Genomic DNA, 72,089 nt, shown 5'->3' on the forward strand with positions numbered 1-72,089 from the left:
GAGAGTAATTCCACTTTGAAAATCGAAACAAAAGTATTGACTTAAATATGTGGACCCCACCGTAATGTATATGATATATCCGCACCGTCCATCTATTTTATTAGAACATTTTGGAGCATGAACCGAAAAATGAGGCAAATCCAATACTCAAATGACCCACACAAAAGGAAACAATGACCTTAATTTGTCCACCATTGAAAATTATTTTCTTCACTGGGCCCACATTGAAGTTTGTTCATCATCTAACCCGTTCATAGGGTCACATAGACATGGATAAGGGGAAAACACAAATATCAGCTTGATCCAAAACTTTTAAGGGCCCCAGGAAGTTTTTAATGGTAGACATTCGATTCCCGTTGTTTCCTATGGTGTGGTCCACTTGAGCTTTGAATTTGCCTCATTTTTTTTTGCTCATGCCATAAATTCAGCTAGCATAACAAATGAGCGGCGTGGATAAGTAACATACATCACAATGAGCCCCACATTGATGTTGTAAATTTCTCAATTTAAGTGTTAAAAAAAGTAAGTTGTCACATCTACATTGGGAAATATGTGGTAATTACCTAGGTAAATATTTATTACCCATTTACATGGTAATTACACTTTGAGCCGAAAAATCAAACAGGCCCTTAAGTAAACTTAAATTTTAAATGGGTTTGACTTAGACTAGCTTATGATTAGGGGTGGTAATTGGTTGGGTCACCTCTTAGGCCAACTAGCCCGACGTGCTCATAGAGTGGGTTTGGGCAAGCTAAAATGGTAATGGGTTGGGCTCTGTTAGAAAATACGGTTCAATTAAGTAAATAGATTAGGCTTAGACTGAACCTTGCTTGACTCTACTTGCCCTAAATGGGCTGGACTAGATGACCCTACCTGCCCTAAATGGGCTGGGCTAGATGACCCTATCTGAATAGGGCCAAACTTAAAACAAATTAATAGAGGATGAGTATAGATACACATACATGATGCATGTTTGTTTGTATGCCTTTGCCAATTGGGCTAGTTTCACATAAATTTAGACTCATATTCCATTATGAAAACTCAAGTGTGGTCGTGCCTTGTTGGGTTGGGTGGATAGACTTGATCTAATTACAATTAAATGGGTCCAGTCAAGCAGGGCTTGAGCTGGATGAATTTTAAACAAGTCTTGCTAGGCCGAGCCATAAAGTATCAAGTCATGGGTTCACTAAACTAGTCGGGCTCAAGCAAACACTAACCTAACTTATTGCTCTTTACAAACTTGTCCTAAACCATAATTAAGCCTGGATTCATATTAGACCCAGACAATTAGTTACTAATTCCTCCTCATCCTTTTCCTTATACAAGAGAATTGATCACCTGCCTATAGTTGCATGCTAACGTAGCATGCTGCCCCATCTTTCCACCAAGATGAAAAGGACATCGATACCATTTAAATCCTGGCTCCCAATATGACTATAATTTGTATCAAACTAGTCTATCCATTACATTGGGCATGCACGTTTAGAACTCGTCATATTTAAACACAGAAACGACTAACACATTTGGAGCATTATTTTGAAAAAGAGAGAAAAAAACAATGTACCTTTTATATTGACCTAACCTCACTAAGATCGATAGTAAAAGACTCGGTGACTCAAACGAGCTTGTTCAATCTTGAGTGGAGCCGTACTCGCTTGAGTTGGGGTGACTCATGGAGTCAATTTTGATTAGATCTAACCAAGTCCGAGTATACTAGGATGAGTCACATGGGACATGTCCAAATCTTGAAATCATGCTTAGAAATAATCCATGAGATGAGAGGTTGTTTGGATTTGGGTAAAGTTGTCTCCTGACTGGTAGTCACATACAACCGTAGACTTTGGACAAGTAGTTATAGACACGGGACTGTTATGTTGTGAATCTCTAGTGGAGAGGAGAGGTGGAGTTACTCACCAATGATAGTTTATGCTTTCGGGATCACACTTATCTGTGTATAACATGTTCTAATACAGCAGTGCAACTTCAAGCATCGTTCATGTGCATATGTACAACCATTAATTTTCAAGCTTTTTTACCAAAAAAAAAGAAAAAGAAAAAATGAAAAATCTTAAAGCACTCAAAAATGTGGGACATGTTTCAGTGTGTATGAGTCAGGTGTGCACAAGCACATGTTAAATGTGCCACCAACCAATCTCGGAAGTTCCCCATATGTGCCACAAATTTAACTCATGTTTCAAAATGTTTGCAAATAATGAACCGAACAATTAGTTAGCACTAGCATGTCCATGACCCCTTAGCCTTAACAGCATGCTATGGACGGCTGGCCGCAATGCAACTTTGCCTGGATCTAAACAGACTAAATGAGATAGGCATGGATCCTATTATTCCTACCTGGACCATATAATTAATTGGTCTTTTTTTTTTTGACCCAATGCACCTTAGACCTGGCCTAGGTTTTAATGGGGTTGGATCTAGGTCGAACTAATTGCATCATTATTAATGACTCGGGTTTGGCCCGACTCGTGTCTAGAACTGCGCTTCCAATGCAACTTTGCCCGAATTTAAGCAGGCACTATTAGTCCTGCCCTGCCCATAAAATTAATTGGTCAGATTCTTTAGACCTAACCTGCCTCAGACCAAGACTAGGTTTTAATGGGTTGGGTCTGGGTCAAAATAATGACATTGGCATTAATGAGTCGAGTTGGGGCCTAACTCATGTTCCAAACTGCGCCTATAATGCAACCTTGCTTGGATCCAAACAGGCACTAAATGGGGCAGGCATGGATCATGTTATTCTCACCTGGCTCATAAAATTAATTGGCCTGATTTTTTAGACCTAAGCTGCCTAGGGTTTTAATAGGTCGGGTCTAAGTCAAAATAAGGGCATGAGTCGAGTCTGGGCCTGACTCTTGTTCCAAACTGCGCCTGCAATGCAACTTTGCCTATATCCAAACAGGCACTAAATGGGGTAGGCATGGATCCTGTCATTTGTGGCCTGGTGTCTTATAAAATGAATTGGTCTGATTCATTGGACCTAACTCCACTTGGACCCTGCTAAGTTAATCGTTTGGGTGTGGGTTAAAATAATGGCGTCGTTATTAATGAGTCGAGTCTGGGCTAGACTCATGTACGGAACCGCGCCTTCCCTACTCTCTCGTCTCCAATCCATCCGATCATAATATTTTGGGGCGTCTCCAATCCATCCGATCATAATATTTTGGGGTTGTCTTTTCGTTTCCGCTCTCGAAGACCAGCCAAGCGAAAGCCTCTCTCTCTCTCTCTCTCTATTTGTCCATCTCGTCAATTCCCCTGAGCAAATTCCTAGGGTTTTCTCTTTCCTCTTTCGCTCTCTCCTCGTTGTGAGATTTCTAGGGTTTCTCTTTCCTTTTGACGGCGATTTTTCTATTGGAAAAAAAGAAAAAAGAAAAAAAAAGAAGAAAAAAGCACGGAGATTAAAACAAAAAGAGAATTCTTTGGGATTTTTTTCTGGGGTTTTGTTTTCCCCATCATCATCAGCTAGATCTGTTTTTAGGGTTTCGCTTTGAAGCTGTGAGATTTATTTAATTTAATTTTTTGGTCTTTCTTGATTGAAATCGAAGATTGTGCTTTGAGTCCTGAGTGTTTAGCGTCTTTTCTGGGATTAGGGTTTTCCTTCTGGGATTAGGGTTTTGATTTCTGCATCTAGGGTTTCTTGATTTTGGAATCAGGGTTTCGATTGGGGGTTTCTGTTGTTTTGGTTGGATTAGGGTCGCGGAGTAGATGGCGGCCGGGAGGCATGGAGGCTTCCGCGACCACGAACCCATGGACCGGGAATCGGATCTCAGGGCCTCAAGACGGAGGGATTTCTATAAGGAGGAGTACAGCCGCTTTCGAGATGGTGCCCAGGAGCGTGGCCGTAACCGTGGAATAGGTGATCTTGAGCAGGAAAAGGATTACCACAGGGATGATAGGGTTAGGGTTAGGCAGCGGGATATTAAGGAGAGGGAGACCGTGAATGGTGGGTACCGTTCTTCGTCCAGCATGAGTGATTCGGGTAGCAGCGGCAATAGTCGTAGGCCAGTTGGGTTTTCTGTTAGAATGGCGGACCGAGAGCCAGGTGAGTTATCGAGTGGAAGCGAATCGGATGACGTGGAAGTCTCAGAACCGCAGGTTAGAGATAATGGAAATTGGAAGTCTGAAAATGGGGCACTGTCACCACTGGGAAGAAAGAGGAAGTTTTCTCCAATTGTGTGGGATAGAGAAGAGAAGCAAGTGAGCATTTCATCTAGAAGTAAAACTACTGACTCGGCAGGTGTTCCCCTTCCACCACCTCCGCCACTGCCTCAAGGTTTCCGCCGTTCGCCTTATCCAAATCTGAGTGACCTTGTGCATCCGTCTCCTGTGAAATCTGACAGCTTTAGCAGCAAGCAGTCATTGCATCTGGTCGAGCCTCTGATGGAACCTGTGTTAGCAGGCTCTGCTGCATTAGAATCTCCATATGGGTCTTCCCCGGCTCCATCTCATGAGGTTCATTGGAGCAATAATCATGAACCTGGGCAGCTAGAAGATGAAGACTATGCTCCAACGCGGAATATCTCGGCGTCTCGATGGGCGGATGAGAACAATTCTCCTAAGGATGAAGGTGAAGTTTCAGATGAGGAAGCCATGCTCAAAAGGAGGAAAAAGATGCCTGTGGGTGATTTGGTGGACATGAGACTGAACACCAAGGTGCCAAGTCCGGAGCTCGGAGAACTTATAAGAGAAGGTTCTGAGGGAGCTCGAGTCAAGCCTGACTCTGAGAAAGAAGGTCGCCGCATTGTACCAGCCAGTGAAGATGAATACCAGGAAATAGACTTGGATAAGAACGATTTCATGGAGGTTGATGAGGAAGATGTGAATGATGATGATACTGGTGACCAGGCAGAAATGGATTCTGAAGAGGAAAATGATTCCATTAAGACACCGGAGCCAACGCCACCCCTCCAAAGAAGCATAAACATGTTACAGGGTTGTAGGAGTGTTGATGAGTTTGAGAGATTGAACAAGATAGACGAAGGCACATACGGCGTGGTTTATAGAGCCAAGGATAAAAAGACCGGGGAAATTGTAGCCTTGAAGAAGGTAAAGATGGAGAAAGAAAGAGAAGGTTTCCCACTGACATCTCTAAGAGAAATTAACATTCTATTGTCATTTTATCACCCATCAATTGTAGATGTTAAGGAAGTTGTTGTAGGTAGCAGCCTTGATAGTATTTTCATGGTTATGGAGTACATGGAACATGATCTGAAAGGGCTGATGGAAACGATGAAACAGCCTTTTAGCCAGAGTGAAGTTAAGTGCCTAATGCTACAGCTTTTGGAAGGTGTTAAATATCTTCATGACAACTGGGTGCTTCACAGGTACTACTGTCTCTGAACTCAAATAATTTTCAATTTTTTTTTTTCTTCCTACTGTATTTTGATGACATTTTATGAACTGGTTGTTTCTTCTCTTTAGGGATTTGAAGACCTCAAATCTTCTGCTGAATAATCGCGGTGAGCTGAAGATTTGTGACTTTGGATTATCTCGCCAATATGGGAGCCCTTTGAAGCCTTATACTCACTTGGTTGTCACTCTATGGTACAGGTAAGCTGCACAATTTGGTGATTCACTTTGGCATGTTGGATCAATACAATCCTGGAAAATTTCTTTCCCAGGGATTCTAACGACATTTTGTGCCAGACACAGAATAATCTTTTCCTTTTTCACTCTGTGTTCTTTTGAAATTAAATTCTACTCATCTTTCAAAGGAAAAAAATTACTCGGTGTTTTTCTTACATGCTCCTTTACAAATTCCTTTTATCTACTTACTCAGTTGTACTATGTGCAGCTCACCTTTAGCCAAAGCTCTCTCTAAACATGAGAACTTTGCAGCATCTTCCTTACTCACTTCCTGTGTTATCACATGCTCTTTTTTACAAAATGCTTTAATGGGTGACCAAATTATTAAAGCAGAAAGATGGCTCTGTCAGCGGGAATGGATTCTTGATACTTAAGACACTCATTCCTAGCTATGTAAAGGGAATGGCTTCTAGATAGTTAATAACTCATCCCATCTCCCTGTTTGGGAAGAGCATCGACCAACAAATTAGCATCCCTAGATAAACTGATGGAAATGAAATGTTTAACCTCAAGGACAGATCCTTAACTTCCACAAAAACAAGACAAGCCAAGCTTCTGTGACTTGGTCATGAGTTGCCCATAATGGGATATTCAAAGAGCTGCCTTCTGTTATCAACAGGCCAGAATGTGATGTGGTAATTGAAGGTCCTACAGAAAGTTGTTTTGCTACACCGTGTTATGGGCATCCTTTCTGAAAAACTAGAACCTGCAATATTTTTCATCACCGTCCTTCATTTTCCATTCTCTCAAGTGTTGGCTAGTTTTTCTTGCTTTCCTGGTTCATGCCCATGGGCTGTGTCTGTTGCTGTCTTGTCATGAAATGCTGCTTGTCCTCATGGATGATGTTATATGGTTTTTGTCGACTCTCTGACAGTTGCATGTGGAATGCGTCTTGAATGGTTTCTCGTCAATTTTTTGATCTCATCCTTCCTCCTTAGGATGTGTCTGTAATGACATTGGTTTGCTTAATCCACACAACTATCCTTATTGGAGGTGTGAACAGTTCCTTAAAGATTAATATTTTATTTTACTTTTTGGTTGATTCACACTACTATTGTTTTGTGCTTGTGGTTGACCCATTCAAGCTGCACTTTTCTTATACATGTGATTGGTTCGGACAAAATCAATTGTTGGCCTGCTCTTAGATGCTGTACCCGTGCTTTCTTCTATTTCATTACATATTTTCTTTTCCAAGATTTTCGCAGGATATGGAACAAAAACATGTTTTTTGTTCTTTCTTCTATCTCTAAGTTCTTCCATTGAGGACCTAGTTCATCTTGCTGATCATGGTAGTCTTGCCTATGTCAGTCAATTACTTTCAATAACATATTGCAATTTCTAGGCAACCTCATTATAGTTTTCATTGCTTCATACCTCACAGGGCACCTGAACTTCTATTGGGAGCAAAGCAATATTCAACAGCTATTGACATGTGGTCGCTAGGTTGTATAATGGCAGAACTTTTAGCGAAGGAACCGTTATTCAATGGGAAAACTGAATTTGATCAGCTTGACAAGGTTTCTACTCTGCACAACTTCTTCTCATGCCTATTATTAGCTGCACTGTTTTAATCAGTTATTGTGGTTTTACTTCATTTCAGATATTCCGAACTCTGGGCACACCAAGCGCAAAGATATGGCCGGAGTTTGTTGAATTGCCTGGGGTCAAGGTCAACTTTGTAAAGCAGCCGTAAGTACTTGTTGCCCCTGTTTCTGATATTCATTCAAATTCATTAAGAGGCATACTAGATATTTAGTTGTGTTCTTATTCTCGCCACTGTTTTCCCAGGCTTCCAGCTATGGGTGATGCTGGTCAGGCTTTCTGGTTTGCCTTGTTGGCAATTTTCAGTTGCGCGGATGTAGCTTATGTTTGGAGTAACCACTGACCTGTTTTTTTCAGGTATAACAAGCTGCGTGATAAGTTCCCACCCACATCTTTCTCTGGACGCCCAACCCTTTCTGAGGCTGGATTTGACTTATTGAACAAACTGCTTACATATGACCCTAAAAAGGTATTTTCCTAAAACAAAAAACGCAATAGTTTGGAGGAAAAATGTGTTGACTCGTCGTTCTGCACTCTGGTTTCTTTTTTGTGTTGTGATGAGTTATTTGTTGTTTGTTATTTTGTAATGCAGCGGATAACAGCAGAAGCTGCTCTTAACCATGAGTGGTTCCGTGAGGTCCCTCTGCCCAAATCAAAGGATTTTATGCCAACATTTCCTGCTCAACATGCTCAAGACAGGTATTTGGACTTGCATTGGAGCACAGCAATAAAAAGGGTCTCGTTTCCCCACGATTAGATCTCCTTCCTTGCTTTGTTTTGACCTTTAAAACTTTGATTCCTTGTGAATGTTAGGCGCCTACGAAGAATTATGAAGAGTCCAGATCCATTAGAAGAACAGCGGAGGAAAGAGTTGCAACAAGGGGAATTAGGCACTGGTGGCCTGTTTGGCTAAGTGAGATGATTTGGTTTACAGTTTCACTTCAGCTCTGCGGGTCCGGTTTTCACATGAACCATTTCTGACTGAAGCCTATGAGGTGAGAGATATGCCTTGCATGCGAAGTTGGAAACTCTGTTAGTGTGAGACGACAATTGATGCTATTCTTTAGCAGGCACCCCAGACGATTTTGGGTGGAGAAAGAAACTCTCATCATTTCTGCAATCAAGCCAATTTTGTTGCAGGATATCCTATCCTCCAGCTTCAGTGATCATTAAATGTGCATCCTTTACGCAGCTTGCCCCATAAGGTGTGGCGTAATGGCATCTTGTTTTGGTAAAATTGGTTTCATTTGAAACTTGTGTATGTAACATATTTTCTCCTTGGCACATTGTAAACAATGCTCCCTAAATCTGGCTTTAAATACCAGAATAGTATGGATACGCTTCTTTACAGTGCTCGATCTTTTAATCTTCACATTGTGTTTGCAAGAGGCGATTGGTGTGAAGCGGAGGGACATTCTTTTCTATTTGTAGTACCTGAAGAACTGGCGGAAAACTTTCTACAACAAAGGTAATGATTTAGTGCTTATCAAGTTTGAGTGAAGGTCGGGATTTTGCTTTCGGTCTCTGTTGGATGCCAACTTTTCTGATTGCAAGAATGATCAGGGCATATTTAGCTTTACAGTGATGCTAAATTTGTTCCGTGGGGTTGTACTGTGATAATATCACCACGGCAAACCAATCCTGTGCTACGTGGATGTTGGAACTAATGAGACCATAAGAAAAAACTTTAAGAAGTGTTCAGTGGATTTTTTCAGTTTCTTATTTGCCAATGTTAGTATCCCTTTGGTCCAAGTATCTTAGGAATTCGATACTTCTGCCCCTGTTAGATAACTCCAATGGAGCAATAGGAACTAGTGGATTAGATCTCTCTCTCTCTCTCTCTCTCTCTCTCTCTCTAATTTTTGAGTCCCCTGCTCATCTTTTTGCTAAACCTTTATCTGGAAACCAGTCAGCTAAAAATATGACTTACCTTTGAAGGTTGATGGTTCTGTTACTTGCATGTGAGAATATTGCACAGCTCTTGCCCAACAAATTTATCAACATCTTGATGTAAGGTATATAGTGCTTTATAGGACCTTAAGAAATAACAAAATGGCATTGGGAGGAAGACAAAGGATGCATTGAGATGAAATCCTTATACAAGTATTTGTCCTTTCAGATCGAAAGGGTGTTGGGGATAGCATTAGCCTCTTTACATACGAGGGCATGTAAAACATTTAGTGTAGAGGTGAAATCGTAAATCTTGCTAGGGACAAAAGCAGATCCCTTAGCCTGGTCCTTTTTGTTTGAGCCCTTGAAGATGAAATTACTTGGGCCACCTTTTTTTTTTTTTTTTGAGAGGAAACTTGCAATTTCATTAAAAGGAAGAAAACAAAACAAAACGGGGAGAGAAGAGCCGCTGAGAAAGCGGCAAAGCAAACTCTCGCCGCGAAACAAACTACCAACAACAAGGAGAGAGAAAAAACAGCCCATTCGGTGATGTGGAAGTGGACTTTGGCCACTATAGATCCCATTGAATTGGAGTTTCCTTTGAAACATCTCTCGTTGCGCTCTTTCCAAATTGCCCACCAAACCGCAAGCAGGGCCAATCCCCAAAAATCAGATTTTTGCTTACCAATGGAGACCCCATGCCACGCCTTTAAGAGCATACCCATAGAGTTTGGGAGGCACCAAGAAATGTCGAACCAGGAGAAGACTGAGGCCCAGATCTGAGAGAGGATGGGGCAGTGAATAAAGAGGTGGTTAACCGATTCAGCGTCGCCCATGCAACAGAGGCAAATGTTAGTTAGCATCATTCCTCTTTTCCTCAAGTTGTCAACTGTTAACACCTTAGCCTTTCCCACCAACTATCCGAACGCGGCTATTTTCGGGGGAAGCTTGTATGGGCCACCTTTTATAATTAGATTTCCTGACAAAGAGCTGACAAAGATCCATAATCCTTCTCTAGGTGCTTTAGCATCCACATCTTTTGACTCACGGCAACCAGCCAACCCAACCCCTTATCTAGGTGCTTTAGCATCCACATCATTTGAATCACTGCAACCAGCCAACCCAACCCATAAATGGTCAGTTTTTAGTGCTTTGTTGTCACTAGGGGAACCGCTTTGTATTTCACTTTTTGCTATGATTTCTTTATGACCCTGAAGATTCTAGCTTGCATTGTGTCAAAACATAATTCTAGTAGAGGTGGTGGGGGCATGTTCTTACAGGTATCATGACTTTTGCAAAAAAGATAGAAATTTTACTTCATGGTGTTGGCATTCATACACATAGTAGTTAAAATAAAATGTAATGTGAGGATTCTGTAGCTACTATTATTACTCTTATAATTTTAACTGAGGATATGGTCCTTGATAGAGTGGAATCGCGGAACAGGATTAGTGTAGCTGACCCCAATTAGTTGGGATAAGGCTTGGATGATTATTGTTGTTGTTGTTATTATTATTTTGCTAAATAACACGCTACACAATTATGGCGGCACCAACGTTTAAGAAAAAGAAAAAGGTGGCTGTGACCATTGTCATTCTTCCTGTCGTGTATGGTTCTTATGAATTCTCAGTCTTGTGGATTTGAAAACTTCTAATTGTCCAGAAATGCTTTATATTTTTCTTTTATGCTTGATATTTTATTGGTTGATGGCCAGTTTGGGAAGGAGGAGACATGGCGAGAATTGATAGCCCCTGGCTATGGCAAGTTTGTACCACCACATCGTCCATAAGCATTTTCTCTAGGAGAAGATTCAGTGCAACCATTGTTGTCATGTGCGACCGCATGTGCACATATCCATATGCTGATCGCATATGCGATCATGACACATATGCGAAAATGTGCGATCACATATGCAATGTATGCGATCACATATTGGCCAACGGTTGGCCAAACCTCCTCCATTTGCAATACTCTCACTTCAAAAATCTCTTAGTCTCTTCTTCTCTTACATTTCTTAATTTCAAGTGGTTTTAATCTCTCACTCTCTCTTACATTTCTTACTTCCAAGTGGTCTTAATCTCTCTCTCCTACGTTCTATTCTTTTCTGGGAGCTGGAAGATCAAGATTCAAGCATTTAATGTTTAATTGATTTTATTTCTTTCAAATGTATTTTAAATATGTAAAATGTATTTTAAGTATGTAAAATTAGTTATCTATTAACTTATGAAAGTTTCCCTTAATTTCTTATATATATATATTACATTTTTTTTAAAAAAAATTCCCCATATTTTTTTATTTTTTAAAAATTTTCAAAAATAAAAAATAAAATAAAAAATAAATTGCGGTCGCATATGCGATTGTGCGATCGCATATGCACATAGGCATACATGATCGCACATGATCGCATATGCGATTCAACAACATTTAGTGCAGCATCTTGTGGGAAATTCTTTTGGTCAGTATCTAATTCTATTTCCACCGAGATATTGGAGAGTATTAACTTGACAGCAGCCCTTTAGATGATGTGGTGGTATGGCTTGTAGCATTCCATCAGTATTTAATTCTTGCCACGTTTCTTTCTGCAACTTTCCAAACAGGGGTTCAGTACTGGATTAGTTTGATGTAAGGTATTTAGATACCTACTTAAGATTAATATGTTCTCTTGGTTTTTGAATAGGTTATATGAAATCTCTATGCAAAAAGAGTGTGCCTACTAAAATATTCTTATCCACACATTCATCTTAAGTGAGTCAGACATGCATCCAAGTGCCCCCTTAGATTCTCCCTAAACTCCTGTTGCTTGCAAATTTAGAACTTGCAACTAATTTATATAGTTGGAGAATATGGGAAATGATTTTCTTGCTAGCCCTTTGTTGTGTTATCTTACCTGTGTGGTGTCACAAACATGTTCAAGCTTTGAGTGGCACTGGAACTTTCATGACAGTTGTCTGCAAATGTTACTGCAGTATCAGAGCAAGCAGGTTGAAGTGGGAGATGAAATTTACATATCTATCATTCAGGGGTTACAAAATTGCAGTTGTGTCTTTTCACTAAGATATAGAGGTACAATGCCACTCTATTCTCGCTAAGATCTATGATTTGTCTCCTGTCGGCATACATTTTTTGTGTTAACATGTGGATTGAGTTACTGGAATTGATTTCACCTGATTTCATTAGTATGGTGCTTAGTATAAACGCATTGTTAGATTCTTCTTTGATCCTTTTTTTTTTTTCTCAAGCAACTATTTACTAATTAAATTCTGCACTTGAGCATGATATAATTTATCATGGTAGGTTATCTCCATGTTGTATGGACTTATATTTTTATGAGCAGCAATAAACAATGTGAACCACAACTGCAAAATGGGTAAGGCATGTCTGATATGTAAAACTTCTCTAAGGCATTCTTTCTGTAACAAGAACATTAGCAGCTTATGGTACTTGGTTTGGGGGTCTAGGTGTTGGACCAATCTTACCTGAATCACCAACACCCCTTCGTTTTCTGTTTCGAATCACGTGGTCCAAATTATGGGTCATTTGCAATCTGGATTGCTATTTTTAGCAACCCAAATTATGGTTCTATACCCTTGTTATTCATCAAGGTGTAGTGCAAATTTGTATTTACAATGTAGAGATTTATCTTTTGATTTATTCAATATCATGCATATAATACAACACCGTGCATGCATGAGAGATTGGCATAGATGTTGATCCTATATAACCTTCTCCTCCTTCCTGTGAGCTGCCTTGTTCACCATCTCAGGACTGTGACATGCCCTTTGCTCAGAGATTACCGTCCCCTCATAACTCTTACCGTTCATCTCTACCACTGCCTGACTCACTTTGCTAGGGCCGGCCGTTCTCATGAACACAAATCCCTAGATTATTGCTATCCCTCTAATCCTAAGGATGACCGTCTCCTTCACCTTCCCTATTCTCCCAGAAACCTTAGAGAGCTGAAAGGCTGACCACTCGTCTAGGAAATTTTCTACATACAACATCGGAATCTCTGGTAGAGTAGTCACTCGGCCCACCTTCCTGATCGAAGAGGATCTTCATCTTCTATCGACTCTGAACCCAATCTCCCAGCCCCTCTTTATTTAAATCACCTCCTCCATGATTCTTCCTGCTATCTCCTCTGAAATCTTCCCTGCGCCTCCCTAGCCTGGACACCACTTTCTCTTTTGGCTAGTAGAAGGCACAATCTGTACGACTCATAAGAGATTGGCATGAGTATCCATGAATCCAGTTCAACTAAATGGTAACTACATAAATGGTGCCAAGGATTGAAGGTTGTAGTAGGTTTGTATTTCTATGCGTTTCATCTATAGATTTTATTTTTTTTTGGACTACTGAAATTTTTTTTTGTAGTTTACTGACAGTCCAGAAGTTGCTAATGGGTTAGATACATGTGAACTTCCAATATGTGCTTCCACTTGAGCTGTGTCATGGACTTGCCAACTCCTCAGCTCCCTTGCCTGTGGCACTTGCGCAACACCCCAATGCTACTCGAGTCAGCTTAACTCCCACTTGCGCTATCAAGTGCTAGACACCAAGTACTAGTTCAGATGCAGCGAAATGTGCTACCATTTGAAGAATTCTGACAGTTCAAAAGTTGCTAATGGGTTAGATACACGTGAACTTCCAATATGTGCTTCCACTTGGGCTGTGTCATGGACTTGCCAACTCCTCAGCGCCCTTGCCCGTGTGGCACTTGCGCAACACCCCAATGCTACTCGAGTCAGCTTTACTCCCACTTGCGCCTTCAAGTGCTAGACACCAAGTACTAGTTCAGATGCAGCGAAATGCGCTGCCATTTGAAGAAGTCAATAGAGTTGCCTCATTGGTTGATAACCATTTCATTTGCCCAATGCAGTCGAGTGTTAAAGCTTGTGGGCTCATTTTGCTTGATCAAGATGGAAAAGAGTGGTTGGAATTGATCTTTGTCCATGCAATCATAGGAGTTTTCCACCCGTGGCCAAATCTCCTATGTTGTAACTGAGACTTGATTTCAATTTTGGGTCTGCAACTTATTAATCCTTTCCATCCGTCGTTTGGTAGGTCGTCCACTATCCTGAAGGGGAAAAAGTGAAAATTTGAGGCCCTATGGGTTATGATAGATTTCCTGCTATTATTTGACTTTGAACTGTCGAATACCTCTTGGAAGGGGAAAACACACTTCATCTCATAAGAACCCCTCCTAATCTTCTCATCGGCACTAGATGGTTGAGGTAGCATTTTAGTGGGTGAGGTGTGGGAGAAAATTTTGATTTTGAGTTGGCTTCATCAGCCGGTCAGGCATAATTGAATACCTTCGAGCAAACCTCACTAAATACTCCATCCTTGGGTCAACAATCATTCTGGATGATTTTACAGATTCAGAATGAGAAACTGTTATCCTATTCAATGTGATTGGGATGCCCTTGGATCTGACATGTGTCTTGGGTGGAGGAACATGAAGCTCAAGAATATAGAAGAATATAGACAGTGAATAGAGCTTGTAGTGGCACTACGAAGAGAAGATTACATTGAGGAGTGAGTCCCAAATGAGGAGGAAGGCACAAGAAATCTCTAGAAGCATACATCATTGGCTAGGATGATGCCATTAGGATTTATCTAATGGTCAAGAATCCTCTAAAAAACTTCGAGTCAAATCTACACAAGCCTAACCATTAAACGCTCCTTGAGACCACTAAAACATTCCAAGGTTCTTAACACAACTTGAGATTATTATAAATGGCTCTACCCCATGTACGAGCCTCTCATGTACTAAGCGAGCAAAAAATGGCGATGTTTGTAGAAGAGTGCCCAAGCTTGTGACATATGGCTCAACCAAGTGTCTCCTTGACTATCTGTTTCTATCACCAAGTGAACCTCTCTCTATGTTTTTTGAGGGTCACTCGGATTGGTATGCCTCGTTACACCCCCTTCTATCTGTATCTTCTCTTTCTTTAATAAATTTTAATTATCATTTAGAAAATAAAAACAAAAAACTTATCAGTTGTTTCTGGGTTGGCACTGTGTATAGGTATTTGATACGTACCTTGGTCCTATGGGAACCATCTATTAGAGATTCTTGCAGTATATGTATGTTTTGTGGGCCAAAAAGAGTTCCCAAATGGCGGTGAGTAGATTGGTTATGGCCATATGAAGGGAGGGTGGGAGAGAGTCTCAGACGCAATCTGGTATATATAATTTTCTAAATGTCTTTTCCTCATGTCAACTATTTTGGGTTTATACCATAAGGACCTGCCGGATAAAGACTACATTTTGCCCCTTTCTGTTTGTAGTTTTCTCAATGAATGAGTTGCACAAGGGGCTTCACACAAATTCTGTTCTGATGGAACCGTTGCTCTCCTTATTTCACCAAGCTACTGTTCGGTTATCGATATATTAATGGAGCAATCACCTAAAAAGCTTTTCTTTTTCATTTTTTTCTTTCAAATTATTATCTATATTACTATCTGGTCAGTTATGATGATGATATTGTCTATATCTATATACTTTTTTGCAAGTTTTAATGTCTTTTCTTTTTGGGAAATGCTTCATTATGCAATGGACTAAGTTAAAAGTGCATTGAGTAGGAATTGGATGGATGATATTTTCTAACCAAATGATCTGGATTGCTCATTTTGTCCACTGCACTTTGCATGGGTAATGCATGGGTATTTTCACATCGAGCTCGAGTGGGGTGGTCCGTGGGATGTAGGGGCACACTCGGTGTGGGCGGCCCATGTGATGTGGGGCCCACAAGGGGGGTTCGGCCGAGGTCCTAACCCATGGGATTTGGGGCCTGTGCTATGAGATAAAGGGATCAATTCACAATGCTCTATCAATTCAAGCTTTTAGTGCAAATGGTTAATTGTCCTTCATCAAAGTGTTATCAGAGCGGGATGTCTCGTGTTCGAGACTCCTCACTGGGGGTGATTAATGCAGGGGCATTTTCACACCGGGCTCAAGTGGGGTGGCTTGTGGGATGTAGGGGCACACTTAGGGCGGGTGGCTCATGTGAGGCGGGTGGCTATGTGAGGTACTACCCATGTGATGTGGGGCCCACAAGGGGGTTTCGGCCGAGGTCCTAATAATGCAGGGACATTTTCACACCGGGCTCAAATGGGGTGGCTTGTGGGATGCAGGGGCACACTCGGGGTGGGCAGCCTGTGTGAGGCGGGTGACGTGTGTGAGGCGGTACCCATGTGATGTGGGGCCCATGAGGGGGGTTTAGCCGAGGTCTTAACCCATGGGATGTGGGGCCTAGGCAATGAGATAAATGTTTGATTCGCCATGCTCCATCAGTTTGAGCTTTTATAGTAAGTGGTTAATTGTCCTGCATCGCCTAACCCATGGGATGCGGGGCTTGGGCCATGAGATAAAGGGATTAATTCGCTATGCTCTATCAGTTTGAGCTTTTAGAGCAAATGGTTAATTGTCTTGCATCAATGGGCTTTTATGCGGCACCAATCTCAAGATACTATGTCAATAAAATGTATCATGTACAAGAAAGAAAAGGTTCATCATCGGTCTGACTCATCCTTGTAGTAGGACCTACCTTGGATTGCCTATGATTCTCAAGAATCACTTTGCTTTATTTAGTTCTTTCTCTCTCTCTTAATTATTATCTAGAAATGTGTATGCATATCTTATGATTTTTTGGATTAGTATGTGTACAATAATGTTTCAACTCTGCCTGGTAGAAATTGCAGCTGCCACTTCTTGATCTGGCTAAAGCAGGGTTGTTGTCAGGTTAGTAGCCAGCCGTTGAACTTTGAAAAGCAATCATGGGAATTCTTGTTTAAACTGGAGTCATAAGTTGACCCGAAATAGCTGGGAGAAGGCTATGATGATGATGGGGGGTGGTGATGATTTGTGCAATAATGCATCTTTCATCGCTCTCACGTGCAATCCTTAATTCTTGGTAATGCATGGGCATTTTCACATCGGCTTGAGTGGGGTGGGCAGGCACACTCAGGGTGGGCGGCTCATGTGAGGTGGAACCTATGTTATGTGGGTCCCACGAGGGGCATTGGGCCAAGGACCTAAACCATGGAATGTGGGGCCCAGGCTATGAGATAAAGGGATTGATTTGCCACGCTTTGTCAATTCAAGCTTTTAGAGTAAGTGGTTAGTTGTCCTGCATAACTTGGACCATGTCATCCTCGTGTGACTCTGTTAGGACTCATCATGGGGTACCATTTGGGTGTTATATTCTCCTGACTCTGTTAGTACGCATCATGTGATTCATTTTTGGTATTATATTCTCTTGGTGGGGTTGTTTGATACCCTAAAGGAAAGTATAAGGGTGTTTGACCGTTGGCATGCTGTATTTATTACAGTCACATCAATGTTCTATTTGTTTTGTAGCCAAAGACCACAATGAGAAGATCTTTATAAAAAAAAGGTGAATTTCTCTCTCAAGAGGATGGATTAAAGATGCACACGCTGGTAAACAGTGATGACGGGGTTAAAGAGGAGGCCGATCTTGAATGATCTTAGACAAAGGAGGGTTATTTTAAAGATAGATTTGGTTAATGCTTTAGTAGAAGAAAGTTCTTTGTGGGAAAAAAAATGAGTGTTGTTTAGCTCCAAGGAGACGAACACGGACTCCCCCCCTCTGGATAGCAAACATGTTGAGTGAGAATCTGATATTGGGCCTTTGGATGTGTGATAGATTTGTGGATGTCGTGGGGGACCTTTTTGAAGTTCATATTGTAGACTACTTTCAAAGATCATATCTTGGATGGTCTCTGTCAGCTCTATTTTGGGAGGAAAATCTCACGTGCTTAATGGTAATTTCCAAAAGAAGAGGTAAAAGGCACTGGTGGTTTCTCAGTGACTTTTTATTAGGAATTTGGGGAGATTGTGAATGATGATTTGTTGAAGGTATTTGATGAATTCCTTGCTAGAGGTCAGCTAAATATAGGAGCCAATTCCATACTTATCATGCTTTCAATGAAGTGGGAATCACGAAGTGGGGTGCTTTGTGAGTATACTCGGATGTAGAGAGGGTTCATTTCCTACCACATATCTCAGTCTTCCTCTATGTATTGGAAGACTTGCAAAACACTTGTGGGATAGTGGTGGAGAGGTTTGAAAGAAAGTTGTCTCGATGGAGTAAGTATTTATCTTTGAGTGGGAGGATAACTTCGATCAAGGCAACAATGTCTAATCTTCCATTCTATTACATGTCGTTATTTAAATGTCTGAAATTGGTGTTTACTTATATTGGAAAAAAAAATTAGGCAGGATTTATTGTGGAAGGGAGCGGAAGACAAGCACAACTTTCATTTTATGAAATAGGAGGATGTTTGTAAGCCCTAGGACCAAGGGGGTTCCAGGTTAAGAAGTTTGGAGGTTGTGAATTTGGCTTTGTTAGGAAAATGGGTTTGGAGATTTGGAGTGGAAGAGGGCGTTATTTGGAGAGAAGTAATAGGTAGGAAATATGGGGTGGATGAAAGGGGTAGGTGGACAAGGTTGTCCTCATTGTATAGGTCATCATATCTTTGGAGAAGTATGGCATCGGTGAAGAGCAAAGTTTGGGCTGGGATTGGCTTTCCTTTAGGGGGATTGGGAGCTTATTAGGTTTTGGGAGGACAAATGGGTGTGGGAGTATAAGTTGAGCGAAATGTTCCTGCGGTTAGCAGGGATTGCTTCAGAGGTGAACTTGCGTGTGGATGAATGTTTCTCTATTCAAGGGGAGCAAATCATTTGGGCCTGTTGTGAGGACTTTGGAGGATGAAGAAATAGTCGAGTTAATTGGGTTGCTTGAGTTGCTTTCCAAAGTGTATCTGTTGGTATCAGAAGCCAATTCGATGAAATGGTTGTATGATAAATCCGGAGAATTTTCAGTGGTCTTTTTATAAGGCTTTTACGTGGAGATGGTAACAATGAAGAGTTCAACGTAGCATCCTTCATTTGGTGTTATGGTGTTCCTCCAAAGGTTGCGGTGTTCGCGTGGCTAGTGGGAAGAAAGAAGGCACTAACACTTGATCACCTTCAAAAAAGAAAGATGATCCTCCCAAATGTTTGTTTGATATGCTATCAAGATGTGGAGTCCGCCGATCACCTCTTTTTTCATTGCTCTTTTGCAAATAGGCTTTGGGATGCTTTCTTCAAATTGTTCGGAGTGGCTTGGGTTGCGCTGAGTTCTATTGATCAATTCTTTCTGACGTGGCATGGTGGGGGGTAAAGGAAAGGTTCGGATATATGTTTGGTGTATTAGTTTTACTTGTGGGTATATGGTTTCTTTGGTTAGAGAGGAATGGTTGTTGTTTTAGAAATCGGAAAAGGAATGTTATGGAGGTGTTTCAAATGGCAAAATCCCATATCATGGAATGGGTGATTGCATCAAAGGTCATTGCTCAGTTTCCAGACAATTGGGTTGAATTGTAATTTTCCTTTTATTTGTGGGTCTTCGTATTTTTTAGGCTGTGACTTGATCAATAAATTTATCACCGTTCAAAAAAAAAGTTGATTTTTGGAGTAGCTGGCATTGCAAGATTCTTGACAAGGACCTAGCAATTATCTTAAAGAGGTGATGGGTGTCTCATTTCCGTGGGCATTTATCAAGAATCAACAAAATTTGGATGGTATCTTTATGGTCAACGGATGTGTCAGTTTGAGGGACAGAAGCAGCGTCCGGTATATCATGCAAGATTGATATGGAGTAGGGATATTATCACGCGCTTCCATTTTTATGGATTGGGAATGGGAAGAATGAACTTTCACAACACGTGGAATAAGTGGACTGGGAGATGTATTTCTTTGGTGCACTTCTCAATCCTAGTGGATTTTCTGTATTACGGTTTTTCAAAAGCTATCGGGGTTCAAGGCAATGTCGCCCTCACCCCATTTATCTATATCTAGTCACCAACAGACTAAGTAGACTTAACTAGAGAGTAGCTGATGGAGGCTACTTGATTATTTTCAGATAGGTGAGTCCCAAATTATTGTGTTTAGTGGTGTGGACTATGTTGAATGGACTTGGGTTTGTATGGTAGAGCTTTGGTCTAGTGGGCCTAGTGGGTTATCTTGTAAGCCAAGGTCCATAAAACCATTAGGTTTTTCTCCCACTAGGGCTTTCTTTATAATAAGAGGCCACTGTTTTAAATAGGTTAGCTAGATAGCATGTAGCTTACACCACATAGCATAGCTTAGCCTTAGTACTGCTACATAGCTCATGAAAATAGCCTAAGTTGTGTGTAGCCAATGCCACATGCTGATTTGCATATGCTGCACGCTATGTAAACTAAGTAGCTCATGTTACCAATTATCTTTCACTAAAATATTAAAATCAATTAATGCTTTCAAAGATTTGTTACATTTTTTATTTTTCAATAAAAAATAGTTCATCCTTTCACTGATTTTGTAAAATAATATAACTAAGGGTATCAAATTAGTTTTGTTACTCTTCTTTACCTTTATACTTGATTCCTTTTTCCTATTATTTTAGGTTGTGTTTGGCGGCGCCAAATATCATGAAATTTCATTATTGATCAGACTAATTTGTGCAACCAAACACCACATTAATTAAAAATCCACAAGAGTGTAGTTTACACTACATGCTATTTTAGCATTGGCTTCACACTTCAAAGGGGTGAATGCTATGCTGCAAGCTATTCGCTATTTAAAACACTATTAAAGACAGCATGGTATCAGAGCCATGTTGGTTAAGTTGTAGCTCTTTTTTTTACCTCTGTTCTTACTCTCTTCTTCTTCCTTCCTTTCCTCTTCTTCCCTTCCTACCAAGGGCTGCTGACTGAATCTCCAGCAGCAGCTGGCTGCCTCGTGCAGTGAAACCCAACAGCGGCATTGCCAGCCGCGAACACCGCAACAGCTGGCCGTGACCTTAGCTGCACCGGCCACCACAACAACAGTAGCCAACCATGCCACCAGTGGCAGCCAATGCACCCACCAGTAGCAGCGGCCAGCTCACCATTAGTGTCAGGTGAAGTCTCTCTCTCTCTCTCTCTCTCTCTCTCTCTCTCTCTCTCTCTGTCACAGTTGTCTCCAGCCGCTTCCGCTGCCTGTCGCGTTTAATTGCGGTCTTCTGTTCTCTCTCTCTCTCTCTCTCTCTCTATCACAGTTGTCTCCAGCCGCTTCCGCTGCCTGCCGCGTTTAATTGCTGTCTTCTGTTCTCCAGTTTCACGTATCCAATAGAATGTGAGTGACTCTTCATCCTCACTATTGTGAAATCGGAGGTCTTTCTTTTTGAGGTGTCGTCTGCTTCATTGATGCCTTGTGGTTGGATCTGGAGTTCTTTTCTTTTCTTTTATTTGTCTGTGAGCTACTGACATATTCGAGATGAGTGATCGTAAAGGATCATTGCCCAATAAGGTTGGCCCTTTAGACCTACATTTAGATTTTGTCATTAACACCATTATTCTTGATGGAACAAATTACTTGACTTCGTCACAGTTGGCCACATTGTTCCTTGGTGGGAAAAAAGAAGTTGCGATATAGGATCGGCGCTTAAAAGGAACCCAATAAAGATGGTCTGACCTATGATTATTGGATGATTGACAATTATACTGAGATGACTTGGTTCACACAATGCAACAAAAACTTAGTAGTGGACTAATGCTCAAAAGCAAGACAACAAAGGAACTATGAGACAACATGGCACGTACGTATTCCCAACTCTATGATTTGGCTCCAATTTCCAGTTGCATAGAGAAATTGCCAACATGCAGCTTGGAGACTCTTTTGCGGCAGAGTATTATGCTTCTCTTTGTCAGTGTTTAGCGGAGTTGGATTACTGTATGCTTGCAGTTACCATCTCGGGTGACTCATTAGATGGCTGGAGAATAGGCAGGTGAGTTGTCCAGATTGAGAGGGGCAGGGTGCTCAGATCCTTGGCAGGGAGACTTTACCCTCCCTAGAGACTGTTCATTAGTATGCTCATCATCGTGTTAGATCAATAGCAACAGTTTCACATCTTCAATTCATAGATCATTTGATCATCTTATGTGATGTGGTTCCTTTTCTGAATTGGGAGGATGCTCAAAATAAAATGAGAAGATAAGGGGAAGTGTTTATTGAAGGATCAGAAAAATAAAATAAAATAGGCCCTGCTATCTAAGTGGTGGTGGCGTTTTGGCAAGGAGCAGGCTAGTTTGTGGAGGAACATAAAAGGAAGGGGCTCTTTAGTTGGGAAGGATATTTCCACCGTCAGCAGGACTGGAAGTGTGGGAAAGCATTCGCATGGATAGTGCGATTTAATGTTGGTGAAGGCAACTAGATCAGATTTTTTTGGAAGGCCTTCGGACAGGCAACTCTCTCTCAGTGCAGAGGCCCTCAGCTTTTCTCGCTTTTTGGTTAGAGACATCCCTTCTGAAGGATTGTTTTGAAAATTTGGCAGAATAGTGTGGAGTTGCTTGCCATTTTATAATTGGTAACATGTAGCAACAGTTTCACATCTTCAATTCATAGATCATTTGATCATCTTATGTGATGTGGGTCCTTTTCTGAATTGGGAGGATGCTCAAAATAAAATGAGAAGATAAGGGGAAGTGTTTATTGAAGGATCAGAAAAAAAAATAAAATGGGCCCTGCTATCTAAGTGGTGGTGGCGTTTTGGCAAGGAGCAGGCTAGTTTGTGGAGGAACATAAAAGGAAGGGGCTCTTTAGTTGGGAAGGATATTTCCACCGTCAGCAGGACTGGAAGTGTGGGAAAGCATTCGCATGGATAGTGCGATTTAATGTTGGTGAAGGCAACTAGATCAGATTTTTTTGGAAGGCCTTCAGACAGGCAACGCTCTCTCAGTGCAGAGGCCCTCAGCTTTTCTCGCTTTTTGGTTAGAGACATCCCTTCTGAAGGATTGTTTTGAAAATTTGGCAGAATAGTGTGGAGTTGCTTGCCATTTTATAATGAACTTTTCTTTCTTAGAATGTGAATGATGAAAGAACAAGGACTACTCTTCTTTGGGAATGCTCTCAGCAAAGTAGTTCTCCAATCCCTTCTCCTTGTGTTACAGTTAGGTCTTCATGTGCTAAAGCTTGGAGCACCCTTGCTCCTTGAGTTGAAGCGCTTTGCTGGACAGCTACCATTGGATAAAATCCTTACTACTGATAATCTGAAGAAAAGGGACTTGGCTCTCCCTGGCATATGTTTTCTTTGTTGGAAAGTGATGAGTCAGTGGATCTTGTCTCTGCACTGTAGGCTTGTTTCGGATGGTGGGCTAGTCTTTAGATCTGTTTAGGCCTAGAGGGAAAATCCTATTGGGCATGCTCTTGCATGCTATCATGTGGGATATCTAGAAAGAATGAAATAGAAGAATTCTTGACGGTGTTTCCCTTCCAGTGTTCGAGTCGAGGAAAGAGTCAAATCCAGTTTGGCTACTAGGGGTGCTGTCACTGGGTTTATAGGTGTTTGCATGGAAGATCTCTTGAGCAGCGAGTGGAGAGTATCCAAGTTTTTTGGAAAATTCATGAATGGAGACTATCAAGATTTGCAGGAAATTCCAAAAGCTTCGAGTATGCAAATCATCACCCATGTTGATGCATGCCGAATATTGTCAGTTTTTTCTCAGGTATCCTGGGAAATTCGGGCATTGGTCTGTTTGCTGATGAGCAATTGGTCTTCTCTGGTCAATCGGTATGAGTGACATGGCTAGTGACATGGAAGATCTCTTGAGCAGTGAGTGGAGAGTACTCAAGTTTTTTGGAAAATTCATGAATGGAGACCATCAAGATTTGCAGGAAATTCCAAAAGCTTCCAGTATGCAAATCATCACCCATGTTGATGCATGACGAATATTGTCAGTTTTTTCTTAGGTATCTTGGGAAATTCGGGCATTGGTCTGTTTGCTGATGAGCAATTGGTCTCCTCTGGTCAATCGGTACGAGTGACATGGCTAGTAGGGCAGAGTTGGAGATCTCCCGAGGGGATTATGTTTTTGCAGGAAATCTTTTCCTGGGCCTCAGCCTCAAGTAGGCCCATCCCCCCCCCCCCCCCCCCCCCCCCCCGGAAACGGGTCTGCCTTTCTGGGTAGCTGCTGTTTCTTCTTTGTTTTTGAACAAATTCTTTGTTGCGGATCAAAACAAGAACAAACAAACAGAAAAAAGTCCTAGGTTTTATCCATTAGGTGATTCTGATCATGTTCCTAAAATTCTTCCTAGGTATCATGAACTTGTTCAAAAGTGCAGTGAGTTGCTGTATATAGCATCTTTCCATGCAATGTCACTAGGTTGCAGGATCCTTATAACCAGTTGCCTTTCCCACTTCAAATCATGCTTTGAACTCCTGCTCCTGCTTCCTATTCGCATATACTTGTTTACATTTTGCAACAGATGCTTCCCCTCCCCCACACCCAAATCTGTTGCTGCTTCACGTCATGCTTTGCACAAGTATATGATGTCAAAGATCACTTCTTGTCTTTGCTGTCGCCATCTCCATCTCCTATAGCTTTAGCTGATCCTTACACTGGGCTCCCTGTCTAGTTATCTTCGTGCAATGGATGCTGTTTGCAGCTATGCATCTGTAATCACCAGGCACAAACTCCTCACGTCTTTTGCATCATCCTGCGTTTTTATCAGATGGGCTATGGTGAGTGTTTTCTAGCCTAAAAATCAGGTAAGGCAAAAATTTGTTGCTGACATGATCCAGATTCGATATGCGACGCACCGAATTTGTTGACCACCCTGAGTTTGAGGCAAGGGCACTTTCACCATGGAACCTGACTGATGAACAGCTTTGGATCTTTCATGCATGTCTCTGCATGTGAGGTGCTTACATTTTACAAATGTGCACGACATCTGCAAATAGCATGTTTCCATATTCCTATTGTTTGGATATTGAGGAAAGCCTACCTGGATGAAGTACTGATTGTGCAAGAGGGGATGACGCTCTTTTTTTTTTCCTTTTTATTTATTTATTGATTATTATTATTATTATTATTATTTTGTAATTTGAGTTACTGCTACTTTTTTTTTCTTTCTAATATCCAAATTGGCATTTATATGTTAGGCTCCTGAGGAAGTGAAAATGCTTCTTGACGTTCTGATTTATAGTTGATAGCTGTTATTGTTTTCTACCCCCACAATGATTTCTTCTCCATTTCTCCTCTTCAGTTAATTGGTTATGAACAGGGTGATGGAGGCAGCGTTAGTCTGCACATTCAACTTACGGGGCCGGCTGTCCTGCCTGATATTTGAGGCGGACGGGAGCTGTTGAAAAATGCTAAAGGGTTAAAAGAGGATGTGCAAGCCCCTTGTTGGTTTGTCCTTTATGGGAAGCTTGTTGTTGTTGAGCCCATGTACTAAAACATTTCTTCTGCTCTGCATCAGCTGTCATGAGATATCTGTCAGGGGACGCAGAGTGCCTAGTGATCTTGGGGTAGACATGATGTCGGGGGGGATTTGGTTGGGATACAAGTTGCTGTCAGAGATGGGGGCCATGCAAAACATGTTTGACATACTCGACTGGGCCCCATCTCTGAGCAGCAGCACAAGGCCCAATCAAATCCCACCACGTTGGGTCACCAGGTAATCCCCTTCCCCTGTCTGAGTCAGTTGTGTTGTCTCCTTAATTCTACTGATGGCCAGAGTAAGTTGTGTATTTGCTCTCTCTCTCTCTCTCTCTCTCTCTCTCTCTCTCTCTCAATGAAGAAATTCTTTCGAATACAATTTTGCCTAGTTCCTAGTTGCAGAAACGTTCCACCAGTTCTAATAACAAGGCAGTAGCCTCAAGGGCAATCAAAATACAGGCATCCACTGGTCATTTGCTACGTTTTGCATGTGGAGTGGGTTGAGAGCATCACCTGCGAATTCGATTAGATGAACCCGTCCATCGACTCAGTGGGCGAACAAAATGGAAGGTTTAGTATCAATCCTAACGAAAAGGCCAGTTCATCTATCTATTTCATCCATGAGCTCGGCTGGCCTTGGGTTAACCATATACCTGGAGAAAGATGTCGATGAGACGAACTCAACAATCTAATCAATGGGTAGTAAAGGTCTAGTGGTCCATCCTCATTGTCATATTGTGTGCCCCGCCTTGCATTGCCCATATCCCTTGAGAATATCTTGATTAGGCGATCTAACCATCTAATCAAAGGATGAGAAAAATGGAATGTGTAGATTGATCCTCATGAAAATGGCCAATCACCTATCTAGATAGACCATTCATGATGTGAGCCAATCTTTGGATTATTCATTCCGTCACACGAATCACTTCGACGGGTCACAATATGGACCCCAAGCTAGCTTGGAGTGTACCTATCTTAAGGTACACTCCAAGCTGTTTCGGGTCCACACGTGATGCGTGTATGACGTATCCACGTCCGTCAGTTGTGTGTTTAAAAAACAAAAAAGAAGAAAGAAAAGGCCGATCCGAAACTCAGGAAACACTGCTAATCATGCCTAGAACCGTTAAATTCACAATAGCCTATCTGACTTTTGGATTGAGCTGAGTTTTTGAGGCATCCTTTCATCCTGATGAACGATTTGAATGGCATGTATAGGTGGGATGTTTGAATAGCCTGAGTTTAACGAGGTCAGTGTTTGGATGGCTTGGGATCAGATGACACATGCTACATCATCATCAACATGTCATGTTTGGATGGTGGTTTCCACAAACCCATCCAACGGTATCACCCGCCTGCCTTGTTTGGATGGTGGGATCTTGCACAAACCCACCCTATCATCCAACTGTCCATTCCGTTCGAACGGCCAGTTGAAAACCAGTGTCGGTCAGCGATCTGAGATGGTCCTATATACATGCTGGCCCATCCGTACCTATTTAATATGATGAAGGGAGCTGATATGGTGGACCCAGAAATATACGTAATATGGTAGGACCATCTCTCCATAGGATGCCGAAGTATGATGTTGCAATCCGATCCAAGCTATTCAGTGGAGTAAACTGTAAAAAAGTAAGTGGAAAGGATTGTCGAGTGGGTTTTATTTTGTATTTGTACAATGGGTTTTACATGGGTGGACCTGATATGATCCTTCACCCTACCAGGTGTCCTACAGAGATATCACACCATGGCTAGTTCTTCCGGCTGTACGGTATCATTCCTCATACTTGTTCTAGCATATCAAGCATGTGAGATCTTGCATTCTCGGGGATTTGGCAATCTACGGAATGACTCATTCTATCAATGGTCTGGATTACTAGACCATGGCCATGTACAATCATAAAACTTCCCAATGAGAGCTACATCATTTACTTATTTCGCCACTAGATCATTAATGAAACTGAATGATTACATTCCAAAAGTACGTGTGCATTCAACATTGTGAGAAGATATCATGCTCAGCCAACATCGATGAACTTGTATCGCGTACAGGGGTGAAATCCAACAGTACCGATTCCCTATTATATCAAGAGTATGAATCAATAATACAGGTCTTTTCATAATTTCTTTTTAAAAAAAAAAACAGATGTGTGCTCAAGTATTACTATGTACAATCCATACCGTAGACATGGTGGGTATTCTAGACTGGATGGTCAAATCCCCTAGAAGGGGTACTGCAATAGCTCCTCCCACCTATATGCAAAACATGGAAAAATGGATGAGTCAATTAAAAACGACGAATATATAAATGACATTGCAGGACATTTCAGTAGAACAGTTATGAACTTACAAACTGTTGAATCAGAATAGGTATATAGGAAACGGCTGTGACGTGGAGGTCTATGTCGCATCAAATATCTATGCCATAAGAAGTATTACTCCAAAAGATAAGTATGTTGTATTAAGAAGCTGTTGTAGTTTCATATTAGTATATGTAAAAGATTGTCATTTACTCACCCATATCACCAATGGCATCAAACTATCCATATTCTCATAATTCGTATGGTCATATCAAATATTATGTCTTACAAAACTTTAAGACTATGAAAATGGAACTGAATGTAACTATGTCAGCCTAGTCTCCCAACTGATGGGAAAATCATAACATACCAAATGTGCCATTAGAATAAAGATCCAAGACAAAATTCATATACTAAATTATATACTTGGCTTGTTTGGTTTAGCATTGTGGCAATCATCAATTCATCTATAATATAATGACTTGATCTAAAACTTAATAATAACATACAAAGTAAAAAAAACAACACATATCCCAATCAATACCGAAGTCAGTGTAATACGTTGTTGCCCATTCATGGGGTTCCCCTCCGTGAACGTAGCTGTAGAAGACAGGCTTAGGATTGTACGTTGGCCCACCAAGCATGGTTGGGTTATATTGATTACCTCATTTGAAGATGAAGTTCTACACGCAAGATTGTTTTGCACTTCAGTCCCTTCGCCCACAAACTCTGTAACACCAGTGCTTTATTTATAATTCCACCATTCACTCACCTCTTCCAACGATTTGAAAGAGTGATGATCACATCCTCTGTATCCTTCAACCAGCAGCCTTGTCTCTTCCCAAGATAAATAAATACCGGTCGGCAGCCGACCACTACAACATAATATTTCTTTCCTTTTCCCATCTGCGTTTTAGCGTAATACATTAGTCCTCTTATGTAGGTAATAAGATTTATAAACGATTACAGCCCATCAAAACAAGATATATAAAAATTGGTATTCAATCTTATATATGATTAACAAGATAATATTATAAAGCAAGCATGCAAAATAAACGAAACCATAAAGCCGATCCACAAATGGTTCAAGTTATATAGTTATTACATATCCACATCATCCAAACCAAATAAAAATGTCGAGAGATTAATTGTTTCATATTCTAATTGTTTCCACACAAGGTACCTATCATGAGTATAAGACACTAGCACAAACGTCTACTAAGTTTGTAACATATATAAAACATGGCTTATCATGGATCTGCACCACCAACATTTTTCTGAGAACTACGGAGAATTTGTTTCAACCATTCCACGCAGCATTCGTCATGGAGACTAACAAAGAAGGAAACAAGTTGTTTGTTCTTGGACAGGAGCTGGCCAACGTTGATGAACTCAGAGTTGGTCAACCCCTGCACCTCTTCAAGGATATCCAACACTTTACTGGTACGGTTCACTTCCTTTCCAAGACCAAAATCATGCATGGCCTGGGCAATATTAGTTAGAGACTTGCCGAGTACTCGTAAGGACGACCAGGACACATCCGCTTCGTCGTAGTACTCTCGCCATGTTTATTCTTAGAATTAGATGTACGTTTGGGTGTACTTTGACCCGAATGATTTTCTTGGGACTGACTGTCAGTAGAAAATCACGATTTCCTTGCCGAGTCCCCTAAATTGTCAGCGGACAGATCCACGCTATCTTCCATATCCTCATTCTCTTTTGACCATGTTTCATTTAAATCTAGGTGAACACGTGATGAGGATGCAGCCAAATTCCTATTGTCTTGTACGTAACGACCAATCGCTTGATCATCATCGACGATAACAACTAAATCATCCATCCTCTCGATTTGCATTCGTCGGAGTCTTTTAGTTCGTGAATGAGACTACAAAAACATTATGGGTAAATGATTAGCTATTTCATCATTTTAATATGGCTAATACAAGTATTGACGACATTTTAAACGACTAATGGGAATGTCTTACTTTGATATAGGCTTCCCAAACTTCGTTCAGTGCTGTTACAACCATTCGGTCGTTGTCCCATTTGAAGCCGCTAACAGCGAGCATATCTTTCATATCATTATAGCATTTCTTATGATACTTCATACGGTTCTACACATTTGACCAATTCACGTACACATGAGTTTCTTTTGACACCTCCTCAACTATAACTTGGTATGCTTCCCTCTTAAACCCATTGTCTGCTTTGCGTCCTAGCGCAATCTGCTCTAGCAACGTGTTCAACATAACTTGATCCATCACATTGGTCCACTTTATTTTCTGTGCTCGGTAAGATGGCTCAACAAGTGATTTGGCGGATTTTGCACAAGGCGAACATTGCATCGGAAGAGTTGGAGTTTTATCGGGCGATTGTGTAGGTGTCGCACCAGGACTAGTTCACATTTTCGACATCTGACCTATGAATAGTACAAACAAATACAATGACATGTTACTTACTCGTCACTTAAGTACAGACAATTGTGAAAATCCATTAATTTTTAATATTCTCAAAATTGTTTTCAACATTCCAACATTGAAGATTGTATTTTCTTTATAGCAAGAATGAAACACTTAAACTACATTGAAGTGAAATGTAATATAGAAGAGGACCATCAGTTCCTACTATTGTTGAGGGAGTCTGCCCACATTTGTTCGGCGATCTCATCGCGTAGTCTAGACCACGCATCTTTTTCTCCGCGAGTAACCTGTACCAACCAGTGACTTTCGTCATTTGCCGAGACTTCATATGGCGTTGGATTAGTCTCCATATCTCCCATAGGCATACCAATGCCACCTACATCTTGATCTGAATCACGTTATGCTAAAATGAAGTTATGGAGCACCGCACATGCAACTACAATTTTCACTTGGGTTTTCAAAGGATAAAGCTGTGCATGTTTATAGTTAAATAATTCTTTATAGTTCGCGAGTGATCTCCGAGTATGATATTTTTGGAGGTGGTATCTGACACCACGGTATGGAGCCATAAAGCCTGATGAATGCATGTATCCGACATCGACGACATAGTATTTTCCTACATTTCACTATCGTTGTTTATGAAAGTAGTTAACAAAATAAAATATATAAAAGAGCTATGTTGTAAATGTAAAGGTTACCGTTCGGGACATTTAAAGGATCATCAGATCGTGTGAGAGCGTTATACAACACCCGTGTGTTTGAAACGAAACCCTCCTAACTGGCTAAGATATATAAAATTTTCATATCAAATCCACATGTACCAAGCACGTTCTGAGATATAAAAAACCTTTTTTCCTATGGAAGCTAGCTTAGTGGGTCGTTTGAACGTGGACAGGAATGTGCGTCCCATTGATTGCCTCGACGCAATCTTAGAATTACATAGTCGAAACTGATTTTGTTAGTTAATGGTAGATAACTAAATGAACAATAGTCAATTTTCAAAGATACTTTCAATCAAACTTATACCTGAAAGTATGTTGACCAAAATGGGTTTGATTGAATCTCAATAAGAGTTTCAGCGCCTGCTTGTTGAATGTATGTAAGATAAAGAGACACAATTGCATCAAGAACCAGGTTAAAGTGACAACTGACGGTTTCACTTGTACGTGTAAACCGGTGTCCTATTACCTGATTACGTACGCTATGTCTTACTGTGTAGGAGAAGTACCAATTGCTCTTCCAAGCTAACGTGATGTGTATCTTGTAAAAATGTCTTCTCATGTAAATCATTACACAGTTGGAAAAAATTTGTTCAACTCATCCTCAGCTGGGTAATACAATCCTTATTAGAGCTAGGAACAATAGAATTGATGAACCTCGCCTGCTCATCCTCTCCTAGACGAGCTAGTTGTCTAAACATGTATAGCCAGTAGTATTCCCCAATGGCAGCTATGCAAGCAACCATTACAAGAACAATGATATAACGCCCCAGCTCTTCCTCACTCAGGTTATCCATCTCCTAAAAATTCACACCAAACTTGGAATCAATCTTTTTCATTTAAGGATCTCACAAGTAATGGGAAAAAGATATGGACTATCATATGTGTGTCTTCATCAGGTTGGATGGGCATGATATTCCACATAGACAATTGTCAAGTTACAGATCTTTCTCATGTTTTTGTCCCTTATTTTTTTATTTTTTTATTTTTTTATTTTTTTTTTGTGTTACAAAACCAGAATTTTCTTTGCTTTGCAAGATTATCAACTCATAGACGTATCAATTTTTTTGACTGTATGTGACAGTTGTTTTAGATAAATGAAGAAGAGGAAACAGCTGATGACATCGTACAGGGACTGAAATGGAGAAGTGCGACAGTACAAGTTTTATGCTTGTTCTCTGACACATCAATAACATGAACAAGATCCAAACCGATCATTAGTTAGGACCATATCTGGATGGACGAGATTCCAAAATCCACTCTTATTTGCAACTTTTTAAACCTCGAAATAGATGAAATTTAAGTAAAAACAAACACCTAAAAGAAGCACAGAAAAGGAGGTACAAGTTTGCAACTTCACTGGAAACAAATCATATTGCGTACATTTCTTAAATCAGTTCCAAAAAGACAATTCATCACTAACAGGAGCATAAATAACTCACCAATATCTAGTTTGCTCTCGTTCAGAAAAAAAAGAAAAAGTCTTAGGAACTCTAAAATGTTCAAACTTCTCAACCTAATACACAGAGTGGAGGAAAAACAAAAGCAACCATATTCCAATCAAAATCCATTTCGAATCTATTACATATTTCAATCTATGAGATCTTCAAACTGAAAGAAAGAAAAAGGAAAATGAAAAAAGAATCATAATAAAGGTTTTTTTTTTCCCCTTTTTTGGAAATTAAGCAAGCTTCAAAAGAGAGAGAAACAGGCAAAGCCAAAAAGGCAACATGAACATAGCAACAGTACACAATAGAGCCATAAACATCAGCCTAGAAACGAGAAGAAAACCCATGCCCGAATCAAGCTATGAAAGACGACTAAACAGAGGTTTTCCATGAATGGAAATATTCTATCAAGATCACATACTTAGGACAACAACAATCAAGACTGTTGTGGTGATGAATCAGCACTAAGAACTACTAAGATGAGGCCTTCTCTTCAATCTGCAGCATGAATATCCAAGATACAATTAAAATCACTTCTTGGCAGCCATGAAAATGAAAACTGATGAACATCCTCACAAACCCATATTCTAGGGATTCAAATAACCAAAAACAACCAAGATAAAAGCATATCCTCACTCCAGGTGAACGTTATTGGGCCATAAGAAGCTTTTTGATGGGCATTCAATCACCATTGTTTATATGGTGTGTTACAGATGATATGTACATCCACTTCATTTTTTTTTCAGGCCGTGAAATGAACCGGAAAAACGGATGAACGGTGTGGATATACAATGCATACATCATGGTAGGACCCACAGTCAGGGCATTACCGTGTTGGGTTTACATGCTATTGGTTTACAGAAAGAAAGTCCTCTCATCCTGTAACCCTTTCCTCTATTGATTCGTCGAATCTGGGCCGTAAAATCCAACGGTTCTGATTCCGATAACAATCATAGATTTGAATGTTTCAGCAACGCCCTAGATCTGCATGTAAGAACATGAGTTTAGAATGTCGAAGCTATTACCTGAATCACTTGAAACACCTTCGGTAACGGGCTACACGCAGGGCAACGAGCATCCTACCGCCATCTTCAAGCTGCAGGGTTGGCAGATGAGTGTCAACATTCATAAACAGGAAGAAAGCAGGAAAATCGAAAAAGGAGAAGATGACACCAACGGCTTACTAGAAACAGCAAGAAAGCAGGGCGTCTCTCCATTTTCATCTCGCTCGATTTTATAAAGGGGATATGGCCATCTTGGATGATCTCTGTACCTACCAGCGACCTACCAGACGCAGCGGTAGGTCCGCTCCAAGAATTCAAACGAGATCTCCGTCGGTATATGCTCAGACAGCCATAGTAGCTGCGGCTGTGAGATGATGGAAAACCTCCAAATCCCATGGAATTTGGTCTACTCCGTATGAAGAGCTTCTGCTCTTCTGCAGAGGTGACTTAGCACCACACGAAACCCAAGGCTGGATATGAGAAATCCATTGCTTAGGCGACGATTCCAAGAAGGTCTTGAAACCCATTTCTAATGTGAGTCCCAAACGCCACCTTGCGATAATCCGTGGGTTCTTGAAAGCCATTCCCTCCTGACACCCTTTAATTCCACTAGCCAAACAGCCCCTTAGCAAATGACAAATCTTATTTCTACCTAGAATTTAGAGTCGGTCACTCTTTTTAAGATAGTTGGGGCATCTCGATATAATTCACCAATACAATAGGCTCTCAATACTATCCCTAAAATACAATCACTGAATGGCCTGTTTGTTTTTCAAAGAAATGAAAAATATCAGGGAAATAGTAATTATTACAATTTCACTGCGTTTGAAAATTCATGGGAATTTGTGCCTGTGAAATTGGTTCAAAAGATGTAATTTTAATTTTTGAACTGTAAGGTAATGTGAATGATATATCCATTCCGTCAGTCTCTGTTTTATGACAATATTTTAGAGCATAAGACAAAAAATTGAAGCGGATCCAACACTCAAGTAGCCCACGTCAAAAGAAACAGTAGCCCTACAAAGTTTTTAACGGTAAGTATTCAATTCCCTTTTTTGTATGACGTGATCCATTTGATTATTGGATATGCCTCAATTTTTTCCTCATGCTATGAATTCAACTGGAATAATGGATGAACGGTGTAGATAAGCGAAATGCATCACAGTGGGACCGACAGATATTTTGTAATATAGTTGGGTTTTCGTGTCAAAAAGTAAGTAGCCAAATCAGGTAAGTTGTAAAATGCTGGGGAAAGTAATTATTACTTTTTTACACTGCATTTACCATTTCACCGGAAAATGTAACCCGTCCTTACCGTATGGCTTCGACCATCTGTATGGCTTCGACAATATGCACAAGATGAGAGAATAAAAAAGAGATTACAAAATTGTGTAAAGAAGATGTGTTTTTTTTTTAAAAAAAAGAAGTTCTTTTATAAAAAAAAGTAAAGAGACTGCACTTGTATTTAGAGAGAGAGAGAGAGAGGGAGAGAGAGAGTCTTAATCTCATTGTTACATGAATACGTGAAATCAAGATGCATCCGGATTCAAGGAGACAAGTTTCTTGCAATGAAACAACGTTAAAAAGTGAATCACATCCAATGGTTATAAAACTATCCGATTAAAAATGAATAATTAAAAATAATGTCATTTTCGGTAAAACCAAGTCCATCAAAACTTAAAAGAAAGGGATTTGCATTTCAACTAGGAATCACATGGGAATTTGTTTTTCCCATTGAACACAATTCTTGGAATTTTCAGACGTTAAGTAGGGTTACTATTTTCGATGATTTATTTATCTATAACTTTAATTCTTATTTCCCTTGATGTTCTCCAAACTTTTTTCTCCTTGGTTATACTTTTGTTAAACAAATCCCTTCTTGTATTTGATTGTACATCATAGTCTTCCAAGGGTACTTGTTAAATTCTTCTAAAAAATCAGCTATCTTTATGAAATATATATTACAATGTATTTTATTTTTTTGGTTTTTGTTCTTATGAAAAAGTTTTCTACACACATTATTCGCACTAGCTTCATGGCATCCTCATGTTTGTCTTAACTCTTTAATAAACTCAAAAGCCTCTAATATGTCTTCTTTATATATATATAGAGTAATACTCACACACAACTAGTTGGACAGTTCAACTAGTTGCCAATTTCAGTGCTAATAAATAACGCTCAAAATAAAGTTATTTTGAAGAGGAAAAGAGTTTTCAGCCTGGGTGGGCCCACTATAGCATTAATGAGAAATCCACTCCAACCATTAGGTGAGTCACACCATGTTAGATCTAGAGATTGGAAATAAGGCCCATCTGTAGTTTAGGTGGATTACAAAATTGGAATTAGTGTACAATGAAAGCTCACCCTCCAAACAGCTTCCCTTGGTATAGCCCAATTGAATCATGTATGGGCCTGATTTTTGGGTGTCAAGACTAAAGTTTAATGTGATATTTAATGGTTGGAGTGGATTTCACATAATCATCATGGTGGAGCCTATAAAAATTAAGGGTGGACGTCCCTCTCCAAATTATTTCCCTTAGTATATCTCAGTTGAATCACAAATCAGCTTGATTTTTTAGCTCTTGGACTATCATTGAATTATACATGTAATGATCAAAGTAGATCACACATACATATCAATATATATCCCATAAAAACTTAAGGGTAAGTGTACTCCTGTATTCGCAATTTCATCCCTAAGGTTCCAAGAGAAATAATCGTTTAGTTTAATTGGTTGGGCTATAAGTTACTGTCTACCGTATGATAACTTTTAAAGTATTAAGTGCGTATAAAATCCAACCCTTCCAATAGTTTAACCCTAACATGAAGATTATTCATTACAATGATTGTTAATATTTACTTATCAAGTGGTCCACACCATATAAAACAATAAGCATACGTTGGTAAATGATGACCATACAACATACAACTGTACATTAAAGATTTATTAAAAAAGGTGATTCTTTTGACGTTCAACGTGTTAAAGGGTTTAGATTTCATATAAACATGAAAGGTTAGAAGTTACTAGTGGTTGTACCTTGATATATAGTCCAAACCGTTAGACATGAAACTTTTTAAAAAAAGTTTGTACAATGGAGAATCGGATTCGGGGGTGTCCTTTAATACCGAAGTTCGGCACTAAAGGGCATTGTGGGCCCATTATAATGCATATTTTTTGTCCACGCGGTCCATCCATTTTTCCATATATCATAGTGGGACATATCCTAAAAATGAAGTATATCCAAACTACAAGTGGACCACACCATAAGAAATAACATTTATTGAACGCTCACGATTGAGAACTTTATAAGGCCCACTACAATGTTTATTTTCCATCAAAACTGCTAATTAGGTCACAAACCTGAATGAAATGAAACACAAACATCCACTTGATGTTAGAGGATAAGGCCCATACATTATGGTGATCCACTTGTGCCTTTAAATTTGCCTCGTTTGGGTTCATGCCCTAAAATTATATAATAAAATGGATGGTTAGCTTGGATAAATTCTAAAGATCGTGGTGGGCCCCACATAGCCCTCTCAATACCACGGACTTCATTTGTTTTGAACGAATTGGGGAGAGAAAACATTAAACAAAGAAAAAGAGCATTAAATGAATAGAAAGAGAAATGAGAAAGAGTAATGTTTTCAAAGAAAATGAGATTAGTAAAGAAGTTGTACACATTGGATATATTGAGATGATGTGTCACACATCTTGAAAATTAGATCAGTTAATTAGGTAGGGTTCTTTATAAGCATGTGAATGACAATTATTATTATTATTATAAATTTATGATATCATATACAAGAAAAGTGAGCTGTTAGAAATCTATTTAAATAGTCCAGATTCAACTTACATGTTTGGCTCTAATGATGATAACCATTTACTAATTTTTAGTAAATAAAATTTCACTAGTGGGCCCTATTTGGTGAACGGGTTAAATCTATGAAACATAATTCCCATCATACTATATATATATATATATATATATATATATATATAGTAATGCTCATACACAACTAGTTGGACAGTACATTTTTGCCCAACTAGCTATGCATTTAATGAAAACTTTAATGTAATTAAATGCTTTCATGCACACTAATTGGATTTTAGCATGGAAAAATGGCCACGGCTTGGGTGGGTGCCATCATGGTGTTAACGTAAAATCAACCACAACCATCACGTATGTCACTCCACCTTAGATCAAGGTCTCAAAATTTATCCCCATCCTTAGTTCAAGAGGACCACACCATTGAAAGTAGTGTACATGGAAAGGTTCACCCTCCAAACAGTTTCTCACATATATGAGCCTGATTTTTGGGGCCTAGGCTCATTTTTGATGTGACATCTAATGGTTGGAATAGATTTCACAGTTTCATTATGATGGGCCCTGTAAAAATCAAAGGTGGATTTCTCTCTCCTAATTATTCTCATTGGTGTGGCCAATCCGAATCACGTGTTAGCCTGATTTATTGGCTGTAGGCTTATTACTTGATTACACATCTAATGGTCAAAGTGGATCTCACACACATATCAAAGTAGGCCAAAAAAAATTTAGTCGTGGGAGTCCATGTGATACCTGTTTCCAAAACACCTGAAACACTAATATCAGGCGTAATTTGAGGTGGTAGTTAATCCTACACCCTTATCCATAGCTCAAGTGGTAGACCGAGTGAAAGATACCTCGTTTCAACACGAGGTCTTGGTATCAATCCCTAGTTGGGGTGGCTAACAGTGAACTGTGAACGGACAGCAGGTGTACTAACAAGCTAACAAAAAAAAAAAAAAGTGTGCTCATCCCTTTGGAGAGGTCATTTTAGGGCATGGGCCAAAGGATGAGGTAGATCCAAAGCTCAAGTGAACCCCTCCACAGAAAACAGTGGGGACAATGACGCCCACAGTTGAAACCTTCATGGGGCCACCATGATGTCTATTTGAGATCCAACCTGTTTACAAGTAAACAAAAACATGGAATAAGGGAAAACACAAATATAAACAAAAGCATGGAATAAGGGAAAACACAAATATCGGCTTGATTGAAAACTTCTATGGCCTCAAGATGTTTTTACGGTATGTGTTCAATCCCTACTTTTTTCTATGGTGGGGTCCACTTGATCTTTGGATCTACCTCATTCTTTATCTTGTGCGATAAAATGATCTCTCCAAATGGATGGACGGTGTGGATAAAACACATACATCATGGTTGGGCTCACATAACGTAGTGACATCACTTTGGTAGCTAATCCGCGTCCAATGCTAGCGGGGCAGCGTAATTTAAGGTCATAATTAATCCTAGTAATGCTGGCATTATACACATAAAATGTTGTGGACCATACCACTGTAAATAGTGGTGATTGACTATATCTTAGGGCCATAAAAGTTTTGGATCAAGCTGATATGTGTTTTCACTTTATCCATGTCATCGTGACCTTATCAACAAGTTGGATGGTTAAAAAACATTACTGTAGGCCTTGAGAAGTTTTTAATGGTGGGTATTCAATGTCTACTCTTTTTTTGTGGTGTGGTCCACTTAAAATTTGGATCTACTTTATTTTTGGGATCATACACTGGAATGATGTATAGAAACGGATGGATGGCGTGGATATACAGAGTATACATGAAGGTGGGCCATACGGTCAGTGAGAATTTGAAGGTGCAGTCCATATGTTTATGAAAATGCTGCATAGGTAGAGTTGTACACGAACCGAGCTAGCTCGGTTAGCTCACTCAAATCGACTTGGAAAAGCTTGACTTGACTCGGACTGAAACTGTGTTCAAGCCGAGTTGAGTCAGTTTTATTGAGCTCGAAAAATTTCGAGTCAGTGCGAGCTGGACCAAGCTCCACTCGACTCGACTCGGTCTTAAGCTCGAACCCAACTCAGCTTGACTCGATTTTTTGACTAGGTATATATATTTCAAAACATTAAAAAAAACCCGTAACCCACTCGAGTCTCGGCCATTCTCTAGTGTTCGACCCTAAAAATCTTAACCCACTCTAGTCATCCAGCTGTAGCACCCAACCCAGACCCTCTCTCTCTCTCTCTCTCTCTCTCTCTCACACACACACACACACACACACACACACACCACATAGGCACCCACCCATGATCTCAGTGTTGAAACTCACGGTGTCCACCGAGCAGTACTGACCCATCCACTCTCTCTCTCTTGCATACACCAGATTCCGATCCTGGGATCCTATAAGAAAGATTTTCCAACATACATTTGTCTCATAAGAAACATAATCACAAGTTTACCCAAATCACAAAGACAACATCATTATTACATATCTACTAATATAAACTTTGAATACAATGCTGAAATGAAAATATATATGTTAAATAAAATCAAGCTCCAAAAGACAGCTGCACACTCTAAGCTCAACGCTACTGCAACCTAACACCACCTGCATGCATCTATCATGCATAAGCTTATAGAAAGCTTAGTGGGTGGTAAAAGTGTGTGCGCAAGGTAAGTGCCAAGTAAGCAATATCAAAGTAATCAGAGTAAGCGAAAATACTGACAAGCCCATATATCATACAATGTCAGGATAATGCGAAAACATGCTGATAGGCCCATAAATACTATCAGCCTTACCCAAGCTATGCAATGCAAAAATATAATAAACTAATATCATATAATGAGGAAGCAATGTATATTAGCTATGCAATGTGGAGACAGTAAGTCAAATACTATATACTGATGATGCAATGCAATATGCAATGCGAATAAAATGACCAATGTGAAGTTGGGATGATAGTACATAGAATAGTACGTAGAATCGCAAGCTACGGGGTCCACTACAAGGGACTTCTATCCAAACCAGTCCCATACCTAAATTTGGATAGTCAAACTCAATGTGGTAAACTCCTGATCTTAGGTTAGTCGCGCGCCCCAACCGAAATCCTAGTCATTGCGAAGGTACACGTAACAAATAGTTGTGCACCACCAGCCCGAGTGGATAATAAATGAATGAATGAATAAGTATGCAACTCTTACTCAATAAGTCCACATATCAGTACAGTTCCTCTATGGGATCATCACCGGGGTTCATGACACTCTACGCCAGCTTGCCGTCCCTATCCGAGAGCACAACTGGGTAAGTGGAAGAGACCTCACTATTCGCTTGCCAATATTGGGACCGGCTCGTCGATAGCGGACCCATTCCTCAAACTGGTCAAACTCAACCTAGATATTGCCCCCTCACTCAGGTGGGTAAGGTCACACCCCCTCCCAACCGACCACGACATAGTGGGAGATGCGGCCTACTGGTATACAGCCCTCATGCGTTCATATATATCAACTCGGTCTCGACGTTGGGGCATCTCCTGGCTACGGAGGTTTATGAATTTTCACCCAGGGACATCTATGGTGCCCGTATGCTAGAACCAAACATTTTCGGTGTCCCATTTGGCCATCCATGATATGCCTGTGGAGGCCACGACCCTGATGTTGTTAGGGCGTACACTACTCACAACATATGATGCAAGATGCATGAGTCATGCATCAATCCTACGCATACTGTGCGCTCATGTGAGACAATCTCTGCCTATCAGGGAGTCTCATAGCAACCTGCCCAATGACATATGCAATAGTCAATCACATCTCATAACAAATATGCAGATGATGCGTATGGACATGTATCATGATGCTATCTGTCACATACTCATAATCAGTATCAATAACCGACATTAACAATCGGCCTCGACAATGTGGACATTTAACCAACATTGCCTTTAAGGGATGGCCCACATAAGGCCTAACATATAATGGACCCATGGCCATACATAATGACCTAATATACAATAGCATGGGCCTCACTCAAGAGGTTAATACGCATCATGATGAGCCTCTCACATGGGCCTAATATACATCACAATGGACTCCATCGCCTGGCCCTCAAATGCGTCATAATGAGCCTCGGCAATCAAAATCGGCCTCGACAATCGAAATCGGCCTCAACAATTGGAATCGACACTCGGAATCGGTCTCGATACTTTGCCTCGACAATCAGAATCGGCCTATGCAATCGGCCTCGAGCAATCGGCCTCGACAAATCGGAATCGGCCTTGATACTCGGCCTCGGCAATCAAAATCGGCCTATACAATCGGCATCGACAAATCGGAATCGGCCTCAACAATCGACCTTGACAATCGGAATCGGCCTATACAATCGGCCTTAACAAATTGGAATCGGCCTTGATACTCAGCCTCGACAATTGGAATTGGCCTTGATACTTGTCCTCGACAATCAGAATCGGCCTATACAATCGGCCTCAACAAATCGGAACCGGCCTTGATACTCAGCCTTGACAATTGGAATTGACTTATACAATCAACCTCAACAAATTGGAATCGGCCTCGGCAAATTGGAATTGACCTTGATACTTAGCCCCGACAATCAGAATCGGCCTTGATACGCATCCTCGACAATCGGAATCGGCCTATACAATCGGCCTTGACAAATCGGAACCGGCCTTGATACTTGGCCTCGATAATCGGAATCAACCTCGATAATTGACCGAACAAGGGCTAAGAAAAAGTCACAATGTGGACATTAAACCATCATTGCCCATTAATGTGGCCATTTAACCAACATTGCTTCCAAGGAGTGGCCCACATAGAGCCAAACGTACAGTGGGCCCATGACCTCACACAAGGACCTAATACTCATCACTATGGGCCTCACTCGTGGGCCGAAAATATATCACAATGGGCCACTCATAAGGGCCTAATATACATCATCATGGGCCGCATCACATGGGCCAGAAATATATCTCAATGGGCCTCATCATATGGGCCATAAACACACCACATCAGGCCTTGCCCATGGGCCTCGAATACATTACAATGGACCACAACTCATGGGCTTCAAATATGCAATAGGTGGGCCCTACACATGGGCCTAATATACATTAAGTGGGCTACATCAATGGGCCGCATTAATGGGCCTCTCATACATCGCATCGGGCCTCATCCCATGGCCTCAGATACATCACAATGGCCCTCATATCTGGGCCGCATATACATCACTATGGGCCCCATACACGGGTCGCATATACATCACTATGGGCCTTAGACATGGGTCTCAAACACGGGCTTTATGTACGTTACAAAGGGCCTCATTGCATGGGCCTCATTTACATCAGGTGGGCCCTGCACACATAGCAGGTGGGCCTTATACATCGCAAATGGGCCCCCTTCAGCTAGATATACAATGCATATATCATGGTGGATCCCACCGTCCTAGATTGCTGGACGGTGAGGATCAAATACTTTACAGTAGGCCCCACCCCAGAAAACGGACGGACGGCGTGAATAACACATATTCAAGGTGGGTCCTGCACGGATGGACGGTGTAGACACCATCAAGGTGGGCCCCACTGTCAGCAAAATGGATGAACAGTGTAGATATAACAAACACATCACTGTGGTCCCCACCGTCCAAATGGACGGTGGGAATAAAATACATGAATCATGGTGGGTCACACCATCCCACGTACGGTGTGGATATAACACATACTTGTGATCAGACCCACAGAACTGGCTAATGTCAAACAGCAACACTAGTTGCGTGGGACCACTGTCCCTGGTTTGGACGGTCTGGATGAAATCAAGGTGGGTCCCACGTGTGGATACATACATCATGCACACTCCACCGTCCAACCTATCTGGACGGTGTGGAATAAAACACACATATCATGGCTGACAGCAGCACTGTCAGAAGGACGGCTTGGATACAATACATCAAATGGTAGGGATCCACCGTCCCAATCAGGGACGGTGCAGATGAAACCATACATTACGCTGGCCCCCAAATACGGACGGTGTGGATGAACTCCACACACACACGTGTGGCCATGCCTGCTGCTGCACGTGTAGCAGCAGCACATCAGGAGTCCACCGTCCAGACAATGGACGATGTAGATATCACATATATCATGGTGGTCCCTACACACGTGGCAGGGACAAAACACATAAATTAAAGGGGCTCCACCGTCCAGATGAATGGACGGTGGATAATGCATCCACGTCAGTGGGTCCCACCGTACATACAATTGGACAGCGTGAATATAAAACACATTAATCAAGGTGGGTCCCACCTGCCCACACGTCAAAACAAATGGTGGCGTGGATATAAACCACGTGCATTAACGTTGTGTACCACTGTCTAGCTGCTGGACAGTGGATACAACACATGCTTTAGGTGGCTCCCACGTGAGAGTGGCCCACCAAAATAATATTTATAGTATATAATATTATATATTATTTAGTTAAATATAATATAATATATTATATATGTATATACCTTATATACAGCAAGAGAAAGATCACCTGTGATAAAGGTGGGTCTCACGGCTGCTGATGCAGCAGATAAAATACATATATCACGGGTCCCACGTAGGGCCCACCATATAATATCATATATATATATATATATATATATATATATATATATATATATATATATATATATATATAAGTTTTGTAATTATTTTTAGCGATGAAAACTATCATGCAAACACCACGGTGGAGTCCCACCGTCCCTGATGGACGGTGTGAATAAAATACATACATCAGGGTGGTGCCACGCCAGTGTGGCCCACCTGTTTGGGATCAAGCTGATATTTATGTTTTTCCTTCATCCAACGGTCCAACTGGACTAACTGTCCAGCAAGACTGCACACCCTGCTGGACGGTCTGGATCACCCAATCAGCCCTACATCAAGGTGGCCCATGATCAGATGAGAGAGAGAGAGAGAGAGAGAGAGAGAGAGAGAGAGGAGGAACCCCGCCACTATGGGCCCTCCATTTCTTACGTTGTATGCTTCAAATGGGTCCCACTACATGTGATCCCAAAAAAAATGAAATTTAATGGTGGATCATCCACCGATTGGCCTTCTTCTTGGCTCCTATGGCTCCCTTTGCTCATTGGCTTCCTTTTGATGGTTGAAGATGAAAATTGAGTGGCTAGGATGAGAGGGATAGGAAGTGGGCCACACATAGCCTCCTCTCTCCCTTGGGAGGCCATGGACATTGGCTATCCCTTGGGGTTGCTTGGGAGTAATGAGAGAGAGAGAGAGAGAGAGAGAGAGAGTGATGTAAGAGGAGTGATGGGAGAGAGGGATGGTGAGTGATGGATGGGTGTACTTGACATGTAAGGGAGAGTTGACTTCAGGTAAGGTTGTGTAAGAGAGGGATGGGTTGGGTTGCTTGTACTTAATTGATGGATTGATGTGACGTGTCGTAGAGATTTCCTAGGTAACTGCAACACGTGATATTTTTCTTAAACTGAACGTGGGCCCACATCTTCTGACCTGGGTATCAGATCGATGCGCGAGTTACGGCGTTGGAACCGCGGCGACAGCGCGGTCGTAATGATACAAGTTTCGGGTCGAGCCGACTTCGGTATACAGGACTCGGCTTAGGATCGTGCGCAAACGTCAGATACAGGTCGATGATTGCCAGAATTCGACCGGAAGAACCGTGGAAGCCTACGAAATAGTACGGGCTAGGGGACGGGCCTCACACTCACTCACTCTCTCTCTCTCTCTCTCTCGCCCTTCTCTAGCACCCAAACGGCGACAGGCCACCACTCTCCTCTCCTCTCTTTCTCATCGTTTTCCAGCGCTTGAATGACGACCGACGATTACTCTCCTATACTCTCTCTCTATTTCCAGCGTTCGCCTGGATGACTGACAATTGAAAGGTACTCTCACTTACTCATCTCCTCATCTCTCTATTCTCCAGCATCCGTTCGATTAGCGGACCCCACCTGATCACTGGCTTGTGGCTATGGTCCAATCAGATGGTCAGACCCCACCCAAAAACTCGAACTTGAACTCGGTTTGAAAACTCGAACTCAAACTCGGCTCGAATTGGATCGAGTTGCTAACTGACCCGAGCCAAGTTGCCAATCTAAGCTCGATGACTGAGCTGAGCCAAGTTGTCAATCCAGGCTCGATGACCGAGCCGAGCCGAGTTCGAGCTAAGGTATCTTGCTGGCCGAGTCGAGCCGAGCTGGGCAAAGCTCAACTCAGATTGAGTCATGTACACCTCTATGCATAGGCGAACTCAGCTTGAACTTAGCTCGAACTGGCCCGAGCTGCTGACCGAACCGAGCCAAACTGGCCAGTCAGGCTCGAGGACCGAGCCGAGCCGAGGTCAGCTAGTGGCCAAGCCGAGTCGAGTTAAGGCTAGCTCGACTTGGTTCGACTCAATGTACACCCCTACCCACTACCAAGATTACAAACGGGTGAGAGGACCTGGCTTAAGCCTCATTATTAGGGTGAAGTCTATCTTAGTAAACCTTAAATGGTAGCTTGGATGTCAAATTTAAGGTTACCAATGTGCCCGTGGAGAAGGTGGGTTAACAATATATGAGAAATTTAAAATTTTCAGAAAGGTCTAATAAATAACCAAAGCAAGATTTCCCAACCAGTCCTCTTCCAGTTGGGTGTTTGTAAAAAAAATAAATAATAAATAATTCAAAGTCTTCAGGAAACTGTACAAAACATTTCGCTGATGGTTGGGCTTCCACGTACTCTATAGTTGGAGGAACATCTTTCATTACTACAATAAATGGTAGAGAAATTATTAACAAAAATAAAATAAAATACAAAACAAAAATAAAACTGACTGCCATTGTGACTTTATACTGACCACAATCGCTATTGTGAATTTCTTTGATCGCGTCATTGTACTTTGCTCTAGCATAGCAACCTAAACCTTAAACCCTTTACTCTCACCGCCTTAAAAGGCATAGCGACGATGTCAGTTTCTCAGTTCATATGGATGTTTTTCGGTTAGGGTTTATTCTTAGTTGAATGTACATGGTTTAGTTATTATTATTATTATTTTTTCCTTTAAACCTTCTTAATTACTTTTACCGAGAAAGTAGTTAGAACGCAAGAGAGTTGCAAGCGTTGTTGTAAAAGAAGGGTTTGCTAGAGAAGAATTGCTAGAGTAGTCGGAATGTCAGATATTAGTCATAAAAGAAGAAAGTTTGTCGGAGAGTATAATCTGGGTCCTCCAAAGGTATCAACTAAGGTTTTGGTTTTCCCTCCAAAGATGAGAGTGTCGTTTCACCTTCCAACAAGGATTGTATAGTGGGGCACTTACCACCCTTTACCATGGTGTGATGGCTCTGTAGGGCCCACAGTGATGTATGTGTCTTATCATGCTGTCCATCCTTTTTGCTGGTTAATTTCAGTGCATGAGCTCAAAATTAAAGCATATCCAAAGTTTAAGTGGACCACACAACAGGAAACAATGGGAATTGAACGCATACCATTGAAAACTTCTCAGGGCCACAAAAGTTTTTAATCAAGCTGATATTTGTGTTTCCCTTCATCCACTTATGTGTGACCTTATGAGCAGGTTCCGAGGTTGCAACAGTGGGACGGAGAAGGTTGATGTCATACATCAAGGTGAGCAATCTACCTCGAGTCTCAATGCAAAGACATTTTTATCTCAAAAAAATTAAAAAAATAAAATCCAAAAAGCGGGTGCAAGTGTAGAAAGTTAGTTTTTAAGAAAGGGAGTGTCTTATGGTGATCCCACGATCCCATGGGTGAATATAAGAAAAAATAATCCCTTTTTATTTTTTTGACTTAATATAAAGAGGAAGAGAGTAGGGACGAACAACCCTAGCTTTCGCTCTCTCCATTTGCTTTTTCCCATCTCTTTTCTTCCTCTTGTCTATTTCCTTTTACTTCTACATAACTCTAGAGTTTGAAAATCTCATAGTGAATCTGTTAAAACAAACTACATATATATAATTTCTATAAAATAATAAAGAAATCGAAATGTTAAGGACAGATTGAAGCGCAGGCACTCATTCTCAAATGTTATTGAGAATGCTTATAGGTTGCAGGCAAATAGCTTATAGGATACGATGAGCCTGTATATGATTCTGCGTTTAGCGAACATGAAAAACCACGAATGAAACTTTGTGTACACAATTTTTTCTGACAGATAAACAAAATAAAATCCCAGATCAGGGAGAATATTAGAAAATTGTAGCTGGTTTAGACCATTGAGTTGGTCTATTTCTTGAGGACTGGAGGCTAAGGTTCGTATTGAACCCTGTTGACATAATCAGAAGTCACTGTTGCTCTTCTTGTTGGGTCGTATGTGAGAGTGATTCGATTAGTTGGTGATGATCCAATGAACCACCCAAGCACTATTTATATAAGCTAGGATTGCTGGCCGTTTTAGTCTAGGGTCATTACTCTATATGACCGTTTATGCCTGTTGGAGAGAAACCAGCTGTTATTTGGCTGTTTCTGACCGTTACGCATGTGGGACAACCAGCTGCTATATGCTAGCCGTTTTATGATTGTTGGGCTAGCCATATGCAGCAATTTCTGCATGGTTTGGTTTAATACTATATGGGCAGTTACACCTTTTTCAACATTTCGACCACTCATCGACAACACTCCAACCACCTGACCCAAAGCCTCTGTTGCACCGGTTCACGCAAGGTTGCGAGGGAGCGACCCAATGCCAAGTGCAAAGTGCACCACTAGCGTATCTACAACCACACTGCCTCACATACCCACACCCTCACACCAAGCTTGTGCGTAAGTGTTCTAGTGCAAATTCCAGTACTTCGCACTGGAACACGCAAGTCTCGGTACTCCACAGATCTACCAAGCAAATAATAAGGTACTCCGCACCCTATATATAAATCAGGTATTTTCTTACCTTATTTCCAATACGGGACTATTCCCAAAACACCAAAAAAATCAAAATTTTCAAACAATTTTACACACACACATATATAATTTAAAATATTTTTTAATCAATATTTTTCACAACAGAATGTACAACTTGAAAAAGAGGATATCAATAGGAAGGAAAAAAGGAAAAAGTAGCGCTTTGTTTGATAACCAGAAAGGGCTCAAGCAAAATCTAGATTGCTAACAAAAGAAAGTGAAAGAAGAAGAAATCATATGGTGTAAAAGACTTCGAGCCGTTGGCTCAATAAATAGGATAAAAACACAAAATTCTTTCATTGCATGGCTAACACAATAGAAAGGTCAATTGCATTCAAAAGTTGGAAATTGAACTATCAGAGCTTGAAAATCCACATGACTAATGCGACACAATATCATGGACTATCGTAAGAAGTACATGAAAGAGGAATGCATAAGGCCGTCATTGGACAATCTCTTTGATTAGTTTAGCAAAGAAAATGCAACTTTTTTTTTTTTTTTTTTTCTAGAAATGGGTGGTAGCTAAAGTGTAGAGCTGGGCATCGGTCCGGATCGGATCGGATTAGGTCTAACTTGATCCGATCCGAAATTCCAATGGTTAGACCCGAACTCGATCCGATTTGAGACTGGATCTGGGTCACCTGATTCGGACCGATCCGATGCCTGGTTGGCCTGACCCAAACTGAGTCCGACTCGGTAAGGAAAACCGAGTCAGATCGGATTGGGTACGATTCGAATAGTATGAATTTAATCAAATTGTTTCATGTGGTGTAGTCTAAGTTAACCTTTAATATACTGCCTTTTTGTGCTCAATGCTTAAAATAATATTTCAAAATGGATAAACGACTTAGGTGAAATATATACATTAAGGTGGGCCCCACATGGCTCTGAAAGAACTTTCAATCTACCATGTGCACGTTTTTATTTAACTTTTAAAGTTACTTGCTCATCACAAAACTGTGGGTACTTGCTTTTCACGCAAGCACGGCCTGCGCAGAGTGAATTCGAATTGTGTATTCACGTTAGCGAGTCCTGTGGGTTTGATCATGGGGTAGGTGTTATATCCAAACCGTTCATCCATTTGGCAAGTTCGTCTTAAGGTTGAGACGAAAAATAAGACAGATCTAACTATCAAGTGGACCACACGAATGGTTTAACAGTGAAAATCATTCTCTGCTGCTATTTGTGGTGTGGTCTAGATGATCTTTGGATATTATTAATTTTTTGAATAATGCTCTATAATGATCTATAAAAATATATAAACGGTGTAGATATCATAAATACATCACTGTGGGGCCATATAACTTTGATCTCCTTTGAACCATTCGTACAACTCGGAGTTCGAGGATGCTAGACGCGCCAGTACAGTTGTAGTGTTGTACTGGAAATGGACTGGCTACTCCCTTGCCACCAGTCGTCGGTGCTCTGTGGACCCCACCATGATGTATGTGTTTCATCCATGCCCTCCATCTATTTTTATAGATCATTTTATGTTATTAGAAAAAACAATGAGGTATATCGAAATCTCAATTGGACCACATTATAGGAAATAGTGTTGAATGAACGTTGACCATTAAAAACGTTTTGGAGGCTATAAAAGTTTTTGATCAAGCTGATATTTATTGTTTCCCTTCATCTGGGTCCTTATGACCTAATCAACAGATTAGATGTCAAATAAACAGTACAGGGGGGCTTAGGAGGATTATAATGGTGTATATCCAATCATTATTGTTTTCCTTTGGTGTGGTCCACCTAAGATTTATATCCCTGTCAATTTTTTATATATGAATCCCTAAAATGATCTATAAAATGGATGAACGGGATGGATGAAACACATACATCATGGTGGGGTCCACAGAGCACCGACCATCAGCCACGGGCTGGTGTCAGGGGGAGTAGCCAATCCTTCTGCCGGTACCCTATTCGCACACGACACGTACCTACAACAGCTATATAACTGGTGTGTGGTTAACCGGCTAAGTACTGAGTAAACTCTGTGGGGCCACTGTGATAATGCATGTGGTTCATCCGCTCCGGATCGGGTCGAATCGGATCCAATTGGATCAGATTACGGATCGGATTAGTTTGGGTAAGTATGGATCCGAACTTGACCCGAAACAATTTCGGATCTGGACTACCCTACTCGATCCACACCGATCCAGGCCGTCGGATCGGATCGAAACGGGTCAGATCTTGTCGGATCTAATCGGGTCAGGATTGCCCCAGCTCTACCAAAGTGATAGAAATCAAGAGGGCAGTCGCTCTCCTGGGCTGGGACAAGGTTTCGGGTCTTGATCGCTATCCCTTTGTTTTGTTTAAAACACTCTAAGAGAATGTTAAAGCAGATTCAATGAGCTTTATTAAATTCTCTCAGAGGGTTATATCTAGACAGATATGGTTGTCCTTCATTGATTTTATCTCGAAGAAATAATTTTTTGTCCTTCAGGTTGATCTGTAGCAGGTACAAAATTTGGGCAAAGTACTTGAGTTGAGAATAAGAATTATTTCTAGCCTCCCATCTCACCTCGGAAGGGGCATTTTTCATGGGTTGTTAGATCCTCAACGTAGTCTTAGCTACCTTGAATGCTTTGATTGGTGCCATAAATCGATCTCGAGAAAGTGTATGGCAATGTAAATTGGAGTTTCCTATTATATGCTTAAAGAAAATGGGTTTTAGTATTAAACAAAATGGTTGGAATCTAAGTAATGCTTGTCCTCGGCAAGATTTCATTTTTGGTAAATGACCCTTCAAAAGGTTATTCAGGTGCTCTAGCAATTTGAGGTAGGCGAACCGGTTCTCTTCTTTACTGTTTGTGGTCATTGCAGAGGCTTTAAGTAAAATGCTTGATAAGGCTAATCCAGAAAGCTTAATTAGGGGATTCAATGTTAAGTGGTTGGATATCGAAATATCTCATTCGAGCTTTACAGATAACATGTATGAATCCTCAATAAGTAGCTCACCTAAAAAGCATTCTTAGATGCTTTGAGACAGCCTTTGGTATCAAATTAATCTCTCAAAGGATGTGCATATGAATGCCAAAGAGGTGGAGCTGGTAAGGATTTTGGCTGCAAGGCAGGAATCTCTTCCTACCAAAGTACCTTGGAATGCTGCTAGGATTTTGGCTGCAAGGCAGGATCTCTTCCTACCCAAGTACCTTGCAATGCTGCCATGTATTGGTAAACCTTCTTAAAAGTCCCTGTGGTGCAATGCTGTCTTTCAATTTGGAAAGGGCAGTACCTCTATCGGTCAGTCACACCACTCTGATCAAAGCAGCTATGCCTGTTACACTCATCTTCTATATGTTCTTATTCATTGTTCCTAGTGTGTAATTAACATGTGGAGAGATTGGGAAAGAGTTCTTTTGGCAATGTTTGGGAGAGACATGTAAATGTCATATGTGTAATGGAATGAGGTTAGTAAATCATGATTTTCTCTGGAAATGGCGTTGACGATTTGGGGGAGAAGAAAAGTTTGGAGGAAGGTGACCATGTTTGTCGAAACGAACCAAAGGGCGCATTGGATGCAGTCACGGTTGAAAGGAATGATAAGGGAGAGTCATTAGTAGCGTAACAATCTTGGATCTACAGAGATTTAAGGAGTTCACAGAGCCATGTGACCTAAACGGTTGACATTTGGATAATGCATGTGATTTGACAATGTATGGCTCCACATGAAGATCTCGGTCACAAAGAGGGAAGGGGTTAGCAGCCTCCTCGCTATGTGTGTGTGTGAGATTTCTACTTTACAAGATTTTAATTGCTTGGGATTAGAGATCAGGCAAAAAAAATCAGTGGTGCATGGAAAGATAAATATGTGAATGGATACAGTTATGGGTTTGTAAATATGTTGCATCAAAATTTGATTTGTTTGGTCTATACTAGCATCGACGTCTACTCTCCTTTTGGCTTGGAGAGAGGGTGCTCCTCAGAGTTAAGGTTAGGAAGCTATGGAAATCTCAGCACTTCAGACAGCTAAGGTAAGTAAGCTATCGAGTGTTAGCACCTTAGAATTTTTTTGGGTAATTAAAGGATAGGAATAAACGAATGTTCTAATTATTCGAAGTTGGTTACTCTTCGTGGTGGACAATGTTAAGCTTTTTAGATCCACTGGGGTTGGTTCTCTTCAGGAATTTGCAGGTTGGTCTCATGTTGAAATATGGAGTGAGTTGGAAAGGAGCTCTTTGCAAGGTTGGGGTTTCTACCTGGGTTATCTTTTTCCCATTCAGTAGTTTTTGCTTGATAAAATCTATCTTAACAATAAAAGAAAAAACTTACAAAACCAGCTCCATCTGATACACAGCTTGGAAGTCCACAACAGTGCTGAGATGGCACCTGCGGCACCATGGTGAGGTTATGTGGCTGCGCAAAACTCTTTTAAGTTCCAACAATCACAACAATAGTAAGGAAATGCACAGGAAGATATATCATTCCTTTATGAACAACACAAGGTTGCAAAACTGTCTGTACAAACAGGGAAAAAAACTACTTAACGTTTACACATCTACATACATAAAGGCCCAAAAGATGAGAACTCACCAGGTAAAAGTCAAAAGCTCAGATGTTTTCTTTCCAACCTCAAAGGATCAGTTTGGCAAAAGACACCTCTAGCATACAGTGGTAAGGCAAAATTACCCAAACATGGTGTGAAGCATTCACGCATTGTACATGGGTATGTCACCTATTCCAAATGGTTGGGGTATCATATGGTATATAAGGGAAATCAATCTGCAGCCCGCTAAGGCTGATGGGTGTTCTTATTTTTATTTTTATTTTTCCTGCAGGATGACAAAAACATGAACCAAAACTGCTTTTGAATTGTAGTTGTTGAATGGGTAACTGAATCATTATTATGGGGGTGGAAGCTGAGGCAATCATAGTATAATCACTTCGAAGTAAAAACTATGGTTTTCCCAAGTACAAAGAGAGCGAGAGAGAGCTCGATAAAAAAGATGGTGCTGATCAATGCACGATCGACCGTCCATCCAAAGATAGAAAGACCACCGGGATTGGACTGCAAATACATTACTGCATAGTTCAAAAAACACACACGAGACAGTAAGTGAGATAAAGCATAGAACATGGAAAGTGAAAACAGATATAAGGTGACTAAATCTAATTAAGCTAAGAATAATGTACTAAACTGTAAAATCTAAGCAATATATATTCATTACAACAACAGAATTGATGCATCAAGGTGGATACAGTTTCCAACAGTTACCATATTACTGGTTAGACTTTCACTTTGTGTTTAGCATAAAAACTAAATTGTGGCAGTTCATCTACTGTTCACGTGGCATACATGCACGCTCCAACTTAGAAACACTGCCGACCGTCATCGGTCCTGCTTTGGCATTGGCAAAAAAATTGCGTGCTCCATTGTGGATGAAGCATAACCCAAATCACACTCACGTAATGGTCATAACCATATTTCACCCGTTGAATTTGGACTGCTGACCATTTACCATCAAACTATCCATTTGGAACACCAATCTAGAGGTTAGGTCGTCCCATCAATAATGTAATTATCTGGTTCCATTTAAAACAGGGCCCATAATTTTGATGTCATGGATTTGCATGCATGTATACGTTGCAACAATTTAGTACTTCGACTAAAATGCATTTTTTTAACGGTATCATGGAAAAAGCAGTTGGAGTCTAACCCTTGTTTTATCGTAAGAGAGATATTTCTGCATATTTTCCTAGATGGCAACTAGGAAGCATTGATGTATCCTGAATTGGACCTATTATTGAACATCAACAAGTTTTTGGTGCACAATTTACACACAAAAGCACTACTAGCACGACCTATCCAATGGTTCTAATGTATGTAGAATAGATGAGTGCCTTGATATGTTAGTAATCAACATAGAGAGACACCGCTTTTTGTAATACCTCCATGCCTTAAGGGCAATCTCATCACAAGAACATTTAAGGAAGTTTTCAATATTTTAAGTTAAATCCTTTGATAACCAGAAAATAGAGGATATTTTGTACCCTTAGGAGCAAGGATGGATTATTTGATCATCAAAAAAAATATAATGTATGGTGTCCTTACTCCTTAGCCCCTCAATTAATAGAACTGTGGCCCACAGGTTGGTGATCCAGATATTTATATGGTGGGCCCCAACATGGATGGAGACGATGGACACGGTGTTTTAAATAGCGGTAGTGTATTGCATAGCATTCAACCCTTTGTAGCATGTATCGTAAATAGCGTAAGCTACATGATACGTCGATTTTTTTAATTTAAAAACATGATGAATATGTAAATAGTAAGGAAAAAAAGAAGCAAAAAGTATAAAAATACGCAAAAAGATGATTCATTTTTTCAAGTATAAGCACGTTCAAACAAGTCATTAATTATCATTTATCAAAAGCCAATCTACATATATAAAGTCATAAACCAAATCAAATAATTTTCACATCAACTACTCTCTAAGCAAACCACTTTAATTAATAATATCTAATTGAAAACCACAAGTCATAACTCACAAGTGTGAAAAGAAATAAAAATCCCATAGGTTAAAGAGTATGGAGTATAATACATATGTCATCCACATAAAGAGGGGTTTTCGAAATCCCTTTTTTCTTTGAAGTTTAGTTTTAAAAGTTTTTTAGCATGCAAGTTTCACACCAACTTTAACAAAGGATCACCACCATTTTAAGTGAAATAAACAAAGAAAGGTTTCGTTTAACCTTTTTTTTTTTTTTTTAACAAACAAAACTTCTAAGAAAAAAAAAACATTATAGCGTATGCTACGAACACTACGCACTATGTAGCTGTAGCGTACGCTATAGGGGATTTACGCTATTTAGCTACACTGTGTAGCGCTACGGCTACAGTACGCTACGTAGAGTACACTGAGCACTATTTGAAACACTGGATAATACCTTCAAATGTCCACAATGGTACAAGCCTGACTAACCTCTAGGTGCTATCTTGAAAACAGAATAGAGTAAAAAATAAATTAACTGGAAGAAGGACAAATATTGGATTGCAAGAAGTGAACCCAGCATTGACAGCCAAGATGAATCTATTGGTAAATTTAGTGGCATGTTGAGAATGAATGAGATGGTGGGTTTACAACTAAGATTTTACAAGGTCAATTGTGCTTAAGATATTTTGCGTGATCATCATCATCATCTAAGCCTCATCCCATTAATTGGGGTTGGCTACGTGAATCCTGTTCCACCGTTCGACTCTATCAAGGACCACGATCTCAGCTAGACCATAGGTCATCAAGTGTCATATTGTTTCAATTCATGATGGAAGTTATGGCATAAGTATGAAACTGGTTGCCAACTTCGAGGCAACCTTCCTTTATCTGGGCTCGGGACTAGCAATGAGAGAACAAAGCTCCCACAGGCGCAATGTAATAGACTATTAGATATGTTTATTCCAATCAAGCACTATTTAATAGTCTATTGCATAGGTTGATTACAATCAATAAGTAATGTCAATATTCTGTGTGGTCGTCAATCTCTTAATATGGACGATTTGTTTGCATTAAGTCCTCACATCAATTTAAGTCTTTTATTGCATTAGTTCATTCCTAGGACCAACCTCTGAGCTTTTGCGAGGCATCTACCATTCCTTAGCAGTAGATAATGACATAGGACCTTGTAGCGCTAGAACAGACATATACCTGGGACTTAGTTTCTCTTCCTGAGAGAAAGAAAGCAAGTGTGCAAATGAATATCCAAGGTCAAGGGCAATTCTCATGGCACTCTTGAGAGGTAAGATCATTTGATTGCAAATGATAAAAAGCAAGAGTACGGAGTCAATTATGACGAGATCTTTGCTGCTGCGACAAAAACGACAACTGTTTGCACTCCAATTGTTGTCACTGCTATTAGACAGACTTTTTTTTTTTTTGTAAAGTAATGGAAAATTTTGTTAAAGCCTGCAAACGAAGAAGGCAATGAATACAAAAAGGGGGACCAGCCGGTCACTGCGAAGGCTACAAGCTTAAAAGTAGTGTTCGAATTATCTCCAATATTATCTTTATCTCCAGCTCACTAATACCGATAACACTAGTAGCGATTCCGATAATGCTGTAGTATCAAAATTTTCAGGTATTAGCAATGTATGTATGGCCAACTTATCAATATCGTTAATGTAATCACTAATATTTTCAACTATGTAAATTCTAGGTGTCGCTTGTATTGCCAATGCATCAATATCACCAATGTATCGCCAATATTTTTGACTACGTAAATTCTAGGTAATGCTTCTATCATAAGTGTATCGACGATATTTCAATAATATCACCAATGTATTGATATCATCAGAATTTTGTTAATTAGAAAAAAAATTTATTTCAAATTTTTTTCATGGGCACATGGTTGTATGTAGTGTTCAATTTGTCATTGATAATATCACGATATCATCGATATCGCAACATGCGCGATATTGAGACCACAATCTTTGGTTTCCTTTTCAATTGTTTGTGATTTCTTAGTAAAATATCACGTGTTGTTGATATTTTGCAATATTGATGGATGTTTTGATGGAAGTTGGATGGTTAAATAGGCTGGATGTGATGGTTGGACTGATTTCTTACAATAGCACATGCTTTTAAGGCTCCATTAAATGGAAACTTGTTATATATGCATTCTTTTTGCAATTTTTTAATTTCTAAATATGCAAATATGTACATTTTAACACATCCTAAAGTTTTGCTGAAAATTCCTCCGTTTATCCCATGTTTCCCCGCATTTCCGGTTATCAGCGATATCGATATTGTTTCTGTATCCCTGGCTAGTGAAACTTGAAGCGATACCGATACTTCGAACATTGCTTACAAGCGATTACAACTAAAAAGTTTCCATTCAGAAACCAACACTTTGATCGCCTCCATAACTGCCTCAACCGAGAGAGAGGAATTTTGGAAACACCTACCATTCCTTTCTCCCCAAATCACCCACCATAACACCAGCAATGTCAAGAGCCAACTGGATCAGTCTTTCTTCTCCCTTGTGTCGCCGTGCCACGCCCACAGAAGGTCCTGAACTGAGGCCAGGATGACCCGATGCTCCGCAGAAGTGGCTATGAAATAGTCCCATGCCTTAATCGTAAATGGTTGAAGATGAACAAGTGGTCGACGGATTCAACGTATTGATTACACATGCAACACATGTTTAGAATAACCAAGGATCTCTTCTAGAGGTCATCTTTCATCAAAACCCTCTTTCTACCCACCAACCAAGTGAAAGTAGCTACTTTTGGTGGCACACCATAAAACCAAAAACGATACGCATGCCCCCCTTGACTCACTGAATCTTTGTGCCGGATTAGCTTGTTGAAGGACTTGACCAAGAATCAACCTGAGTCGTGCACCCTCCACACCATGGAGTTGAGTATAGAGAATGTGTATGTGGTTAATGGCCCTATTAGTGTAAGTGCATGTGCACACTTCCCTCTTCTCCTGCGGTGTACTATATACTCTATTATAATAAAATATTGTGTTTTAGGGCAAGCAAGCCTAACACAATATCTTTCCCAAACTCTCCTCCTTCTCTCTCAATCTTCTCTTCTTTTCTTCACATTATTATCATTAAATCATTCTCTACTTGGTATCAGAGTATAGATCCAGGCATTCCGCATCCAACAGATTGAAAGGCGACACGTCACCTTACTGACGTCAGCAGCCGTACAGCTAACGTTAACGTTATACGAACAAATGGACTCCATTTGAGCTAAAAGTTTAGAGGTTTGATAGATCTTGATTTTAGAAGATTTGTCATGATTTTTTTCAGAATTTTGTGGACCTTCTTTCATGGTATTTTGGGCAAAATAGAGAAATTCGAAAATCGGGCCCATTTTCCATTTTTCTTCGATCTACCTCAAATCGATAAGCTTTTCTTTGGTTCCTTTGTTCAAGATGGACCGAAATCTTCCTCCCAAGCTACCCATGGAGGATTTTTTTACTTAAGATCAATGTTTGAGAGGTTTTTAACCTTAAACGGATGTACGACAGGGCTGTTTTTCACTCAGGTGGGCCTTTTTTAAATTGAGTTTTATGGTATTTTGGATGATTGCTATTTGTTTGAGATTTATCTCTTATTATCTTGAAGGATTGAGTGAGATAGAGTTGTTTGAATCAATCCTTCTTGGCATAGGGCCTCTCTTGGCATAGGTTTATCTCTCCTGGACTCTCCTATGACTGACAAAAGGCCCTCATCTCTTGGAGTAGGTTTATCTCTCTTGGACTCTCCTATGACTGTCAAAGGGCCCTCATCTCTTGGCATAGGGTCTCTTGAATTCAATCCCTTGCAGATTACCTCCACTAAGTTGAATGATGACAACTATCTTCAATGGGCACAATCTGTAAAAGTATTCTTACGAGCCCGTCAAAAGTTGTCGTATATTTTGGATGATCCCCCAAACTCTACAGATGTTACTTAAAAGTCTTGGACAAAGGAGAATTATCAAGTTATTGCATGATTGTTGAATAGTATAGATTCCTCGATTAGCCACTCGGTGATGTTTTTATCCTCAGCTAAAGGCATTTGGGATACGCTTCATGATATGTTCTCGGAATCTCATAATTTTTCAAAGGTATTCCAGCTTATTCAAGAAATTAGTCGGTTCCGACAAAACTCCAGATAATTAAAAGATTACTATTCGATGTTTCGGGGTACGTGGGATGGGTTGGAAATGTATTAACCTTTTCCTTCCAAAAGTAAAGAGGATCATAAACATGCCCATAAGCAGCGGGATGATACTCGTATCATGCAGTTCCTAACTGGGTTAAATTTCGATTATCTTTATGTTCGGGATTAGGTTGTTATGTAGGATCCTCTTCTCCCATTGACGACGGTCTATGCCATATGTCAGCGTGCTATTGTCTCTACTGTTCTTTCTCATTCATTTGTGCCACCCGATCGTTCGGCACATCTTGCTGGTGATTAGTACTCTCTTGGCCTTTGGGTACCATCCTTGAGTTCAAGGTGCATTTCTAGTTTTGTTGGTCGTGATAGAGGCCGCGAGGGAGATCGCAGTCGTGGCGGTCGTAGTCTTCATGGATGAGGACATGATGGTTCTTGCATTTGTTCACATTGCGGTGGAACTAATCACACTGTTGATTATTGCTGGCAGATACATGGTCGTCCTATGTATGCGACTTCTTCTGTTGCATCCACAGTTGCTCCTGAGACAGTCTTCCACCTCAACAGCTGAGCAGTCTACTTCAGGGGAGTCTCTTATCATTTCTCGGGTTGCATATGATGCCCTTATACGGCTTCACATTCGTGATATTCCCGAGCCATCTCATATAGCTTCGGTCTAATCAGGTACTACTCTTCTTACGTCATCCTCTCCTACCTCCTGGGTCATAGACTTATGAGCTTCTTCCCATATGACTGATAAGTTTCAATTCTTTTCTTCTTATTCTCCTTGTCACACTCAGTATGTTACACTCGGTATGTCACAGTCGCAAATGGAACCCAAACTCCCATCTCTGGGATTGGTTCCATTCCTCTTTCTTCTTCCTCGTCTCTGTCCTCAGTCTTGCATGTGCCTCGTTTTCCATTAAACTTATTGTCTGTTAGCTCTCTTACTAAATCATTAAATTGTTCTATTGCATTCTTCTCTTCTTATTGTTTGTTTCAGGACCTACAGACGAAGAGAGTGATTGGTGGGGGGCATGAGCAAAGAGGTGTTTATCTTCTCGATAATGCACCTGTTGCCGCTTCTAGTACCATTTCTTTGTATCGATAGTTCATAACTCGGTGGCACTACCGCTTAGGCCACCCATCAATAGCTAAATTGAGAATTTTGTTTCTCCTTATTTGTCACTAAACCGTTTTGCTGTGATATTTCTGAATTGTCTAAACATCATTGTGCTACGTTTCCTCCTAGCTCTTCTAGGAGAAAATCTCAACCTTTTTTTTCTGGTTCACTCGGATATCTAGGAACCAGCTCCGGTTACCTCCACTTTTGGATTTAGATATTTTGTTACCTTCGTTGATGATTATTCACGCATGACTCGAATTTATCTTTTGAAATCTAAAAGTGAAGTGTTTGATGCGTTTAAAGTGTTTTATCATGAAGTGTGCACTCAATTTCAATGTTCTATTAAAACCCTTCATTCTGATAATGGGGGGGAATACATGTCTACTACCTTTCTATCCTTCTTGCAGGAACATGGTATTTTGTCTAGGACGTCGTGTGCTTGCACACCTCAACAAAATGGTATTGCAGAACGAAAGAATCGTCATCTTCTTGAAGTTGCTCACACCCTTCTGCTTGGTATGCATCTACCTAAACATTTTTGGGGTGATGCTCTTCTAACTGCTACTTTTCTTATTAATCATATACTCTCATGTATCCAGTCTTACAAATCTTCTTTTACTATATTGTATCCTCATGATAATCCATTTCCTCTACCACTTAAAGTTTTTGGTTGCACATGCTTTGTTCAAATTTTAGATGGAAGTAATGATAAATTTAGCCCCAGGGCAATTAAATGTCTTTCTAAGGTATACTCGGAGTCAGAAATGGTATAAATGTTTTGACCCATTGACTCGCAAGAAATATGTTTCTGTCAATGTAACATTCTTTGAGGATATTTCTTTTTTCTAGGCCGATCCCTCTGTGATCCTCTTGCCAGTCAGGGGGAGTATGACTCTTATCCTCTTCCTCTTTCCACTAGTGATGGGGAAACTCCTCTCCCCTCCATTCAGCATCCCATTGGTGATTTGGGTGCGCTTAAGCCTTTGCGGGTGTATCATTGTCGAAATAAATCTTCACATGCTTAGCCATCCACCCTTCCGGTCACTTTGAATGTTGGCTCAGGTAACTCTCCTACCTCGAGTTTAGATCTCTCCATTGCCTTGAGCAAAGAGTCACGATCTTGTACTCAACACCCCATTAGTAATTTTGTTTCATATGATCATCTTTTACCGTCCTTTCAGTCGTTTGCAGCTTTTCTTTCATCACAGACTATTCCTCGATCTCTCTAACATGCTCTTCAAAGTCCTGACTGGACGGCGATGATAGAAGAAATGTCTGCTCTTGAGAAGAATCATACTTGAGACCTTGTGCCACTTCCTTTAGGCCATAAACCTGTTGGATGTCGGTGGGTTTATACGATCAAGTTTCTTCCAGACAGTTCCATTGATCACTATAAAGCCCGTCTTGTTGCTAAGGGTTACACACAGACTCATGGTGTGGATTACTTCGATACATTCTCTCTTGTGGCTAAGCTTACTTCGATTCGCGTTATGATCTCCTTGGCCGTTAATTTATCGTGGCCCTTGTTTCAACTTAATGTTAAGAATGCATTTCTCCATGGGGACCTTGCAGAGGAAGTTTACATACATCAACCTCCTGGCTTTGTTGCTTCTTACAACCCTGCACTTGTATGTCGGTTGAAGAAGGCTCTTTATAGACTCAAACAATTCCCACGTGTATTGTTCGAAAAATTTAGTCGGGCTCTCTTGGAGTTCGGCTTTGTTCGTAGTCATGCCTATCATTCTCTCTTTATATGTCGTCAATCGATGGGCATCATGGTTCTCATTGTCTATGTGGATGATATTGTTCTGTCCTGTAGTGATTCTACCAGAATGAAGGAGGTCAAAGAATTTTTGAAGACCAAGTTTGAGATCAAGGATCTTGGTCCTCTTCGTTACTTCCTCGGAATTGAAGTTGGTCGCTCATCATTCAAATTGGTCTTGTCACAATGAAAATATGCGCTCGATCTTCTCATGGAGACTGGCATGTTAGGGTGCAAGCCTGCTACCACTTCCATGAATACTTCGCAGAAGCTTCGACCAGATGATGGTGCTCTCCTTACTGATCTCGGGATGTATCGATGTCTTGTAGGCCGACTTATTTACCTGACTATTACTCGCCTAGATCCCGGTAGGCGCTGTTAGCCAATTCATGCAAACTCCTCGTACTTCCCATCTCACGAATATCTACCGCATACTTCGGTATCTAAAATTAGCCCCGGGTCTTGGCCTACGCTTTCAATTGCGTGGTCATCTTCATCTTTCTGACTACTCCGATGCTGATTGTGCAGGTAGTAATTTTGATCGCCGCTCTGCATCCGACTTCTGTACCTTCCTAGGTGGCAATCTTATAACATGGAAGAACAAAAAGCAACCGGTTGTTGCCCAGTCCTCGGTTGAAGCAGAATAACGTGTTATGGCTCATGCGACGTGTGAACTCGTGTGGCTTCGCAACCTTCTTGAAGAACTTGGCTATCCTCCTTCGGATCTTGTTCCTCTTCACTGTGACAACCAAGCGGCCATCCATATTGCTCGTAACCCAGTTTTCCACAAACAAACCAAGCATATTGAGGTCGACTGCCACTTTATTCGGGAGAAAGTAGCTTCTAAGGAAATCGTAACTCCCTTTGTTCGATCCGGGGATCAACTTGTTGATGTTTTTACAAAGTCCTTGAGTCGAGATGCTATTTATCGTGTTCGTGACAAGTTGGGCATGATCAACATCTATGCTCCAACTTGAGGGGGAGTATAGAGAATGTGTATGTTTTTAACGTAAGTGCATGTGCATGTGCACACTTCCCTCTTCTCCTACGGTGTACTATATGCTCTATTATAATAAAATATTGTGTGTTAGGGCAAGCAAGCCTAACACATCTTTCCCAAACTCTCCTCCTTCTCTCTCAATCTTCTCCTCTTTTCTTCACATTATTATCATCAAATCATTCTCTACATTGAGCCCCCCGGCTGGATGAGCATACCGCAGGCAGGCCAAGAGGTCAACAAATTAGACTAGCAGATCTTTGAAACGGATTTGAAGAATGCCCTCCTAAATGGTGATTTACATGAGAGGTTTATACAGTACTTCCTCTTGGCCAACACCGCTCTTAACATTTTGTCCCTTGTGTTGTGCTTTTATATGGTCTCAAACAAGTCTTGAGAGGTTGGTTTTTGAGTAGTTTAGTACCGTATTACCACTTCTGATTTTAGTCGCACTGAGCACGATTCGGCCTTATCCATTCCCTCTTCCTCTATAGGTAAAGTGATTTTTACAGTTGTATGTGGATGATAAGATCATCAACCAAGGATAATTATAGAATTCATGACGTTAGAAGCAGCTTCACCGGCAGTTTGAGATGAAAGTTCTTGGGATTCTTCATCACTTTGCCTTGAGGTTGCTTAATCACTTGTTTAACTTAAGAATGTTTAGGATCTTATTTACCATGAACATCTAACAGAAAAACTGTTGATGCACCTATTGAGCTTATTGTGAAGCTATGACCGGCTAATGGCGAACCTTTATCTGATTCCACTTTGTACCCCCAATTGTTTGGTAGTCTTGAGTATCTTACTATATCCAAACCGGACATTACTTATAACATACATATCATTAGTCAGTTTGGCTTATAATCAGTTAATTATCAGATATTTGAGAGCATCTCTAAATCAGGTATTGCTACTATCTTCCTCTTCTCGATTGCAAATTCGAGCTTATGTAGATGTTGGCTGGGTTGCTACTATTAGATTTTGCATTTTCCTAGGACATTAAATTATTTCATAGAAATGGAAGAAGCAAGCTGCAATTGTACACAATCAGCAAATGAAGCGGAATAGAGCCGTGGCTAACACTACATAGAGATAGTTTGGCTCCATTAACTTCTAGCAGATATGGGCTTAAACATCTTGTCCCTGACTGCATTCTATTGCGATAAGGGTGCAATTCAAATTGATAATACTAAGCCATGTTGTATCTTATGAAAGGACCAAGGACATTGAGATTGTCATTATGTTGGTCAGTAATATCAGGCCAGGACATTATCTTCACCCTTCCATCTTCTTTGATAATCAGATAGCTGACTTCTCCATGAAGTCTTGCACTTTGACACAAGTTAAATATCTTTTGAGCAACTCTCACGCATTCTGTACAGGCATCTTAACTTTGAGGGGGTTGTGAGAGTAAATAAGGGTAGTTGTTGTATGGGGTTTTTTATAGGTAGTCTCAATTAGTTGTCCACCACCCTACTTTTTTTTTTTAATCATTGTATATGTAACCTTGTTATTAAGCTTTTCAGAAAAGGGGGCCTCTTTCTGCTGTTTCACATGGTCGATGTGAACTGGATGCTCTTCATTGTGTGCTTATCCAAATTTGTAAAGATTTGAACTCTTCCTAGCTATGATATATGGGCAATATCATAAGGTATGAATGTATTACCAGTGTGCCAATGGTCACAACCCAAGGTGTGTGTCCATGATCTCTACCTCAATACTATGGGGATTGCATGGTTCAATCATTAGAGGCATGATGAAACATCAGTTCATGTTGAGGCAAAATGAACACGAGAAAACAGAAGTTGAGGTGGTCAACTGCATCATGATAAAGGTGGGACATATTGTATTCATCAACAGAACGAAGGATAGATTAATGATTGGTGGCATAAATAATCCTGTTTCCTTTTGCAATTTATAAGGTCTCAATTAAGTTGAATCATATGGTACAGCGCGTTTTCAGTTTAGACTCAGGTAGGGCAGCCAATACGGCATTTGTCATGAGAAAAAGAGTAACTTGGGCAAGTATGGGAAGGGTCAACAATGAGGTGATCAAGGCAATGATGACATATACTGTTCTTTATATGGACGAGAATCCATCTTCCAAATGAGTTCCCTAGAATTCCCTTCTTCTTTTTCTTTTTTTTTCTTTTTTTCTGTACGAAGGATGGATCTCTCGAGAGGAATTTATTTGGCGTAGGGAAAATATTTTCAACAAAGATGGTTAAGAATATCTTGGCTTCTAGTTATTAGGAAGTAAGCACAACATCTAGCTTTTCTACAAATTTTAAAGGGAGAGGTTGATGAAAAGATAGGCAATAAAAAAGGGTCCCAACTCATGGCTTAGTGGTAGTCAGTGTTCGAAATATCACTATCGTGTTACGTATCACACCCTTGGGTTACGGATACGTATCAGTTATTGCATGGGATATCTCAGTCGCATCACATAATATATCGCTATTGTAGGAAACATGGGGAAACATTGGGAAATTGGTCGAAAATTTCAATGAAACTTCAGTGGTTGTCAAAAAAGACATCAATACACACTTATAAATCAAAACATTACAAAAACAAGTGCACATAATAGGTTTTCTTTGTATGGGGTCCTAATCTGTGCATTGTCTAAATGAATCAATGCAATTATATTCAAAGTCTATTCATATATTAATAAATGTAAGAAGATGTGTGGAAACACAAGCAATACACTCAAAAGCAAAAGAAGAATCACTAGATCAGGTTACATATATGTTTGATTTTATATTTGGACACAAAAATTGCAACTAATTTGCGAGAAATTGGAAAATTTTGATTTAAAATTTTTTTTTTTTTCAATTTTCCACAACTTGGCCCATCTCCTCCAAATCTCAAAATTGAATATTTTTAACAATATGACACTGATTTAACATGATTCACAGAAAAAAAAAAAAAAGGATCGAAAATTGAAAATGTCATCGAATCGAATATGTGGGATATATCCCACTACTTGTGCGTTTTGTATCGCACAGGTGGGATAAAAGACATTGTGAGATATTCTGGCTGATATCATCGATACTTAAAACACCAGACTCACAAGAGTTTCAACATTAAGGTGATAGGTTCGAGTGCCCATTGTGGTGTGTGTGCATTAAAAAAAGGCCACAAGATATTGAGATTGGCAAGAAGGGGATTAGGATGGTGGAGGTGAGGAGATTTCTCTTTCTTTTCTTCTTCCTCTTCTCCTCTCTTTCTAATTTCGTAGGTGAGGAAGGGTTTACATCATGCTGCTAGAAACTTTATATGCCTACAAAGTCACCTTTTTAGGCAAATTTCTACATTGGAGAAGTTTCTGTTTTGGAAATTTGAAGCTCATGCAAGAGACACTATGGGTTGAATAGGGTGATGATTGGCAATGTATAGGTGTCTTTACTCTTTGAGAGTTGTAGCTCTCGATCTCATCTTCTCTGGCAACAAGTTATTCATCATCATCATCATCTAAGCCTTATCCCAACTAATTGGAGTCCTCTACAAGAACTATTTTCTGCCATTCCACTCTATCAAGGGCCACAACTTCAGTTAGACCATAGGTCATCAAGTCTTTTCTTACTACCTCCACCCATGTCCTTTGGCGCCTTCCCCTTGTCCTTTTAGAGCCTTCAATTGGTACCAATTCACTCATAATCGACACAATTCCTAGTCTCCACTGCACATGACCAAGCCATCTAAGTCTACTTTCCCCCATCTTATTACCTATTAGTGCTACTCCTAAATTCCCTTGAATGCATTCGTTTCTAATTCTATCCCTCGTCTTGCCACTCATCCATCTCAACATCCTCATTTCAGCTGCACATCCCATGAACATGTTGTTCCTCAACTGCCCAACATTCTGTCTCATAAAGCATGACTGGTCTTATAGCCAGCCTATAAAATTTCCCTTTTGGTTTGAGTAGTGGACAATGATCACATATAACTCCAAAGGCATATCTCTACTTCTTCCACCTGGCTTGAATTCTATGAGCAACATCCTCCTCAATCTCTCCACTCTCATGAAATTATCAACCGAGATATAGAAAGTGATCATTTTTGGGAAATTTCTTGGTCAGCAATCTCAACTAATTCCTCTTTCCAACTTCTATGGTTACTACAATTGCACTCCATATACTATTTTCATTTGATTAATTTTAAATCCTTTAAATTCGAAAGCTCTACTCCAAAAATCTAGCTTTGTGTTTATGTAGTCCCCAGTCTTGTCAATCAACGATGTCATCTGTAAATAACACACGCCATGGGATCTCTTCCTACAAATGCCTAGTTAACTCGTCCATAACCAATGCGAAAATGTACGGATTCAATGCAGACCTCTGGTGCAAGCCTATAGTAATTGGGAACTCACTTGTCTCTCCACTAGTGGTACTCACATTTGTTACCACTCTCTCAAACAAATCCTTAATCCTATCAATATATCCACTTGAAACTCCTTTCTTTCCCAACACCCACCATATTAACTCTCTAGGGACCCTATAGTAAGCTTTCTGTAAGTTAATAAAGATCATGTGAAGATCCTTCCTTCTCTCCCTACATTTATCCATCAATTGTCTAAGTAGGAAAATGGCTTCAATGATACACCTCCCTGGCATGAAACCAAATTGATTTTCTAATAAGTTCGTCTCATGCCTTAATCTTTAGTCAATCACTCTTTACCAAAGTTCTATACTATGGCTCTTAAGTTTAATACCACAATAGTTAGTGCAATTTTGTGTGTACCCTTTAGACTTATAAATAGGTACCACATTACTTTTCCTCCATTCATCTGGCATTTTCTTCAATCTTACAATCTTGTTGAACAACTTAGTCCACCACAATAAACCATCATCTCCCATACGCTTCCAAACCTTATCGGTATACAACTGATCCAAGGGCCTTTTCTATTTTCAACTTTCTCAAAGCTTCTTTCACTTCAGATATCCTTATCCTATGAAAGTATCTATGGACTCTAATGTTGGGTGCATGGGTTCTTCTATTCCTATGCTCTTAGAGTGATTGTCATTTAACTAGTTCTCCAAATAGCTTCTCTATCTTCCATTGATCTTGTTATCCTTCACTAGTACCCTCTGTTCATCGCTCTTAATATATCTGAATGATCTAGGTCCCTACTCTTCACTCTCTGCGAGTTTAAAGACATATTTCTCACCTTATCATCCTCAATCTTTTGTAAAGATCATCATAAGCCTTGAGTTTAGCCTCACTATTTTCTTAGCAATCTTTTTGGCATTTCTATATTCTTTAAGATTTTTTATTGTTTCTAGCCCCTTGATGGGCTTTGAAACATAAACATTTCTCGTTAAAAGCTTTTTATACATCATCATTCCACCACCAAGTTGCCTTATATGATTGGCTTCTCCCTCTAAGATACTCCTAAAACATCTTTTGATACTTTCCTAATGCACCCAACCATCTCATTCCACATAACATTTACTCCTTCCTCAGCATTCCGCTTTCATTCTTCCATCAATTTATTTATAAATAATATTGTTTTCTCTCATTTTAAATTCCACCACCTAGTTTTTGGACACCTATTATTTTTATTTCCTTTCTCGCATCTCTTAAGGTAAACATCCATAACCATTAACCTATGTTGTGCAGTCAAACTCTATCCAGGTATCACCTTGCAGTCGTTAACTATTGATCGTTCTATCTTCTTATGTAGAAAGAAATCTATCTGACTTGTATATATGATCCACTTTTGAAAGTTATTAAATTCATATCTTTTCTTAATGTATTTGTCAGCGCTAGATCGAATGCCTGGCATAGCAAAATCAAGGATAGCTTCCCCCATCTCATTTCCTATCCTAAAACTATATCCTCCATGTACCCTCTCATATCCTTTGCTTTCTTTTCCTACATGACCATTTAAATCTTCTCCTACAAATATCCTCTTTCCGTTCTAAATTTCTTGCATAGTTCATCCATATCTTCTCAAAATTATCTCTTGATTCTATCATCTAATCCTACATGCACTACTAAATTGATCATCTCCTCTCCTAACACGTTTTATTAATAAAATCCTATTACTTACTCACTTAACACCTACAACTTTATCCGTTAAATCTTTGTCTACAGCTACCCCTATCCCATTTCTATTATTATCCTTTCCTATATACCAAAGCTTATATCCATCAAATTCTCTCATTTACCACCCCTTTCCACTTGGTCTCCTAAATGCAAGTCATGTTAACTCTCCTTGTCTCATCATATGTAACTAACTCCATATGCTTACCTATCAATGTACCTATATTCCATTTGGCAAGACAAATCCCGTTCCCTTAGACTAGCTTCTTTACCCGCATGCGTCAAAAATAGCGCAAGAACCCTTGCCTACTTCTCATGGCAACTGGGTGTTGTGGCGCATTGCTTCCAAGGGACGCCCTAGCCAGCCCTTGGCCATTTTTCATTCCCAGTTTTTCAAAGATAGAAAATGCTCATATTCCTCCTGTGAGAGTGAAACACTGATTGGATCACCACTAGAATTAGATGAAACAAGAGTAATGAGTCTACCATCAGAAGAAGCATCCTCCACCATAAAAGCCTAATTAGACCTTGGGGGTTTTTCATGAAGATCCCAATAAAAATCCACAGTATGATTTGCCATGCCACAATGAATATACGTACGGTCTCCTCGACCACCACAACCAACTCTGCTACCATGAAGAGAATCACACCCAATACGTCCACCATGGCTTCCACGTGAACTAGAACAACTGGATGAAAACGCTAATGCAGTTTTATCAAATGCATTAACCTAAATGTTGTTGAATTCACTTGCTAGGGAGACCCGCTAAAGCCTTGCATAAACCTCTGCTACTGAAGGAATAGAGGCTCCTCCTAGAATCTGATCTTTTACTAATTGGTACTCTTTTGGCAGTCTAGAAAAAAGTTTTATGACTTTCAAATCTTCCAATAATTTTTTCATGAGTGGCATCTGAGGTAATGGGATGATGATATACGGATAACTCTTCCCACATTCCGGACAATTTTGTGAAGTACTCATCACGAGGCTTTTCCCCCTTTTGGAAAGAAAAGATCTCCTCATATAATTAATATGCACGAGAAACATTTTGTTTTGAGTATATCTTCCTCACAATTCCCTGACATTTCTTGCAGTGTTTAAGAACACCATATTAGAGCTCACTTCAAACTTCATACTATTCCACAACCACGATCAAATTTGTGTGTCCTCCCACATCCGTTGTTAGTATTTAGGGCCAGATTCCTCCTGTTTAAGATCCATGAGGAATTGATCTTTCTCGCGAGCTAAGAGGAATGCCTTAATAGACTTGGCCCATAAAAGATAATTCTTCCCATTCAACTTTATAGAGGTTATTGACGCATTGAAGGAGGGCCCCTACACTACAATACATGAAGAACTACCAACCACACTTTCGGGCTCCATTGGCATTCCACAATTAAGGCCAGAGAAGAATGATGATCTTAGAGGAAGATCTGCAAACAACTACACATCCAAAATCACATAACACGGAAATTTCTGATCCATGCTAACACAGAAAGACGTTCTCACATTGCACACAGTTTAAGGGTAAGAATCTTCAATAAATAACTGCATCTACACAACGTAACCAACATAAATGAACAACTTTAAACATTACCCTGAAAACAAATCAGCAAGCCTTCATTATCCGGCAAGGCATCTACACTCCTTACTGTGAGTGTTTCCTTCTACTCAAAGAAGGATGTAGAAAACAACACGTTTTCTGCACAAAAAGAATAGCAATATGCTTTCCCTTAAGAATCGATTAGTTCCATATGTTTCTAGAAGATCCCTAAAGCTAGAGTTGGCGACTTAGGGTGGAATGGAGAGGATCATGGGGCCCGAAAAACTTCAAATCAGGTTCTGATACCATGTAATTTGTGTAGAGATGAAAAAAAAAAAAAAGGAGAGAGAAAAGAAGAGAAGAAATATGAGAAAAGAAAGGGCATGGGTTGGGATTGCACGTCCCTACCCTTCTATCATTTATATTTAAATACCATAAAAGCAAAAATGTCAAAATTGCCCCTACTACATTAAATACAATGACTAGTATGTCCAATGACTAAAAAGACCAAAAAAAGTAAGCAGGCCATAGGGCCATAACCAAATCGAAGTGGGCCACAGGCCCACAACCATAACCTTTAACAATTTCCATACCCTTTTAATGGTTGCCTCAGTCATATGCAACCATTGGCAAATCTGCGAATCTAAAACTTTGGCTTGGAAACTTCCTAGAGAGTGTAGGAAGTCCTCCCATCATGGTAATGAGTAACAAAGCCAATATTCCATCACCATTGTCATCTTAGCCTCTCCCAACACTTTGGTGTTGACTTTAAAATGGTAGATTGGCAAAGTCTTAAAATCTACCTGTTGGGCGCGAAATCAACCTCAAATTGAATCAAACAAGCAATAGAGATCGAAAAATCCAAGCAAACACAAAGAACACACGAGATTTTACATGGAAAACCCTTACGGGAAAAAATCACGACACAAAGCGACGATCAACCAACGTTTTAAATAGCGGTAGCATGGTGCGTAGCGCTCAACCCTCTATAGCGTGTAGCGTGAATACGTAGCATGTAGCGTAAGCTACACAATTATTTTATTTTTTAATTTAAAAATAGGACAAATATAATAAATAGTGAAAAAAAAAGAGGAAAAAATATAAAAATGCCTAAAAGATGATTCATTTTCTTAATTATAAGCATGTTCAAAAAAATTATTAGTTATCATTTATCAAAAGCCAATCCACATATATCAGCCAAATCAAATAATTATCACATCAACAACTTTCTAAGCAAACCACTTTAATTAATAATGTCTAATTGAAACCACATGTCACAATTATGAAAAGAAATAAAAATCCCATTGGTTAAAAGTATCTAGTACAATACAAGTGTCACATTCCTCAACATTAGAAACAAAGAAAACATGAAAAAATAATAAAAAACTAAAATAGTAAAAAAAAAAATATTGTAGCTTACGCTACCGACTCTACGCGCTACATAGCTGTAGCGTACGCTACAGGGGATTTACGCTATTTGGGACGCTATGTAGCGCTACGGCCATGCTACGCTATGTAACGTATGCTACCGCTACGCTACGAGCACTATTTGAAACACTGCAATCAACCCACTGTAATTAGAAGAAGGTTACAAGAGATTGAACAACTTACAGTAGAAACCCTAGCTTTTCCTTCAAAACCCTTGTTTCTCCTCTCTAGCTCTCTTAGTCAACCCTAATCGCAATTAGGAGGGTATTTATTCACTCCCGTCTAAGATTAGAAACAAAACCTGAACTTACGCATTTCGTCAGTTGGACTGACAGGAACCGACTCACAAACCCTCGATCGAACTGAAAACGTATGAAAGTGGACAGTGTGCAATATGAGAATCCACCCCTACTTTGGTCGAAGACACAGGTCGAACCAAGATAGGGGTTCTCTGTACTAGATTAAAGGCACTCGATCAACAATCTCTATTATGGCTTTAATCCTCTAGCTCCACTGCTCCAAGCTGCTACCATCATCTCTAATCATCTTCAAAGTAATGCCATCATTACTTCTTGTGCACACTTTGTCATCATTTCTTCTTTGCCAAGCCTCGAGAAGTCGAGCAAAACTTGAACTTCTCTGCCGGAACAAACTTCGTAAGCATATCCGCCAGATTCTCGCTAGTGTGAATCT

The 72,089-nt window shown here is 40.2% G+C and overlaps 2 protein-coding genes and 1 long non-coding RNA gene across 17 annotated transcripts in view; 1 reads left to right on the forward strand and 2 right to left on the reverse strand.

Moving 5' to 3' along the window:
- The first annotated feature begins 3,223 nt into the window (after positions 1 to 3,223).
- On the forward strand, positions 3,224 to 25,656 carry LOC131246288 (cyclin-dependent kinase G-2). Of its 14 annotated transcripts, XR_009171287.1 has the most exons (10): positions 3,229 to 5,339; positions 5,437 to 5,565; positions 6,983 to 7,118; positions 7,202 to 7,290; positions 7,501 to 7,612; positions 7,736 to 7,842; positions 7,957 to 8,348; positions 8,531 to 8,611; positions 12,000 to 12,096; positions 25,102 to 25,656. XR_009171287.1 is itself a non-coding variant. In XM_058246239.1 (7 exons), exons 1-6 carry the CDS (start codon positions 3,721 to 3,723, stop codon positions 7,581 to 7,583), a joined length of 2,079 nt encoding a protein of 692 aa, XP_058102222.1. In that variant the 5' UTR covers positions 3,227 to 3,720; the 3' UTR covers positions 7,584 to 7,612; positions 7,736 to 7,848. The 14 variants fall into 14 exon arrangements, 9 of the variants coding, with proteins under 9 accessions (XP_058102231.1, XP_058102230.1, XP_058102229.1 ...); XR_009171286.1 differs by lacking the exons at positions 8,531 to 8,611; positions 12,000 to 12,096; positions 25,102 to 25,656 and having other exon boundaries at positions 7,957 to 8,138; positions 8,211 to 8,493; XR_009171285.1 differs by lacking the exons at positions 8,531 to 8,611; positions 12,000 to 12,096; positions 25,102 to 25,656 and having other exon boundaries at positions 7,957 to 8,138; positions 8,214 to 8,493.
- A 1,542-nt stretch (positions 25,657 to 27,198) lies between these two features.
- Positions 27,199 to 33,915, reverse strand: LOC131246289 (uncharacterized). Of its 2 annotated transcripts, XR_009171292.1 has the most exons (9): positions 33,432 to 33,915; positions 33,184 to 33,254; positions 32,580 to 32,656; positions 30,220 to 30,278; positions 29,557 to 29,990; positions 28,755 to 29,456; positions 27,622 to 28,477; positions 27,453 to 27,524; positions 27,199 to 27,349 (listed from the first exon to the last, which is right to left on the reverse strand). It is a non-coding gene; the product is annotated as an uncharacterized LOC131246289 (long non-coding RNA). The 2 variants fall into 2 exon arrangements; XR_009171291.1 differs by lacking the exons at positions 28,755 to 29,456; positions 30,220 to 30,278.
- Positions 33,916 to 52,291: 18,376 nt separating this feature from the next.
- The window catches only part of LOC131246290 (uncharacterized), a 31,180-nt gene continuing 11,382 nt past the window's right edge, over positions 52,292 to 72,089 (reverse strand). Inside the window, exon 4 of the mRNA XM_058246249.1 lies at positions 52,292 to 52,908. Within this exon, the coding sequence (XP_058102232.1) occupies positions 52,766 to 52,908 (143 nt within the window). The 3' untranslated portion in view covers positions 52,292 to 52,765. The remainder of the gene's footprint in view (positions 52,909 to 72,089) is intronic.

Source organism: Magnolia sinica, chromosome 5, assembly GCF_029962835.1.
Source record: "Magnolia sinica isolate HGM2019 chromosome 5, MsV1, whole genome shotgun sequence".
Lineage (NCBI taxonomy): Eukaryota > Viridiplantae > Streptophyta > Magnoliopsida > Magnoliales > Magnoliaceae > Magnolia > Magnolia sinica.

Excerpts from the sequence above, each read along its gene's own strand:
- LOC131246288 (XM_058246238.1), top strand. The coding sequence starts at position 3,721 with ATGGCGGCCGGGAGGCATGGAGGCTTCCGCGACCACGAACCCATGGAC. Across the intron at positions 5,566-6,982 it reads GTTGTCACTCTATGGTACAG|GGCACCTGAACTTCTATTGG; the intron begins GTAAGCTGCACA and ends CATACCTCACAG. Across the intron at positions 7,291-7,500 it reads GTCAACTTTGTAAAGCAGCC|GTATAACAAGCTGCGTGATA; the intron begins GTAAGTACTTGT and ends TGTTTTTTTCAG.